The sequence below is a fragment of the Rhodamnia argentea genome, chromosome 9, assembly GCF_020921035.1.
Source record: "Rhodamnia argentea isolate NSW1041297 chromosome 9, ASM2092103v1, whole genome shotgun sequence".
In the NCBI taxonomy this organism is placed as follows: Eukaryota; Viridiplantae; Streptophyta; class Magnoliopsida; order Myrtales; family Myrtaceae; genus Rhodamnia; species Rhodamnia argentea.
This window is the reverse complement of record NC_063158.1, coordinates 24429532-24498218: the sequence shown is the minus strand read 5'-3', so window position 1 is coordinate 24498218 and position 68687 is coordinate 24429532. Positions and strand designations below refer to the sequence as shown.

The following is a 68687-nucleotide window of genomic DNA, read 5'->3' as shown; positions in this document are numbered from 1 at the left end:
GAGGAAGAGGAGAAGAAAACAATCAACTGATAAGTCAAGTAGCATTTCTAATTTAGAGAGGTCTGATGCTTTTAAAATGGTATGCTCCACTGAAAGACTATTAGATGAACTTGTAAATGCCTAAAAAAGAAAAGAAAAGAAAAAGAGGGTACTGAAAGGGCCAAGTCTCTAGACGGCATGCATGTCTACTTGTGGGGTCACAGGCCACTTCAAATTCTATTCAAGACTATCAGGATGATATTAGTGGAGACTTTTCTGTGCAAGAACCAACCAATGAAAATAAGCATTGGCCACTAAAGCTTGAAAACTTGATTCAGTACTAAAGCAACTAGCGGGACATGCGGACCTACAATCAGGAAGTTTCATACCTGACCAATTTCGCCACAAAAGAAAGAATATGTTCCTAACAAGACAATATGATAAACAATGCTCCAGGAACGTCTTCCTTTTTGGGCTGGTGGTGGGACAGAGCAGACCCGCCTTCACATGATATTTCCACATCAGGAGGACGATGTTAAAACGACTGGAATCTTATATCATTAGCAACTTCATGGAACACCTCTCCTTCAAGACCAACCACGGGAAACAACTTGTCTTCTCCAGATACCTATTGGCACCTGCAAAAACAGCCGATACATCAAATTGAATATTGGTCAGCTGACACCACCACCAAGCTCTTGATCCTGGTAATACTCAGTGCAACATCAGTAAGATGAAAACTCCAAAAGCATTATCAGATGATAGGGTCCTTACAGCCGGGAAGCCGCCATAATCCCCTGGCTCTTTTATGTCCCTGATGACACAGCTGTTTGCAGCTAGACGCACCTGCATTTTCAAATGGTGCTTGCTTGTGGCTAAGACTCTTTACACATGCACAGGCAACTATGTTTTCTTGATTAAGTTGCTACAAGAAACTAGTGCAGTGATTCCAAATGGGATGTTAAAGTTTACTGCAAATCAACCCCAGCAAAAGTTGCATAATAAGCAACTCAATGGCAATAACGTAGAACCTATGAGTGCTTCTACATGTAAATGCATGTCATCCACAATCCAATTTCAACTCCAACTAATCTCTGTCCTTTTAAGTTTTGAACCAATGAGAATGGTAAGGCAATTTGAGGGGGTTAACAGAAGCTAAGCATAGTTCTTGGTCAAACAAGTTTAACCAACCAGTTGCAACCTATTGTTAAACATGGGCCATGACATGACTAATGAAGTTTGCAATGATTGAAATACTAAAGGATATGGTGTTCAATGAACATCATAGGATTGAATCACATTAATGTGATAGCGATTTTTCTGCCATAAGAAAGCTCAAAAGCAAAAGCACCAGCTTAGATCATTACAATGTACAAATTATCATATTGAACTCATTTAGCAACTGTACATCACCAGACAATTCTAACAAGAACAAATGGATACCTTTGATGTAATAGACACATGATCCCGAACAGCTGCCCTTCCACCTAGAGTCACATAATCTCCTAAACTGAAACGAGGAAGAAGTCAAAAATCATAAGTATGGTTGTGCAAATTAACAACTCAGCTTCTCCAAAACAGAAAAACTAATCAAAATATAAACTTAAATGAGTTGTGACTGGAGAAAAATGCAGAAAGGTCATTCACAAGTTCCAAGATTATAAAACTTCTCAGTGAAAACAACATACGTTGCTGAACCGGCAATTCCAACTTGACCACAGAGTATGCAACTTTTCCCAATAACTGCATTGTGGCCAATCTGAAAAGCCACAAAAAGTTCATATCATAAATCAAGCAGTTTTATGGAAAGATTGTAGTCAGCAAAAAACCTACCTGAACTAAATTATCTATCTTTGACCAATCCCCAATGACCGTATCTCTCCAACTGCACATGTATATAGTTCGCACGATCAGTCTTTAATCTTAATCTCACAAAAAGGATTTCCTTGGAATCGTGATATCTCAATAGTTCATTTGGAGTGCAACACACCTGCCTCTATCAATACACGTATTTGCACCAATCTCCACATGATCCCCTATCCTAGCAATCAGCATCTGTCAAAGGGAAAGGAGAAGAAAAACAGATCACATGTTGTGCTCGATGAACCGGCTGGAACAATCCCAAGATTCCAAACAGGAATTGGGCCTTGGTCCTCCAGTTTGCTCACTGAACAGCTATGCGAAAACCTAGATTGGACCAAACAACCATGGCTGGACAAGACTAAAATAGATTGCAGGCAAGAAACAAGAATTAATCAGACTCTTCACAAACTAAAACGCAAGACCAACTTGAGGCTTCTTCAACATGTTTCCAGACTCATCCACAAGAAATCCAAATCCTGTAAACAAAATGACACCAAAATTCAGGGAAGGAAAAAAAAAAATGACAACCAGTAACCCTTATGTCAAGAAGAGCAAGTTTGTGTCTTGGTTAGAAGAAACTTCGGTTGAAATTCTTAGATGCAAGACCTTATTTATGAGAACAAACAAAGGATATCTTAGAAAAATGTTTATAATACCACATAGCAGCTGGCAGCAAGTTTACCAACAGATGTTCGTTTAGCAATAGCAGCATCCATACAAGCCAATGCAAAAGGTACGCTATCATCCCATCACAAAGCAAGCATGTAACAATCACCAACGCAAACACCATCGTGGATTATGTCAAAATAGCACATTCGTTTTATAATACAATAGGCCGAGACACTACCAATGGAAATTTAAGCAAAAATCACACAGCCATTTAAATGAGAATCGAAAGCACTCAAAATACTGATGAGAAAAGCTAATAAATGAGATAAATTGTCCTGCCTTACCATCTTGACCGACACATACTCCATTGTGGATTATGCATGATCCACCAACAGTGCAATTACCCAGTGAAACATTGTACCTGTTGAAGATGTGATTACTAAGTAATGCCAATTGATTCTTCACAGTTTAACTGGGAAGGATACTATTATACATTGTATAAATAGTTCAAACAACATTTCTTCAACATAGTTGACATGTATAATGAATGTTTTGAGCCTATGCATGGATATAGGTCAAGTATGATAGAGCTAGAATTACTTACCTTTGACATTGAGCACATTGTTTTGCTAAAAATTAGGCCATTCCAACCCTATGGAAGGAAAAGGCTGATTCACATTCTAATTTCTCTTGGAAATCAAGAGACAAACAACTTAAAGATATTTTTGTACAAGAACTTAAATGTTACAAATAGAACAGCTAAACAGAATTGGAAATAGAGAAACAAGACTGCAAGTTGTGGTAGTGCGAAATAATATAAGCCCGTTCTTATATGCTTGCTTGCACAATGTGCATGAAATGTACAGGGACAAACACAAGTTAAACAAGTTCAACTACCTAATTGCAAAGAGCCACCTCAAAAAGCACACCTAACCATTATGTAGAGGGAAGCATAGGGATCCATCGCAATACACAGCAGCCAGACAACATACCAACCTCAACCTAAAGGTCCAGCCAAGCCAAGTATGAACAGAAATACATACAGTCGTACGAATGAGAAAGTACTTGAATCCAGACAGATGCAACATACACCCAAGCAGCAATCCAAAATAGAGAAGGAAGTAAACGCTACCCAATATTCGTTGACTGGCCAACTGTAACAGCGGGTCCAATAACTGTTCCTGATCCGACATGTACATGTGCACCCAGCACTGCTTTTGGATGTACAACAGCACCCACTTCAATGAGTGCAGTTGGATCAATGCAAGCAGACTCATGGAAAGTTCCACCTCCGTTTGGCCATCTCTGAAATTCCCGGTAACTTGGTCCATCACCACCTCTAATCTTTCATTTAGGGGATTGCAAAAGTAGGTTCAGTGTCTTATAACACTCGAAAGAGACTGTGCTAGTCCTACATCTGCCAATATACTTCCTATTCCACATCAAATGCTAATGTGCACTTAGTATCAGACACACTACAAGAATGAAAACCACGCTTAAAGAAGTGGCAATATATAAAATACATGCTACAACGTTTTTAGCTGAAACTTGTGAGTAACATAAACAAGAAGATCCTAAGTAGAAAATTTCAATTTTCCCATTCTCCTTTCACATCCTGTTCCTCATTTTTACAATGCCCATTGACACCTATTTCATGCATTGTTGGCGCGCTTCATGCTTTTGCTTAGAATGAACCGCCGGTCGTCAATTGTCCTCAGGTCATTATCTACCAACTAAAACTTCTAAATTTCATAGAATCAATGTCAAACATTAGCTAACATGGCATTAGAGCTTGAAGCGCAACTGCTAGGACTTGATCTTCTTCTCAATTATAACTCTACTCAGAGCCACATTTCGTCGAACAAATGAGCCGCATGACACTTGAATGAGACAAACCTGGAACTTGCATCAACTGAACATGTGGACAAACTCTGAATGTTTCCCATAGCGAACGCAGAAAAAAGATTCAATTTTTCCTCGTGCTTCGTCTTCGAAAGGAGGAGGGGGACCGAACTTGGAGCACCAAAAGGAGCGAGCTTTCTCAGACGAACCGCCATCGACGCCATGAACAGAGCAAGAGGGGTGTAGATGGGTGTCGCCCAAGTAGTCAGCAAGCAAATCTCGTTCTTATGGTGGGATGTGAACAGGCCCGAAGTTGCAGCAGAGGGCGACCCAAATACTAAACTCCAGTACTGTCTTGCATTTCGATATGGAAAGGTCGGAACAAGAAGAAAATTCAAGGAAACTGCGGGTTTGTCCTGCGAGGGGAAAGAACAAAAGCTTTTGGTCAACGGGTGAATGACCTACAGAAATTTGGAGGGACGTTGAAGTAATTGTCCGAAGAATTTGAATAAATCAACTAAAAACTATTCCAATTCCATAAATATGAAGAAAAATGATATAAATGACCCTTATATTTTGATATAATATACAATGTGGTCCCTGAATTTTTAATTGGACCTATATGATCCCTAAATTTTAACCTAATATATAATGTGGTCCTTGAATTAAAAGGTCAAGGGATCACATTGCACATTAATCAAAGTTCAAAGACTATTTGTATCATTATCCCTAAACATGATAATCAACTAGAATTTTTGTACTGGTATTGATTGCACATGTGAGAAAAGTTTATAAAGTTAGGTAGATTTATTTGCTAAATTTGTATTAAAAGTTTAAAATAATGTTCAATAATTTATTTCGAGCTCGAAGACGAGAAAATAGAGAGCTAGGGAGAGGGAGAGGGAGAGGGAGAGGGACGTTTTTAGCTGAACTACTCTCTCTGTACCGCTTGTGTGGTGTATAAAAATTCTTCTCATTTTGTAAACTTTAACAATATTTGTTGAAATGGGAAAATTTGTCCGAAAAGTCTTAAACTTATTGCGGTTTTGTCAATTTAATCACAAACCATCTAATTGTGTCAATTGAGTCATGAATCTTTACACGTTTCGTCAATTGAATTCATCCAACCAATTTTAATTGGAAATCATTGACGTGAAAGTCAACCGTCCTATATGGTACGGTTAGAATTGGCATAAATATTGTATCTAGAAGATTTAGCAACCGTTGAGTGAATAGAGTATGAGCCCGATGATTAGGTCGCCCATACAATCAAATTTTTGGATTTTATAAGTAGAGTTCTTAATTTACGGAAATCGGCTTGTTACTAAAGGTTATTTCCAACTTGAGATGTTTTATGATCCATTATAGAACCATCTTCCAAATCTAAGATCACAACTTCCTTGAAATGGATTTTTGAGCCACATATAGCATATGTCAAACATGGGTCTTCAAACAAGAACACTTTTGGATCTGAATATTTCCCCGTGTCTGAATATTCTTCAAAAACAAAATTAGTCTTTTGAATTTGAACAGATAGAATACTGAGTTTGAAGTTAATAGATTGCTTGTTGATACTCGCATATGAGTCTTTATTCAAAGGTGTGGTTGAAGTTTCATAAGTGTTATTTCACCTAATTTAGATAACATGATTCAATCCCTTCATAAATAGATAGGTGATATTTTTACCTTGAGTTTGAACATTCAACTAAGGTCAATATAAATTTTTTTTTCTCGTATGTCTCACTACAAATAAAGTACAATAATGTATTTACCACATTCAATTTGACTAAGGACAGTTTTGTCAATATAAAAATTTACTGAAGGAGGTTTTCTCAACCGTTTCGTGATTTAAAAAGCCAAACCCTAATGTGTTTTTCCCCTAAAATCTAACTGCAATAGTCGTGATTTAGCAATAGGGCAGCACCCCTTCACTTTTCATCTTAGGGGTTGTTGCTTTTGGCCGATAGCGAATTTTATTATTCATCTTTTACTTTGAATCACATCATTAATACTCATATTATTTTACTGGAAAAAATGAAACTAGAAAGAGAAACAAAGCAAAAATTTGTTCTCCAATAGATCTTGGAATCGAACCATAAAAATAAGGTAGGTTTCAAAACACCGGGGACCGGTTTTAACATGGTATGTTCTAGGTTCTAGGTCTAGAATTGATGCTCCATAATGATGCATGTTCAGGGGCAAATGACTCCCTTAAATGGTTCAGTCTGCCCAAATTCCTGCATTTTCAGTTTCATTTGTTTCGCAAGCTTCGGATGCCGGCATTTTGACCGATCGTTTCGGCGGTCCCGAGGCGCTCTCCATAGGCGGCGATTATGACGTCATCCGGCAGCGGCCAGTACAAGGCCTACTTGCCATCCCTTCCACCGCCCCTCACTCTCCTCACCTCTCTGGCCTCCTCTCCACCTCCTCCGCCCTCGCCAAGCAGGAGAAGTAACACTCCTCTCCCTCTCTCTCTCTCTCTCTCTCTCTCTCTCTCTCTCTCTCTATATATATATATATATATATATATATATATATATATATATTTATTGGTGAATCGGTGTTTGTTTGTCTGCTGCGATTGAGGATCTGGATCGTTTGGTGTGGTCTTGAATAGATGCCGTTTTGAACTGCCTTTGTTGAAGTTAGGATCGGTGTTGACTTTAGGTCTGCTAACTCTTGTTCATCTCTATTGTTGCTTGCATCGGATCAGTGCTCGAGTGCTCGTTTATGTGGCAGAGACTCACTTGGAAGCTACTTTTAAGTTTCTATTATAGCCATGGTAATATTATATCGTCGACTCCGGCCATAATTCTAAGGACAGAAGAAGAACTTCTCATGAAGCATCAGGAACATTAGAATCAATCTCTCGCTTCGTTTTTCAATGGCAAGTCATCTATTTTCGTTACTGTTTGCACAGGATTTTCAGTGATATCTATTTAGAATATCGACTATTTTAATCTTTCAAATGGAGAAATGGACAAGTGGGCTACATCCCACTATATCAGTGTGAGGATGCGCTAATATTAGGCGTATTTAGCACTCTTGCCCGGTCACGGATAAGAATTGGCACTAATCAATAATTTTATTATTATTATTATTTATTTTTCGAAACTATAGATAATAAATTTAACTGCTGCGTCCTAGGCGCTTAAAATTCATTAATCAAAGCAAAATTAAAATCTTAGCTTAAAATTTCTACTACATATAGTATCAAGTTTACACTACCTAAAGCTACTACGATTTGAAACCGACCTATAAGTCCACAATATATCCTTATATCGATGATAAAGGGCAGAAACCGTAATTGATAGGCTTTTTGAAGGAAAATTAGTACCTTTTTTTATTTTTTTCGTTTGTCCTATCTTTAACGGTCCTCTCTCAGACTTTTGCACTATGTTTTTGCAAAGTGCGGGAGTCGAATCCCGTAACTATGATACTAGCATCCCCACCCTTAATCTCTTAAACATTAGAGTCGCATGCCTACAAGCTCAGGCTGAAATTGAGCCCGGTTCTTGAGCTAAAAGAATGGAAATGCTCTTGCTCCGCAGTCAACCTCATGATAGGCACCGGATGACGTACCAAACCCAGGACTCTCTCTTCGAATTTAGGACATCGTATGTTGAACCCCTTTCTTCTTTTGTCTATTAAATCAATATGATGCTATTTCTAAGCTCTTATGCGATGAACGTTGAATTGCGCCAGATCAAAGAATGAAGGCAAGGGTGGTAGCCATCTTGGTATGTCCACATTGTCATCGAGCGCGACAGGATCAAAGCCATCGGGCATTCGCCTGACCTTCTTTGCCAGTTCAGCGACGTCCCCGGCAAAGTCATCGACCTCCGCGGCCAGATTCTACTCCCAGGTCCCCCTTCCGTCTCTCCCCATACTTCAATGGGTACTTGCAAGCATGTTCTCTTGCTTTGCTGAGGCAGGAGGGCAGCATGCTCCTGGAATGGTTAGAGTGGCAGAATCACTGGGCTTACGTGCGTGCTTGGCTCAGTCTGTCATGGACTCTGGTGAGGGTTTGCCGGCATCTTGGACTGTTCGAACTGCAGAGGACTGTGTGCAGGTTGCTGGGCTGAACCTAGTGCTAATAATTATTAATGCATTAAGGGACTCTATGTCTAAGACAAAGTCGGTTTTTTCGAGCGAAATCAGACTTCTCTGTAGTTGTTTGGCTTTAACCACGGGGAATTTTCAGCTTCTTTGACATAGTAGAGAACATGCACGGACTATGTTCCTAGCAGCTGAAGATATATTGGAGGTTTGAATTAACAGTGAACTCCATGAAGAATGTGACCGGTGGGACTGATATCAAGCTTGGGTAGAGAGGCCAAAAGGACATGCCTGGAGTCCCAGAGATGGATCTAAACAAACATGGACACGGGCATAGTTGCTGTTCAGTTTTGTTTTGTCTTTCAGATGATAATCAGCAAGTGGGAAAAAATGTTCAGCAGTGATGAAATAAACCAAGTTTTTCTTGTAAAATATTGATTCTGTTGAACAAGCCTTAAAAAGATGATAGGTGGTAGTACCCAAGTTCTTTTTTTAGTTCTCTTGCTGCATAAATGCCTGCTTTTTAGTTGTCAGAAACGGATTCCAAAACAATACACGAGAAAACACGGAAAACATGCCTAGAATCTCTTGAATCACTTATTGAAAAGAATACATCTCGCAACGGAATGTACCTTGGCTTCCATAGATTAAATGCTTTCAATGCAGTCTTGAGAGGGTTCTTCTTCCGTTCTCACGTTTGGGAGAGAAGCCAAAATAATGTCTGTTTTCCTATGTTCTTTCTTCTCAGTCCATTCAGAATGTCGTAGGAAGAGCCGATTTAAAAAAAAAATGTGAGAAAGAGCAAGTAACTGCCTTCACTTGTGCAGCATATGGGCTTGGGCTGGGTTAGCCCAACATGGGCGGCCCATCCATAATCCATACAACCCATAAAACCCATCACCAGTAATCTGATTATATCACAGTATAGAGGACGTGATTTCTTTTCTATACCCTTCTGCCATTTTATTTTCTGCAAGGTTGTTTCCAGATGCCCCTCAATGTCTCCCTGGACCCTAGTACTGGACCCTAGTATCTACAGATCTCATGAATCTCATTATGTGTCCGGACAGGTATCTCCATTGAGTTGAGTTTAGTTCATGTAGAAATTTTTCCTGACATGGCTCTGTCTAGTTTCAACTGCATTCAAAATTGAGTCATGGCTATCAACTGCATTACAGCTTCTTTTCTTCCTTCTTCTAGCTCTAAGCTCGTACCAACCTGGATTTTGCGTCCTCTTTTTCTTTTTGTTGTTATCGTCTTTTTTTTTTCCAACTTTTTAATCTCTTCCCAGGCATGAAAAAAAAAAAAAAACCGGAAATTGTCGCCATGCTAAAGAATTACATAAATTCATCCTACCCTAACAACATGAGGAGTAAATGTAATCACGTAGAAGGTATACAGATGTCTATGAACATTGGACCCTCGTATGCTCTAGGCTTTTCTTGAAAATTTATTCAGTCTTAGTGAGGAGTGGCGAATATATTTCATATCTAATGCAGCTGAACCCAAAAGTGATGTCGAAGAACTGATTGGATCTACCATGTTAAGCTCTGGAAAAGGAATAGTTAAAAAGAAAATCTAGTCATTAAGTTCTATGAACATTAAGCTCTGGAAACTGTAAGGATGTGAAAGTATATTGATCGGGGTGAGATTATCTATTACCTTCATTTGGTTAGCATAATAGTGTGAACCATTATCTTCGACTTTTAAATAATTACTTGAGGTACATTTGTTTGAAGGGAAACTATCTTCGAAAAAATATTTTTTGACTTTCCGATGCTTTGATGATAAAAATTAATATTGATTTACTGAACACAAGGTTATATTGGGTGAAAACGACTTCCCATTTTGGTAAAAAAGGAAATCACTTTCCTTAAACCACAAAACAAATGAAAACTTCCCGTATCCGTGGAAAAAGATTTTTATTGAAAATATTTTCCTTTGACATGAAATTTTCTAAGTTGGATTTGTTACTTCTTTAGACTCCATTTTTTTCGCAAAAAAAAAAAAAACATAGAAAATTATTTTCCTCACATTTCTGTGTTTGGATCATTAAATCCGTGCTGACGTGCAAGGTCTATGCAGGCTTGGCTCTTAGAAAGCCTAACGAAAAGAGCTAAATTTGTAGATCTCAATTCGACAAACATTTCTATAATGCAAAGTAACATTAGAAATATCTTTTCGATGAACGCAATATGCAAATGAAGTAACTTCTTCAGTGCAAAAACGGTCTATAGTCAGTAATGTAAGCAACATAGTTCACCCATTTTTAAGACCACTGTGGCACATAATCATCCCAAATTATCCAAACTGCGCGTTGGATCGACCCAATCAACAAATGAAAACATGCAGTAGCAAATGATGTAGTTATATAACACATTGCCTTGGCGCTCCATCCAGTCTCCTTCCAGGTTCAGACAGTGTAAAGGTAAGAGCATAACTTGAGATAGATGATATCACCATGTAGTTGACTCGTGGGAAGTTTCGTATGCATCTCATCTCCTAGCACAAGGTGAAAAAAGAAAACACACATGAATTTAACACAATCGAACACAAGATTCACACAAATTTGGACTCCAATCTGTGATCATCGAGGATATAACTCGGTGATGGAAGCCTCGTTCGCCGATTCTTGATTTTCTCTGTTTTTGGATCGCGAAGCTGTGTCAGACTCAGGGATACTGTGCAAAATGAACGCGGGTCGTGATGGTAGGGGCAAGGTGGTGGAGAAACTATTGAGCATCAAGACCACCGCACCCATGGTTGGTCTGTCAGCCTCAATTTCTTGAACACACAGCAATCCAACATGAATGCACCTCAACATTTCGGTCCTCGAACCACTGGTCAAATTAGGATCTATGAGATTTGAGGCTGTCCCTTCCCTCCAACTCCTCCATGCCTGCAATGAATCACAAAGGCAAACTCAGTATGGTAAGGACGGCTGCTCGACTCGTTCAAGTTCGGGTCCATTGCACTCTTTTGCAGCGATTCTCTAGAGGAAGGAGAGCGTATTGGGGATATTTACTTACATAGCTAAGAAGGTCCTCCACCGTATCCCCAATGCAGAAGCGGCTACATTTTTGACCACTAATAATCTCTAGTAGCATCACCCCAAAACTAAACACATCTGACTTGACTGAGAACAAACCATGCATTGCATACTCTGGAGCCATGTAGCCACTGCATCACAGGAATAATGAGCACTTTAAACACAATTCCATTTAATATGCTGTGCCTTTACATCTGCTAGCTATTCAGATTATATGGAGAAGAGCGCAGGAAACATGACAATTTTTTTTTTATACTCTGCTATCTATTACTTACTAAGTGCCAACAACCCTGCTTGTGGCGTCTTGAGTTTGATCCACCATGAATAGCCTTGCTGTGCCAAAATCTGAAATTTTAGGGGTCATCTCTGTGTCAAGCAAAATATTGCTCGCTTTAAGATCCCGATGAATGATTCGAAGTTGAGAATCCTCATGAAGATAAAGAAGCCCACGAGCAATGCCTCCTATTATCTTTTGACGCCTTTCCCAATCCAGCTGACTACGCTTAACAGGATCTGCATAGCATATTGACGAAAGGTTATAGAGGATGTGACCAAAGCAAGGTGACTTTCTAAATGCAGAGTGGCAAGAACATGCACTTCAATTACTCTTAAATCGGATGATGCTGGAAGAAAAATGGCATGACCATACCATATATAAAGTTATCCAGGCTTGAGTTTGGTACGAACTCATACATAAGAAGCCTTTCTGTCCCCTCCAGGCAAAAGCCTAAGAGCCTAACCAAATTCCGGTGTTGAAGCCGTGCAACCAAGAGGACCTCGTTCTTAAATTGTTGATCACCTTGTCCCAAATCTACAGACAGCCTTTTTACAGCTATAACTTGTCCATTGGCCAATGTTCCCTGAAAAAGAACGTGAAAGCATCCATACACATGTGAATGTTTCAAATTCTCTCGTTATTTATGAATGAACAATTTGCAATGATTACCTTGTAAACTGTGCCAAATCCACCTTGTCCCAACTTATTTGCATCAGAGAAGTCATTTGTTGCCGCTCTGATGGTATTCAAGTCGTACTGCAGGGATTCTGCAGTTCTGATTTCATCTTCAGGTACAGCTACAAAGTGGAAAATCAGAAGTTGCTTATTGTCTAATTCCACATTATCGGTAAGCCTGTCTGCTGATTTAACAGTTAATAGTATTTCATTCTTATTTAACAGTTAATTCATTCGAAGAAAAAGTTTGTCCTCTGGGTGATGGTAGAAAATAAAAGGTTTCCAGAGCAACAGGGAACCTTGATGTCTCTAGCCCACACTTAATCTGTCCTTGTTTAGTCAGAAATCACCGACCTCTGAATTTCTGAAAAGTTACTAGCTTTTGCACATCAAGGCTGAATAATTGGCTGCTAATATGTTTCACATAGGTTGTATTCACCCAGTACTTAACGAAAATCAGTCACGCAAAAGTAATCAGAACTTACTTTCGAAGTTTTTCTTCAATCTTCTCGACCTCAAACAGATGCATAATATTCCAGCAATTAAAAGAGATAATCCAACAGCTGGGATTGTGATAATGAGGGCAATACGACCGGACTTGGTGCCCTTTCCTGAAAAAGGAAGAGCTCTGATGTTAGACAAGAAACTCCAGGAGGAGTGTACTTGGACCCAATTACCAAAAATAATTTTTAGGAGGGTTTGTACATTTAAAGCAGTCCTTCGTGTTATTCTATCAGTTTCCTGATGAAACTACGTCAGACTTTGATATTTAGATCCAAAGAAAGAAAGACTCATGATGCCATCAAAAATATCATCAATTTCTCATCTGCTAGTTATTTCATGCTTACGCCTTGTTCGAGAGGATATATAAGTGTCTCAGGAACTTATGACACTCTGAATCAAAAGTTGAATCGCGTCATGCTTTAAAATCCGCTTTATTTAACCACACTCAAAGGAGGAGGGGCAGAGGAATGAGGGGGAGGAGAATCACAACCCCTAGTCTCTTGTTTGTAGGAGATCATTGGAGTTAAAAGCATGCTCGCTCACATCCATTATGATGTTTGTCCAACAGACAATTGAAAACACAAATTGAATGCTCTGGCACAGGTAAACTGTACATTAAAAGGAAGTACCTTTAGTGGATGGGTTATTCATTGGAGGCGGCGGAGGAGAGACTGGCGATTGTGGTGCCAGTGGTGGTGACGGTGGCGACTCATAAGCCGAAGAATAAAAAAAGGGGTACACTTCAAACCTGATATTGCAACTGGGAGTAACAACCCTCCCTCCTTCTTTCTGATTACAACACCGAGGAATTTGTCCAATAGCTTGCACCAAACAACTGACGCATTGTAGTTGCGACAAGTCTGGAGTGCACTGCACAAGTCCAAACAGAGTTTTGAAGTTTGGAGCCGTCGCGTTACCAACAGCAAATTTCCTCGTCGAATTGCCATTTGCAGCCCGGTCTCGCAAACCGTCCGTTAGAGTTCTCAAAACCTAGAAAATAGAACCAAAACCATAAGCTACTGTCAGGAGAAGAAAACAAGAATTAGCACTTTGTCACGGCCCAAACCATAAAATCCTACTCAATTTTTAATGCAATAAAGAATGTTAGCTGCTATCCAAGAATGATTGCCGAAATCAAATGCTCCTGTGAGCTCATACTACCCGGAAAAGCTATGTGCCAATCCTAATGGCTTACAGGAAACATAAAGTTCAAGAATTCAAGCAGAAAGGAGTAAGAAAGCACTTCCTTGAGAACAAGTCGCAGAGGCCATAAAAAATGGAACAAGAAAACAAAAACATAATTAGCAGCATGATATGAACATGTGCAATATTTTAATCAGGAACAACAACTGATTCATGTAAGTATTTAAATGAAAGATGTCGCTCATAAGCATGTTAGAGAAAAAAAAAAAACAGTAACTTTCCGTCTTCGAACCTGATTGAACTGATCGACATTGCTGGTGACATTGTTGGCGTTCCGCATGTAGAAGGCAGGCAAGCCCTCCATGGTCCCGAAAATGGATCGATTCGAGTACCGAAGCATGCAGTAGTCGTACCAGATGATCGCCTGCTTCTGCACCGGGCACCGGCGGGCGATCTCGGCGGCGGAGTCGTTCAGGCAGCTCCGGCAATCGGCGTCCCCGACGTCGCCTCGGCAGAGGGCGATGGCGTTGACGGCGTCGGGGCTTTGGCCGGCGGAGAGGTTGTAGAAGCCTTGACCAGCGGCGCCGCTTGAGGCGGAGGCGACGGAGGCGAGGACGTCGCTGAGGTTGGCGTCGTAGGTGCTGTTGGCGGTGAAGTTGCCGGTGGTCCCGCAGAAGTCGTACAGAGGGTCGGCGCCATGGACGGAGGTGGCGAGAGCGAGGAGCGGGACGAGAAGGAAGACGGAATGCCGGGGAGAGATCATCGGAAGCTTCCCCGAGTTACAGTTCCGTCAGCGAGAGAGAGGGAGAAAGAGAGGGGATTCCGTGCGGGGAGGCACATGGCTTTGAACCAATTACCGTCGACTTTGACTTCCATCCAATGGACATGACCGTTGACCTGACTGGCAGAAAAAACCCAAAACAACAAGGGAAATTACAATCGTGACACCATAGAGATTGTGACGGGACTCGATGATACATTCTAGGCGTCCAGGATTAGTCTTTTCTTTCTTTTCTTTTTTTCTTGGTCAAACAAGATTAGTCTTTTCAAAAAAGGGAAAAAGTCACAAAAATTCTAAACTATTTTCCTTCGTCGAGGTTCCGTTAATGAATACAGATGAAAAAGCTGCATCCATAGACGACGAAAGGCAAATGGTATTGACAAGACCCCCACATGATCTAAATAAAATGAAAAAAGGACATTGTCGTGACTGAAAAGTCATTGATGAAACTTGACGGAAGGTAATGGGTCACATGAGTACAAGTTAGGAGTTTTTGACATCATAAAAAAATATTTAAGATAAATGTATCACGGTGAGCATAATTTGAGATTTTTTTATCACAGAAAAAAGCTCATGGTAAATGCGTTATCGTTGATAAAATTCAAGATTTTTTTTATTGCATTTTCCCTTTTCAAAATTTCAAAACCCGACAAAATCAGGGTAACTTTTCTTTCGCGAGAAAACTCCTCGACGAAGGAAATTTAATCATCAGAAAATGTCCGGCTTTTTAATTTATTTTTTTTTGTCAAATCCCTTTTTTTTAATTGAATTTAGAATTTTCTTTAAAAAATCGTTCTCTCGATTATGATAATATTGAATTCCTAATACAAGATGCGCAGGGAAAGTAGATGAGAACAAAGGCATGTGAAGGGGGCTCGTCAACCTTCCTTGTCCTCCCGGATTTTAGGCTTGCTACACTCGATGTTCGAGAAAAATAATATTACTACACATAAAAAAAAAAAAGAGTAATATTATTTTTCTCAAATCAAATCTGGCAGCCGGGGCTCGAGCTCCCCGTCGGACATCAAACCGGATTCGGCCTCGCCCAAACCATCGACAACCAACCGAAAGCCGTCTGCCGCCAATGCTAGCCCTAAATCGATGATCGTCTATGCCTCCTTCTATTCCTTGAAGCCCACCAAAAATCGTTTCTGCCATATAGTCGCTTGCTCCCTCTCCTACGACGGCGAGGTCGAGGCCTCCATGAGAAAGATGGGGAACGGAGGCGGAGGAGGAGTAGCTGCTCTGGGGGATGAGGGCTGAGATGGAGAAGGTAGGTTGCGGGAGAAAGATGGGGGGAAAGAGGGGGCTCTAAGGGGACGAGGACGAAAGAAGAAAGTTTTGAAAATGATGTTCGTTTTTCAGAAATAGAAATCATTTTCTCTAGTTTTAGAAGAAAATTTTCCATTGATCGAAAAACATTTTCTTTGACCACATATTTTCCGCCCCCAAATTGTAGAAATTATGGAAAATGTTTCCTAGAAAAATCTTTTCCGTGAAACAAACGGAGCTTAAATATATGCTTCTTTGATTTTTTTTTTTTTGCAGGCAAAGAATGTTAACTTTATCCTTAAAATAGAAGGACATCAGTTATCTTGTATACTGTCTAAAAACTATTTTTTTTTCCTTGTATCGTACTTCATCATAGGCACGTTGGCTAATTGGTCCCCTAGCCCACAAAGTATTGGATTGTGGTTTATACTCTTCATTGACATGAAAGCACGGGATTTAGGGAAGCCGCCTCGACAGGGGTCGTGGGGGAGTGTCCCCAACCATCAAAAGGCTTTTATAGTTTGAGTTCATATTTTATGAGTAGTTTGGACTCTGGCCCATAAATAGCTACTTTTAAATATATTTTTTTATGTAATTAAGTAACGTAATAGAGAAGTACAAAATACTAATTATAATTAAATCATATGCTAGATGTAGCCCTAATTTAAAGGTAAATCAAAATAAATGTTATGTCTCAATTTTTTTTTCTCCTTTTTACGCTTTACTTTATTGTGTTTGTGCGTCGAACCTTAATTCAAAGGTCCTTAGCACAAATTTGGCAAACCAAAGCAAAGAATTTTCTTTTTAGGTTTTTGGTCTGTCTGCTTGGGTCGGGTTACCTCGCTTAGACTCGGTCACTTATAAGTAAAATTTAATATTTGTCAAATAACATGTGAGCTCAGGCAAAGACTTCTAGAAATTGGAGCAATATTTAAGTGATTAAACTATCTTTAAGTCGTTGTTTGTTTTATTTTCAAGCGATTAGAATTTGGGGCAATATTTTTATAGATGAATGAGGAATGAACTTTTATCATTTGCATTTTGTGTTACGCGTTTTGAACATTTTAATCGTTTACAAGTATGAACTTTTATCATTTGCATTTTGTGTTACGCGTTTTGAACATTTTAATCGTTTACAAGTATACGTGACTAAAGTCTTATGGATTGTTGCTTTTGCCGGATAACGGATTCTTGTTGTTTATCTTTTACTGTGAACCGTTTTGTTGCTCATGTTATTTTGCTGAAAAAAAAAACAAAGAGAGCAAAAAAATGAACAAAAGAAAAACAAATTCTCGAGTAAAAGCTGGAAACAGATCGGAAAAACATTGTAGATTTCGAGATCAGTTCCAACTTCCAAGGCAAATAGGGTAGGTTTTAAGTTCCAAAAATCGAGAACCGGTTATAAGAGGTTAGGTTTTAAGTTCCAAAAACTGAGAACTGATTATAAAAATTCAGGTTCCAAGTTTCAAGCTCAAAACTTACCAATCCTAAAACCGATCACCTCCCTATAATTTCTATATATAGGTCATTTAAATTGTGATGACTTCTGTCATCAACAGGATATTTCGAGCTTAGAAATGGAGATGATGAGATAAAGGCCATAAGCCTAATCAATTTACATAATTTGGATGTTTGTTTATGGTGGGCTGTTGTTGTCCAACCTCTTATTTCAGCTTAAATATTTGTAGTAGTTATTCGGACACCTCTAATTTTCGAGGGCATACTAATGTCAAACCTTCATAAATTGAAAATTGTTTCACAATTAACAACAAAAATTAAATTGACTTTGAGGTAGCCGAGAAAGCAGAAGAATACTTTAGATTATCATCTCCTTATTTAAACTCAAAAGTTAGGTATATATTCTGACTTACCAAACTTATCTATGTATTCCAACTCAAATCTCCTTCTTCCTTGGTCTGAACACCACGATGAAAGTGGCATCGCAACATTTGATAATCACACAAAAAAAAAATGAGTGGATCGTCGAAGTTTCATGAGCAAAGACCTTGACTTTTACTTTAATTAAGCGCAAATTTGACTGAACCACTTGTTTGTAAAACAGGACCCCTTTCAAGCTCCTCAGAGACATTCAGGAACCAAGGAAAATGGCAAGGACTGCTTCTGTTTCCTCGTCTTCTTCCTTATCTGTGAAGATTTTGTGTCTTCTCTTGGTTGTGATCCTTCACGTCTTACGCTCGCCATGCTTAAACAGACCCGGAGGTAATCCTGCTCTCTATACGCCGGATTTGGTTCTCGTATTAATTATATTCTAATTATGAACCTTTGCCACATGAGAATTTGATCTAGTTGTATTCATTGAAAATGGGGATGTTGTCCAAAAGTTCTAAACCTATTGCACCTTTATCAATTCAGTCTTAAATTTTTTTAAAAATTTTACTAATTGAGTTTGAAACATTTTCACATTTTGCCAACTGAGTCCCTAAGGGTAATTTTGGGTGGAAACCGCTACTTTAGGCGTTGACCGTCTTACGTGGCATGATCGGTACTAACTTGAATAATTGTTTTATTTCTTTTTTGTGTTTTGCTTCTTTACCTTCTTTTTTTTTACCTTTTACCCTCGATCGGCCACCACCAGGCATCGTCGATGGCTAGTGGAGGTCAGCGGCCTTAGGCAAGGGCTACCTCGTTGGCCTCTGTGTGGGCGAGGGTTACCCTTGCCAATCTAGCGAAGGGCAGCCATCGACAAGGCCCGGCGATTGCCGACAAAGGGAAAAAGGGACCAAAAAAAAAAAGACAAAAAGTAAAGAAGGAAAATAGAAAAAATAAATAAATTTATTATTAAATTTATTAAAAATTATCCACATCAACATTACTCGTACTACATTAGACGGCGGCATCCACTTCAACGATTTCCGGCCAAAATTAGTCAAATAGACTTAATTGCTAAAACATGAAAATGCTTAGGTCTCAATTAGTAAAATTAGATAATTTTCCCCGTTGAAAAAGAGAAAAGACAATTTCATATAGTAGGATTATTAATTTCTTCGGTGTTTCATTGTAGGTGGAGCGGATCCAAGCAAGCCGGGGCCGAGCCCCGGATGTCGTTGATGCAAGTTTATTACCGAAGTATGAACGTGTCTCAAATGATTGTGCACCTGTTCTATTTTAGTTTTCCTCTAAGTTACGGAAGGGCAGGGAAGTACCTTAGACAATGTGCCATCTGATATTTGTGTTCCAGCTCGCAAAATGTGTAGTAATGTTCCGAAAATCATTTTTTTTCGTAAAAGTTGGAGCTTAATTAATTTTGTGTGTGTCGGTTTCGTCAAGATCCCTTCATTAGTTAGAGGTAGCATCTACTGGGGTGATTGTTTAAGATATGTGTGCCCCTTGTCGATTATACTAAACATAATGTTCACGGTTTATTATCGATAAATCTTATAGTGAACAAAATAGATAGAATACTCTTTTAACTAGTTATGGTTAAACGGGTCATGCAGATGTCGTATTAATACTCTTCATTAATTAAACGAGTTATACGGGTCAATTTCGTGTTTGGTAAATATACGACATGATTACTAATCATGTCGTGGGTTGACTTGGAATTGATCCGAACACGATAAAACTCAACAAAATTTGCCAACGTTTGTCGTGTTTGAGTCATGTTATCATGTTATATCAGAAATTGTCACTCGTAATGTTATCTGCTTTGATGGATCCTCAATAGAGCTAGGATATTAGCAAAAGGGTGGTTGCGAAATTTAGGAAGAATTTCAAAAAAGGGCCCCGAGTGTCTTCATTTTCTCAAAAAAGGGTCAAGAATAGACCTTGTTTCAAATAAGAGCACCAAGTGTCCAATCGTATTTCAATTAAAGGCCTGAGCTCGCCGGCCGGTCAAATGCTCGCCGGCCGCTGAGCATATGACTTTTTCGACGGCTGAAATAAGGGGATTTTTGTCTCATATAATTTTGAATAAAAAGAAAATTCATAAAATTATAAATCTCAATGGTTCTTTCTCTTCCTCACTTCGTGAACAAATGAACCCGAATGCAGTGAGGATTAGTGGGCACCGGCAGCGTGTGACTAGGCGGTGGGGTGCGACCGGCGGCGGCGGTATGCGACCGAGCGGCATCGGCGTGCAAAGGATGAGGGATTTTGAACAAAAAACTTCCTCTCACGATCCTCACAAAGCTTGCGAAGGGTGAGGGATTATGCAAGTGTTACCCGAGCAAGGCCCGGTTGGCGCTAGCGGTGTGCAATCGGAGACTTGTGACCCGCAGGGGTGTGTGATCGGGCCGGCGGTGCCGTACGATCCGGTGGCGGCGACGTGCGAAGGGTGAGGGATTTTGAACGAAACCCCAATTTAGGAAAATTAGGAACTTCCGAAGAAGTCCATATCCGGGCCGGCTTCCTTTGCAATGTCTGCTCTCTAACTTTTTCGTCTTTGTGTTTTTGAAATTTTCCCTTTGCTTCCTCATAGCAGAGCTTACGGGACTCAACATACCCTTCACAGATTCAAATAGAGCTCTATAGCTCCATCCGAGCTTTAGCTTTCGGAAGCTGCTAATTCTGGCATTAGATATTGATCAAGTGGATTGATGTTACCATTCCAACTCATGACTCCCATTGAATTTTCATACTCCTTCAATTAAGTGATTAATAAATTGATGGCGATGAACCAGGTAATGGCAAAGCCCCCCCGAAGAACAACCGTAGCCTAGATAAAACTAAGGGCTCTCGGGCCGGTGGTGGCTTTTTCAAACAAATATTTGTGTATGTTAACAACGGAACATACGCAAAACACATGTTAGAAAATATTAAATAATTGATAAACATGGACCACGAACGACATGTATGGACCACAACTACAACAAATACAGTTAAAAAATGCACAAGAAATACAGCTTGTCATTAGAAAATGAAACTCACTGCCATCGCTATTGCTATCGTTGTCGTATTCCACCACATAGCCACTTCTTATCAATATGTTACTCAAGAGGTGTAATGGCCTTGTCTTGGACGAACGAAGTACTGGTTGAATCACATTAAGAAACTAACCTTCATAAAAATGAAAGAAATTAGAGGATTCGGGAAAATTAGTGTTACGACTAAGAGTTTCACTTCTGAAAAATTGACCTCGGCTGAATTACGAAAGCAAAACAAAGAGATACAAGCAAAATGATCTTCAAATTGAGAGGGCGAAGACTGTGTGAATCCTAGGAGCAGAGTTTTTTCATTTATGTTTCTTTCGAAATCCTTATGTCGAACCGGTGAAGAGATGAGGGAATGCAATTACTGTGTCTCTCACTTTCTCGTGACTCTCTCTCTCTCTCTCTCATCTTTCCATCCATGGTAGTGTGGTGCAGTAAACTCACGGATCTTTGCTTGTTCTAGAGGGAGGGGGCGGCCTTCGTTTGGAAGAGTGGGTTGTATCGTTATCACTACCGGCAGAGGCCGATTCACGCCGCCTCCCGGTCGCACACCGCTAACACTCGCCGGTGCTTGCTATGGCGTTACTTTCTCGTTCAGGCAACAATTTCTTTCGATGAAGAATGTGGGTTGGAGAAGAACATGGGTTGAAGGAAAAAGGAAAAGAACGAGGGTTTTGACATTTTAATTTAAAGTTTTGGCTTTTTCTTACTTATTTTTTTGGACAAATTTGCCCTTGTTCTAGCCGTCAGAAATATCACATGCTCATCGGCCAACAAACATTTGACTGGCCGGAGAGCTCAGGTCCTAATTTGGAATATGGTTAGACACTTTAGATCCTTAATTGAAATAAAGTTGAGCACTTCATGCCCTTATTTGAAACAATGTCCACCTTGGCTCTTTTTTGACAAAATAAAGGCACTTGGGGCCCCTTTTTGAAATTGTCCTCGGGATTTATATCCACCCGCCTAAAACATTTAGTCAAATATTTATTTTTATTACATGTGGGAATTACATATTAGATGAATGGAAAACCCAATGAAAAATATGCATTTATGTTTTATTGAGAGGAAATAATAAAGAGCTGGACTAATGACACAAATTTTTGTTTGAACTTTAGCCCAATGTACAATGTCGTTCCTGAACTTTTAATTTGTTTAATATATTCCCTGAACTTTCGGTAAATGTTCAATTTAGTCCCCGGATTATATAAAAATGTTCAATATTATCCCTAAAATTAAATTAATGGAATGATAACATTGAATCTTTTTGTAATTTAACAAGATTAAACTTACCAAAAGTTTAGGGACATTATGTAACAAATTAAAAAACATTGGGCTAAAGTTCAAGAACCACATTTAACAAAAGTTTAGGGACAATATTTTACATTAGACCAAATTTATGTATTATTTTTTTCATTATCCCTAAAGAGTATTATTGTAATAACTCCTATAAGTAGAGTTTCTAATTCTTATTATACGGTGTTCACTTGAGTGCCATAACTTTCAAAACATTTACTTAAGTGCCATAATTTTCAAAAATCGTTCACTTGAGTGCCATATTGACGTGGACGCCGGAAAAGCTGACGTGGCAGCCGGAAAGCCGACGTGGCATTCCAGAAAGTTACTGTAGCACGTTGAAAAGCTGACGTGGCATGCTAGAAAAGTTACTGTAGCACTCAAGTAAACGATTTTGCTTCGACGTAATACTCAAGTGAATGATTTTTGAAAGTTATAGCACTTAAGTGAACATTTTGAATTCGACCAAAAAAAAAAAAAGTGAACATTTTGAAAATTATGGCACTCAAGTGAATGCCATACACAAGTTATGTCACTTCTAGTATACTTTTCCTGATTTGTTTTGTGAACTTTCATCTATTTTAGCGACATAAAAAATTCATAGTAATATCGCTCTTTCCTAAAGTTTTAAATCTTAATTTAACGAGAGGTCGTGGGTTTTTACCTGTATAAATTAAGACATTCATGTTAAGACATAGATATTTCCTAATGGTTAGCAATCACGAAAAGACGGAATGAATGAAATTTCGAGCTATATGTATATTAAAAGAAAGGAGTAAATAGTAAACAGTTCATACCAAAAAATAAAATAAAAATAAAACAGTCAAAAAAGTGAAAACGTAAAAAGATTGGCAGCACGTTAATATGAAATTTGAGGAATTGCCTGAAAGTTTCGGGGACTAGGCCATATTATAGTAAGTTGTACCGTCCAAGAACGTGTCTGCTACCGCATTCCCGTCCGGCATTTTCTCAAATACCTTACGAGCTGAAACCGAAGCTGTACTACCCTTTGTCAACATGTGAACGAAGCTTTTGATAATAAACCCGAAAACTGTATCAACAGTTGATGCATTCTCTGGAGCCGAACGAGCTCGGATTACCGCTTCGAAACAATAATTACCAGGGAGAAAAAAATAATCATCTTCAAGCATATGAACGAAAGTATCAACCGCTTCAAATTCCACTAATTGTGAGGAGGATAGAGAAGGGGAGGACATCGGAATGGGACACATCATGGGGACATGAGGTCGAGGTGGGAGATTGCTCTGTGGAGGTGGCTGCCGTCGGGGTGGGTGATCGGGTAGGTGGCGGCCCGAGGGCCGAGGGTGAGAGGTTTTGGCGGGAAGGAGAGAGCTTCATATCCAGAGCACTCACGAAATAAGAAGTGTAAATAGATAGCCATGAGGCAATTGTTCTACAAAACAGAGGAATTAACAAACGCTGAAATCATCTAGGTTCACCAATTACATGTCAATTATGCTTCTGATGCAACTATGTCCATTTTGCGTTTCATTCACACATGAAGAAAATAAAATTAAACGCTGCATAATTCCGTAATTTCATTGTTATTTCGAAATTTGTACTCTTCAAAAGTTATTGGAGCACTTGACGAGATTGAGAATGATTCAATTCTTATTCCAATGTCAACATCGTCAACCGGCTTTTCGGACGGATACAAAAGCGGTTTCGGAGGCCTTCGCAATTTATCAATATCTCCTTCAAGCATGTCTAGGACTCAGCTCATTAATCGCCGATCATCGGGCATTGACTGTATGCACCAAAAAGCAACTATTACGATTTTTCTAGTTATCACTTTTTCCTCTTCTACTTCTCCATTTCAACTTCATTTGCTTTGCTGAGTTGATCATAAACCCATAGAGGGAAATAAGTTTGGCCTGAATGCTCCATATTTGCATTTACATTCCTCCGCCTACCGGCCATTTCCATAAGCAACATCCTAAAACTATAAACATCAGCTTTGTGAGAGACGCCACCAATGTCCCCGTAGAATAGCTCAGGAGCCATATATCTCAAGGTTCCTCTTGCAGTTGTCAATGATAGTATGTTGTGGTTTGCGGGATAAAGTCTTGCAAGCCCGAAGTCAGAAACTTTTACATGTCACATCCCCGATATAAATATTCTATTTCCTTAGGCACACCAAAAGAAATCTCGTATATTTTCTTCTGATCAAGAAATCTACCATCATCTCTATAGAAAATGTGCTTATACAAATATCCATTTGGCATGAAATCATAGACAAGACCTTGTTTTGGAATCATCAAAACAATGGCCAACAAGTTGCACGACATTGACATGGTGGATTCTTCCGATGGTAGGCACTTCGCTTATAAAGTCTTGGCCATTTGATTTAGGTTTGTTCAAAATCTTAGCCGCAATTTCATTGCCACTTCTAAGTGTTCCTCTGTACACAAAACCATATCCCCCTTTCCTTAATTTGTGTTTGAATTTTTTTGTGATTCTCTTGATGTTTGAGTAAGAGTACTTTATAGGCAGAAAATTGTTATGAGCTTGAAGAAATTCTTCAACGCTTGCATCCATTGCTCGGTGCCTTCTCGTCCACTTATAGATTAGAAACATCAACAAATGGAGCTCCAAGTATGAATTTTACGGCGATGAAGTGAGCTGCGGAGAAAATTGTCCAAAGATTAGCATAATCGTTTCTTAGGTCTTTCTATTGATGTGAAAACTGCAAGCAGAAAAGAATTATCCATACCAAAAATAAAGAGGATATTTGCAATTGTTTTTAATGCGACATATGTAGTGATACCCAATACAAGTTTGTCTGCAGAAAAACAAGAAAATTCATTAAAAATTTCCGAATAATGAGCGACAAATCAATGAATAATAATTGAAATTAACAAAGGAAGGAATACAAATCGGATTAAATACGAAAATTGGTACCAATAAACAAGGCAAAGCAATAAAATAAGAAAAAGGAAATGAACAAATAATGAATTCATATGCATATGGATCTAATCGGTTGTTTGGGGACATCTGTTCTCAATATACCACTTTTGATAGAAAAACACTTAAATGTTAACAAATCATTATGTTATTGAAAGTATGAAAAAAATCCACATTATGTTTGAGACCAAAAGAGAAAGGGCAAAACAATTGCGAGATAACCACTTAAAAGATGAAATGCACGAAATTGCATTTCGTCTTTTAAAAGTTGGCCTAATTGTCAAATTTGAACTTTATATAGAAGATCATCACAATTTTTAATTTTAAACAAAAGCTGTGCCAATGAATTAGGATTTATTTTTTTAACTGAAAAATAGATTGTAAAATGAAATTCCTAATTTATTTATTTTTTCACAGTAACCAAGTATGATAAATAGTTATAACTCACTATTCACAAATATATGTTTTTTTGTGATATTATTCCTTGATGGGCCTTCTTGGCCTTGAACTACACTGGGGCGTTACATCAAGACCTACTCTGGCTCCACGAGGCTGGAAGTGACCGCTTCCTCCTCAGCCCGACGCACACACTTTGAAGCCCGAGCCATTTGCCTTCTTGGTCAGGGACAAAAGTGGGCCAAAACATTGGCCTCTTCGGAAATTCATTAAGACCCAATCTGATTAAACTTCAAACTTTTAACACATGTTCACATGACCCATTAATGTTTAAATAATCCACTGGCATAGGTGCTTTTCTTCTAGTATTAAAGGCTCTTTATTTTGGATGCATGTATGATAACTGGGCTCCGAGAGAGTGGGGCCTCTGATCATCAAATAAAATGTGAATAACCCGTCCTCATCTCTTTGAAACGACGGGTCTTCCGGTTCCTAAAAGCACAAGTCAAACAATAGGTCGATGACCTATTTTCACACATCTATCTACGAATTCTGACTTGAGTGTATCGTCCATGAGTTATATGTGAATAAATATCATCCGAACTAATAATATAATACGAGTTTCATTATAGAAATATGATCAATAATTCACATGAACATGATCTATATTTTAATATTCGCAATATCTTTAAGAAGAGCTTTTGCGATAGTTACCGTGACGTATAAGAAAGAAAAGTTCATGGAAAGATACTCACAGCCGTTGTAGTAGTCGCACCCCTTCCCCCCATATCTGAAACCCAAGAAGCAAAACGAAAAGTATGCCGAGAATGGAAACGTTTCTTCCCCATAGGAGAGATTGAATCCCTCGGCCATCATATTGTGGAGGCCCTTGTATGGTGTACTCACATTATTTTGATTCCCTTCCCACCTCTGGAAGTCCGATGCCCATACCGTCATGGTTATAGTGCAAGAATCCTTGATATCCCCTACCGTTAGACCGGACCCATGTTGTACAGCATACGAGTACTCCTTCGTTTGGGAAAAATTAGGTGGCGGGTCGGCAAAGTATGCTCCATCGATACATGGTTTTGTATCGATATATGAAGCTAAAGTAACGGGTTGTGAGCACTTCACGACGACCGCCGAGGATTCATAAGGAGGATACTATGGAGGGGAGGAGCCTCTTAAGTTGGAGCGTGCTGATGGGTAACGAGGGAGGAAAGAGCAATTACCCTTTTGCAGTCCATCGTCAACCACCTTGATGTTACCGTAAAGGCCCACTGCGGAATCGAAATTGTAATTGATCAACTTCACATAATATCGGCCGGGATACAAATACAAAACGGTGCGATTATCTTTGCAAGCTAGCTCATACTTAGAGCAGCCACAACCTTTCGAATCGTCTTTCAATCGAAAAGGATAGCTTATGTTATGGATGTCACCGCAAGATAAAGCAGTATACACAAGGGATTCTTCTTCGCATTGCAACTCGTCCCTAACAGTCGAATACACGATGTGAGCAAAAATACTCGGTACAAAACCATGGATCTGAGAGAATCAATTATCTCTCCACAGTTTCATGAAATAATGGAAGTTCTAGCTTGGTTGTTATGGTGGAGACCCAACACAGGGATTGGATTATATGATAAAAAAAAATATCAGTTGGGTTTGCACCTGTCATTGAAATGTCTAAGTCAATCAGTAAGACAAAGTCAAGATAAGAAAAGTATTTTGTGTTGACCAAGCGAAGGTTCGTTCAATGGAAATTCTCCGGAGATTGTCATAGACGCAGTCAAACTACCATAAAACGTGTGAATATGAACTCTTGCCCTAAATTGAATCAAAATCCTTTTAAGTCAGGCATCTGTGATGTAATTTATGTCAAGGCCAATATATTTTCAGTGCTATATTATGAAGATAAAAAATGAGAACATGTAATGACATTAATGATAATTAAATTTGTTCACCTAGGTTTCAAGTAACGATTTTATTTGAGTCGTAACTTCTTTGCATTAAGTAAACCGGCAAAGTGATATGGAGGTCAAACCTAATATTTTCATGCGAACAAGTCTCCATACTAAGCATTTCTATTTGTTCTCGGTACTATACCTCCCACATATTACGGAGTTTAAAGGCTATTTATCTCTGTATCAACTATTCAATATTAATCTTGTTTAACCTATCTGTTATTCATCATTTTTCTCTATCAATAAGCATCTTAATAACTTAATACACTGACATTCTAAATTAGTTCTAACATGACTATATTAGTAATAGTAACTCATATTCCCCACTCAGATCCACCATCATGATATGTACTTTCGGGTCAATTCCAACTTGCCCTCAACATTATGGTTGTCTCAGTAAATGCCTTGTTATTTCTTTGCTCAGTCAGCGCCGTGCACTTTGATTTTTTTGACTCAGTCCGACCCAAAATTCTTCGCGTGCTCAATTTCCGTTCGTTGGGCAAAATTGTCGGCTTACATTGTGTTTTCTCTTGGGAAAGTTGTCTAAAGTGTTATAAATTTATCTTACGATGACCAATTCAATCCTAAAATTTTCAATTTGGCCAATTTATATCTTGCGGCCAATTTTGATCGAAAATCAATCATGTAGGCGCCGACTATTCTGCATGACACAACCGGTGCTGACATGGAAGATATACACTTTTTGCCACGTAATAGAGAGAAATGTGCCACGTCAACGTTTTCCGTTAAAAAAATTGACGGTGTTAACGAAAAGACTTGATTTTATCAATTTGTCAAGTTTTAGGACTTGATTGTACTTTTTACAAGTTTCAGGACTCAATTGCATTTTTGTGATAGGTTTTAGGACAGATCTCTTTTAAGAAGGATCAAATTGTGAATCTACTTGCTTTTCTAAAACACGCACTTCACAAATTTCCCTTCACTTTTAAGTATCATTGCTATTCATCTTTTTATTTTTACATTAGCTGTTAGTATTTGAAATCAGATTGTGGCTATAAAAAAGTAACGCTCTCAAGTCCAATTTGCAAAAGGCTATAAAGTCTAACATTTGAACTTCATCACAGAATTTCTACGACACTTGTTAAACAACTAATAATTAGAAAAAAAAAATTGCAATTTCGAAATGCATTACGGTGTTATGTAAAAGTCTTCTAAATAGAAGTTATTCCATATAAAATATGCTTAATCCAATATTTCGAATGCACTCGTTAACAAGACTCTTCGTATAAAAAAAAAAAAAAAAAGCTTGATTCCTGAATTGGCGCACGAAATTCTGGACATTATCAATTTCCTAAACGGAAGATATTATGGTAAATGAACCTAAATTATCATGAACCCCAACTTGCCTCTTCCACTCAGCCGACGACGATTTCCATCGTATCTTGTTGTCCTCTCTCTTTTCAACTGATATGACAGGAAATTAGAGCAAAGAAAGCAACAGCACTGGGAAAATTTCACGACCGAAGACTTTGACTGAACAAAACCTCTGCAAAAGCAAAAGGACGGAAGCGAATGAGAGGACGAGAGATGTTCAACTGTCATGACTGGAAAATAGAGAGGGAAGAAAGCAAGAGCGCCATGGAATTTAGCGAGCAAAGACTTTGACTGGACAGAAATCTCTATAAAAGCAAAGCAGACAAGGGAGTGAAAAGACGACAGCAAAGATGGCACGGACGGCTTCTTCTTCTTCTTCCTCTCCCTCTTCTCCTTCGTTGATCCGTTCATGTTATTCGGTCGCAAGATTTTGTAGCATTCTCTTGCTTGCGATAATCCTGCAAGTCACATCGTGCAAAATGGGCGCCGGTCAAGGTGCGTGCTCTTTGCATCTTAATCCGCTCCGAAAATTAGTTGATCTCGAAGATTTAACTAAGCACCTTAGATTGGGCATCTCTCTCACTTTTGTCAATTCAGTCCTAAACTTTTTTTAATTTTACCAATTGAGTCTGAAATATTTTCACATTTTGCCAATTGAGTTCTTACGATTTATTTTGGATGGAAACCGCTAATTTAGGCGTCGCTCGTCCTATGTGGCATAGTCAGCACTAACTTGGATAATTATTTTTATGTGTTTTTTGTGTTTTACTTCTTTACCTTTTTCTTTACCATTTTCCCTCCGTCGGCCACCACCCCGATTGTTGCCGACAAAGGGAAAAAGGGACAAAGGAAAAAAAAAGGGACAAAAAATAAAGAATGAATATAGAAAAAATTAAAAATATTATTAAATTTATTAAAAATTATCCACATAGCATTACTTGTACTACATTAGACGGCGGCATCCACGTCAGCGATTTCTGGCCAAAATTAGTCAAATAGACTTAATTGCTAAAATGTGAAATGGCTGAGGACTCAATTAGCAAAATTAGATAATTTTTCCCGTTGAAAAAGAGAAAAGGCAATTTCTTATAGTAGGATTTTTAATTTCTTCGGTGTTTCATTGTAGGTGGAGCATCTCCAAGCAAGCCGGGGCCGAGCCCCGGATGTCGTTGATGCAAGATTATTACCGAAGTATGAACGTGTCTCAAATGATTTTGCATTATTCGAAGGGTGTTGATCCAAGTGTTCTCTTTTAGTTTTCCTCTAAGTTGGAATGGCAGGGCAGTACCTTAGACAATGTGCCATCTGATATTTGTGATCCAGCTTGCAAAATGTGTAGTAATGTACCGAAAGTCTTTTTCTTTATGTAAAAGTTGGAGCTTAATTAATTTTGTGTGTGTCAGTTTCGTCAAGATCTCTTCATTAGTTAGAGGAAGCATCTACCGGGGTTATTGTTTAAGATATATGTGCCCCTTGTCAATTATACTAAACATAATGTTCACGGTTTATTATCGATAAATCTTTTAGCGAACAACACGGATAGAATACTCTTTTAACTAGTTATGGTTAAACAGGTCATGCACATGTCGTATTAATACTCTTCATTAATTAAACGAGTTATACAGGTCAATTTCATGTCTGGTAGATATATGACACGGTTACTAATCATGTCATGGCTTGACTCGGAATTGATCCGAACACGATAAAACTCAACAAAATTTGCCAACGTTTGTCGTGTTTGAGTCATATTATCATGTTATATCAGAAATTGTCACATGTAATGTTATCTGCTTTGATGGATCGTCGATAGAGCTCGGATACTAGCGAAGGGGTGGTTGCTGAATTTATATCCACTCGCCTAAAAGGTTTAGTCAAATATTTATTTTTATTACATGCGGGAATTGCATATTAGATGAAAGCAAAATCCAATTAAAAATATGCATTTATGTTTTACTGAGAGGAAATAATAAAGAGATGGACTAATAACACAAATTTTTTTTTAACTTTAACCCAATATACAATGTCGTTTCTGAACTTTTAATTTGTTCAATGTATTTCTTGAACTTTCGATAAACGTTCAATTTAGCCCTTGACTATATAAAAATGTTTAATGTTGTCCCTAAAATTAAATTAATGGAAGGATAATATTGAATATTTTTATAATTTAACAAGATTAAACTTACCAAAAGTTTAGGGACAATATGGAACAAATTAAAAAACATTGGGCTAAAGTTTAAGAACTACATTGAACAAAAGTTTAGGGACAATATTTTACATTAGACCAAAGTTTATGTATTATTTTTTTCAATTATCCCTAAAGAGTATTATTGTAATAATTCCTATAAGTAGAGTTTCTTAGATTTGTTTTGTGAACTTTCATCTATTTTAGCGACATAAAAAATTCACGTTAATATCATTCTTTCCCGATATGAGGTCGTGGGAGTTTACTTGTATAAATTATGACATCTATGTTAAGACATAGATATTTCCTAATGGTTAGTAATCACGAAAAGACGGAATAAATGAAATTTTGAGCTATATGTATATTAAAAGAAAGGAGTAAATAGTAAACAGTTCATACCAAAAAATGAAATAAAAATAAAACAGTCAAAAAAGTGAAAACGTAAAAAGATTGGCCGCACGTTAAAATGAAATTTGAGGAATTGCCTGAAAGTTTCGGGGACTAGGCCATATTATAGTAAGTTGTACCGTCCAAGAACGTGTCTGCTACCGCATTCCCGTCCGGCATTTTCTCAAATACCTTACGAGCTGAAACGGAACCCGTACTACCCTTTGTCAACATGTGAACGAAGCTTTTGATAATAAACCCGAAAACCGTATCAACAATCGATGCATTCTCTGGAGCCGAACGAGCTCGGATTACTGCTTCGAAACAATAATTACCAGGGAGAAGAAAATAATCATCTTCAAGCATATGAACGAAAGTATCAACCGCTTCAAATTCCACTAATTGTGAGGAGGATAGAGAAGGGGAGGACATCGGAATGGGACACACCATGGGGACATGAGGTCGAGGTGGGAGATTGCTCTGCGGAGGTGGCTGCCGTCGGGGTGGGTGATCGGGTAGGTGGCGGCTTGAGGGCTGAGGGTGAGAGGTTATGGCGGGAAGGAGAGAGCTTCATATCCAGAGCACTCACGAAATAAGAAGTGTAAATAGATAGCCATGAGGCAATTGTTCTACAAAACAGAGGAATTAACAAACGCTGAAATCATCTAGGTTCACCAGTTACATGTCAATTATGCTTCTGATGCAACTATGTCCATTTTGCGTTTCATTCACACATGAAGAAAATAAAATTAAACGCTGCATAATTCCGTAATTTCATTGTTATTTCGAAATTGGTACTCTTCAAAAGTTGTTGGAGCACTTGACGAGATTGAGAATGATTCAAGTCTTATTCCAAAGTCAACATCGTCAACCGGCTTCTCGGACGGATACAAAAGCGGTTTCGGAGGCCGTCGCAATTTATCAAAATCTCCTTCAAGCATGTCTAGGACTCAGCTCATTAATCGCCGATCATCGGGCATTGACTGTATGCACCAAAAAGCAACTATTACGATTTTTCTAGTTATCTCTTTTTCCTCTTCTACTTCTCCATTTCAACCTCATTTGCTTTGCTGAGTTGATCATAAACCCATAGAGGGAAATAAGTTTGGCCTGAATGCTCCATATTTGCATTTACATTCCTCCGCCTACCGGCCATTTCCATAAGCAACATCCTAAAACTATAAACATCAGCTTTATGAGAGACGCCACCAATGTCCCCGTAGAATAGCTCAGGAGCCATATATCCCAAGGTTCCTCTTGCAGTTTGTCAATGATACTATGTTGGGGTTTGCGGGATAAAGTCTTGCAAGCCCGAAGTCAAAAACTTTCGGAGTGAAATTTTGATCCAAAAGAATATTGTGAGGCTTGATGTCAAAATGTAGAATTTACATCTCACATCCCCGATATAAATATTCTATTCCCTCGGCCACACCAAGAGAGATCTCGTATATTTTCTTATGATCAAGAAATCTACCATCATCTCTAGAGAAAATGTGCTTATACAAATATCCATTTGGCATGAAATCATGGACAAGACCTTGTTTGGAATCATCAAAACAATTGCCAACAAGTTGCACGACATTGACGTGGTGGATGCTTCCAATGGTGGGCACTTCACTTATAAAGTCTTAGCCATTTGATTTTGGTTTGTTCAAAATCTTAGCCGCAATTTCGTTGACACTTCTAAGTGTTCCTCTGTACACAGAACCATATCCCCCTTTCTCTAATTTGTGTTTGATTTTTTTTGTGATTATCCTGATGTCTGAGTAGGAGTACCTTATAGATAGAAAGTTGTTATGAGCTTGAAGAAATTCTTCGACGCTGGCATCCATTGCTCGGTGCCTTCTCCTCCACTTACAGATTAGAAACATCAACAAATGGAGCTCCAACTATGAATTTTGCGGCGATGAGGTGAGCTGCGGAGAAAATTTTCCAAAGATTAGCATAATCTTTTCTTAGGTCTTTCTATTGATGTGAAAACTTCAAGTGGAAAAGAATTATCCATACCAAAAATAAAGAGGATATTTGCAATTGTTTTTAATGCGACATATGTAGTGATACCCACTACAAGTCTATCTGCAGAAAAACAGGAAAATTCATTAAAAATTTTCGAATAATGAACGACAAATCAATGAATAATAATTGAAACCAACAAAGGAAGGAATATAAATCGAATTAACTATGAAAATTGGTACCAATAAACAAGGCGAAGCAATAATATAAGAAAAAGGAAATGAACAAATAATGAATTCATATGCACATAGATCTAATAGGTTGTTTGGGGACATCTGTTCTCAATATACCACTTTTGATAGAAAAGCATTTAAATGTTAACAAATCATTATGTTATTGAAAGTATGAAAAAATCCACATTTGTTTGAGGCCAAAAGAGAAATGGAAAAACAATTGCGAGATAACCAATTAAAAGACGAAATGCACGAAATTGCATTTCGTCTTTTAAAAGTTGGCCTAATTGCCAAATTTGAACTTTATATAGAAGATCATCAAAATTTTTACTTTTAAACAAAATCTGTGCCAATGAATTAGGATTTATTTTTTAATTGAAAAGTAGATTGTAAAATGAAACTCCTAATTTTTTTTTTCGCAGTGACCAAGTATGATAAATAGTTATAACTCACTATTCACAAATATATGTTTTTTTGTGATATTATTCCTTGATGGGCCTTCTTAGTCTTGAACTACACTGGGACGTTACATCAAGACCTACTCTGGCTCCACGAGGCGTGAAGTGACTGCTTCCTCCTCAGCCAGACTCACACACTTTGAAGCCCGAGCCATTTGCCTTCTTGGTCAGGGACAAAAGTGGGCCAAAACATTGGCTTCTTCGGAAATTCATTAAGACCGAATCTGATTAAACTTCAAACTTTTAACACATGTTCACATGACCCATTAATGTTTAAATAATCCATAGGTATAGGTGCTTTTCTTCTAATATTAAAGGCTCTTTATTTTGGAGGCATATATGATACATGGGCTTCGAGAGAGGGGAGCCTCTGGCCATCAAATGAAACGTGAATAACCTGTCTTCCTCTCTTTGAAACAACATGTCTTCTGATTCCTAAAAGCACAAGTCAAACAATAGGTTGATGAACTATTTTTACACATCTATTGAAGAATTCTGACTTGAGTGTATCGCCCATGAGTTATATGTGAATAAACATCATTCGAACTAATAATATAATACGAGTTTCATTATAGAAATATGATCAATAATTCACGTGAACATGGTCTATATTTTAATATTCGCAATATCTTTTAAGAAGAGCTTTTGCGATAGTTGCCGAGACGTATAATAAAGAAAAGTTTCATGGAAAGATACTCACAACCGTTGTAGTAGTGGCACCCCTTCCCCCCATATCTGAAACCCAAGAAGCAAAACGAAAAGTATGCCGAGAATGGAAACGTATCTTCCCCGTAGGAGAGATTGAATCCCTCGGCCCTCATATTGTGGAGACCCTTGTATGGTGTGCTCACATTATTTTGATTCCCTTCCCACCTCTGGAAGTCCGATGCCCACACCATCATGGTTATGGTGCAAGTATCCTTGATATCCCCTACCGTTAGACCGGACCCATGTTGTACAGTATACGAGTACTCCTTCATTTGGGAAAAATTAGGTGGCGGGTCGGCAGAGTATGCTCCATCGATACATGGTTTTGTATCGATATATGAAGCTGAAGTAACGGGTTGTGAGCACTTCACAACGACTGCCGAGGGTTCATAAGGAGGATACTATGGAGGGGAGGAGCCTCTTAAGTTGGAGCGTGCTGATGGGTAACGAGGGAGGAACGAGCAATTACCCTTTTGCAGTCCATCGCTAACCACCTTGATGCTACCGTAAAGGCCCATTGCGGAATCGAAATTGTAATTGATCAACTTTACATAATATCGGCCGGATACAAATACAGAACGGTGCGATTATCTTCGCAAGCTAGCTCATACTTAGAGCGGCCGCCGCCTTTCGGGTTGCCTTTCAATCGAAAAGGATAGCTTATGTTATAGATGTCACCGCAAGATAAAGCAATATACACAAGGGATTCTTCTTCGCATTACAACTCGTCCCTAACTGTCGAATACACGATGTGAGCAAAAACACTCGGTACAAAACCATGGATCCGAGAGAATCAATTATCTCTCCACAGTTTCATGAAATAATGGAAGTTCTAGCTTGGTTGTTGTCGTGGAGACCCAACACGGATTGGATTATATGATGAAAAATTATCAGTTGGGTTTGCATCTGTCATTGAAATGTCTAAGTCAATCAGCAAAATAAAGTCAAGATAAGAAAAGTATTTTGGGTTGACCAACAGAAGGTTCCATCAGCGGAAATTATCGAGAGATTGTCATAGACGCAGTCAAGCTAACATAAAACGTGTGAATATGAACTCTCTTGCCCTAAATTGAATCATAATCCTTTTAAGCGAGGCATCTGTGATGTAATTTATGGCAAGGCCAATATATTTTCAGTGCTATATTATGAAGATCGAAAATGAGAACATATAATGACATCGATGATAATTAAATTTGTTCACCTAGGTTTCAAGTAGCGATTTTGTTTGAGTCGTAACTTCTTTGCATTAAGTAAACCGGCAAAATGATATGGAGGTCAAACCGAATATTTTCATGCGAACAAGTCTCCATACTAAGCATTTCTATTTGTTCTCGGTACTATACCTCCCACATATTACGGAGTTTAAAGGCTATTTATCTCTGTATCAACTATTCAATATTAATCTTGTTTAACCTATCTGTTATTCATCATTTTTCTCTATCAATAAGCATCTTAATAACTTAATACACTAACATTGTAAATTAGTTCGAATATGACTATATTAGTAACAGTAACTCGTATTCCCCACTCAGATCCACCATCATGATATCTACTTTCGGGTCAATTCCAACTTGCCCTCAACATTATGGTTGTCTCGGTAAATGCCTTGTTATTTCTTTCCTCAGTCAGCGCTGCTGAATCCACCCTCACCATGAGCAAACATCACTGCTCAAACTCAACCACCTTCTCTTCCCATAGCACCTACCACACCAACCTCGATCGTGTTCTCGATGATCTCGTTAGAGAAGCGGGTGCCGACGATGTTGACGGGTTCAACTTCACTTCGAGGGAAGCCAGCTCGAGCGAGGCCGTCTACGGCAGCTTTATGTGCAAAGGCGATGTCTCAAAGAAAGAGTGCGCAGAATGCGTCAAGAACGCGAGACTTGCGATAACCCGGATATGCCGGATGACGAAAGTCTCCTTCTTGTGGTACGATCAGTGCATGTTGCGCTTCTCCGACACCAATTTCACCAGGAAGATGGAGCTGGCACCTCTGTTGGATGGATACAATGAAGAGAATATAGAACAGCCAGATGAATTCATGAAGCTTCTGAACAAGACGATGGATCACATGGCTAGAGAGGCTGCTCGGCATCCTCCTAGGATGTATGGCCATTGCGACGCCAAGTTAAGCCGGGAGAAAACGTTGTACACATTCGCACAATGTGTGCCTTATATTTCCAAAAACAATTGTTCAGAGTGCCTTCGCAACGCCTCATCGAGCCTCTTAACCCTCCAAAAGGGGAAAATCGGGGGCCGAGTGTTGCTTCCAAGTTGCTTTGTCAGGTTCGAGATTTACCCGTTTTACGGGAGCAGCTCAAAAGGTACGGTAGACCTTCATATTTGATTTTTCAAAAGTTCATCATCATACTTGTTACTACATCTAAGATTAGAACTGAGTTTATGTTGTCCGCTTAAGCTGTGTCATTGCTCTTCGAGGAGTTATTAAGAGATTTTCAGCCAGCAAAAGAGTTCTTTTCTTCTCAATTCTACCACTGTTAAAATCTTTGCAGTTAGATTGCTCAATTGCTACAGCATTTGAATGGAGTTGGGGAATCTCTTGTCTCGTCTATGTGCTGGAACATGAAGCTTCCATCACTAGAAGGAGCCATACTTTCATGTATGTAAATGAAACTATTAACTCCGCCAACAAATGCAGGGAAAGTACACTTCCTGTTGAAAATATCGGCTGCAATCCTCGCTGGAGCCGTAGGATCGACGCTACTTTTTTGCATGATAGTCTGGCATTTACTACGAGGAAGAAGAGCTTTAAGAAGGGAGAGCGGAAGTCGCATAGAAGAAGATCCGATTGGTAACTTGAGCGAATAATGCTATGGCATGCATACAAGTTTATTGATTCTGTTTCACTAGATTCTAAAGATATCTGAACTATTTTACTGCCAGTTAGGAGGCAAATTTCTGAACTCCATTCCCTGCAATTTGATCTGCGAACGATAGAAGCCGCCACAAACAAGTTCTCGAATGACAACAAGTTAGGGGAAGGCGGATTTGGTCTGGTTTACAAGGTAATTAAGATGTTCAATCAGATCATTCAGCTTTTGACTTATCAAGAAGCCGATGCCTAATTCTTATACAATGAAGAAGCAATAGGATGCGTCCGTTACGAGCAACTTTCGAGTTTTTATGTCTTATGTTTTCAGGGTACACTACCCGGTGGTCAAGAAATTGCAGCAAAGAGGCTATCTAGGAGCTCCGGACAGGGAGTCGAAGAATTCAAGACCGAGGTCGAATTAGTAGCCAAGCTTCAACACAGAAACCTAGTGAGGCTACTGGGATTCTCCATGGAAGGAGATGAAACAATACTAGTCTATGAATACGTGCCCAACGGGAGCCTCGATTGCTTGTTATTTGGTTTGCCACTCTTTATCTCCTTTTCACCAAGTTAACACACCATCATATTAGTGGTAGCAGGACGACGAAATGCAAACAAACATCCTGTTCTTGTTCTGCTTAGGAGTTCTCCATCGTTTCTTTTATACATTGACGAATGCAACTTTAAAGATCAAACACTAGTTAAGAAATAGATATGGAAGGCAATGAATTACGTCATAATGAGAACATCTGATCAAAATTTGATGAAAGCAACTACATGTGATGATCTGGGCATGAGCATTATGCAAATACGAGTTGATGCAACTTACAGATTATTTCGACTGATGTACAGATCCCATGCTCAGTGGACAACTGGATTGGTCAACACGTTACAAGGTCATGGTAGGGGTGGCACGCGGACTACTATATCTTCATGAAGATTCTCGGCTTCGAATTATCCATCGTGATCTCAAAGCCAGCAACATCCTGCTAGATGCTGACATGAACCCAAAAATCTCAGATTTTGGTTTGGCCCGAATTTTCGGTACTGATCAGACTCAAGCAAGCACAAATAGAATCGTGGGAACATAGTAAGCTCAACACCTGCTAATCCGACTTGCTGTTGAAAAGAGAAGAGTGCGCCATTAGCATTGAACTTGGGGCATTTGTCCTCATTTTGTTCAAGCATTTTATATCCATAGTGAAAATTTCTAGGTTATCCTCTGCGTTAACGTATTGTGCTCAATGCAGTGGCTACATGTCTCCTGAGTATCTGATGTTTGGACACTTCTCGGTAAAATCCGATGTCTTCAGCTACGGCGTGTTAATGCTAGAGATTATAACCGGCAAAAAGAACAGCCAATTCTTCGCATTGGACTGCGATGACGGCCTGCTAGGCTATGTGAGTATCTTAATACAGCACTTCTTGTTTTGGCTAACATCACTGTTGATAGTAGCACAACAGCAATCTGAATAAAAATTACTAATACTAACTAATCTTTTAGGTTTGGAAGCACTGGAGCAACCGAACTCCGTCAGAAGCAGTGGACCCAGCTTTAAGTAAAGCTTACTCCGTGAACGAAGTGATCAGATGCATGCACATTGGCTTGCTCTGTGTGCAAGACGACACAGAAGACCGACCTACCATGGATTTGGTTATTCTCATGTTAAACAGTGAGTCTATTAGCATCCCAGTGCCTCAAAAACCTTCATTCTTCTTTCCTGTTAAGAAGTACATACAGCCACCTTGTGTGCTGAAGTCAGATCAATCTACCAACAAAGTGGACCAATCTAATAGCAAGATAATGTCACCGTGGTCTGCGACTGATAGTGGTTGCGTTGATTCAGATCCACGGTAGCCGAGATTTTGTGGCTACCATTTAGATTAACTCATTGTTTAGATTTTACCAGACAAATCCAGTAGGTACACTTTACTGTTGTAAGAGAATTGATATATCTTCTTGCCAGGACTCTGGCTTGTTATTTCTAGTATAAGAATAACGGAAGGGCACACAGGTAAGAGCAATACCATTTGCTTGGAAGAGCTTGGCAATTAGAATGTGATTAACATTTAGGCTTTATGATATGGCACATTGTGACGAGACTCGTGTTTTTACAGAAACTTCAGTTTTTCATGCTTCAAATGTTGTATATAATTAGAAAAAATTTTCAAGTCGTTCACTCAAAATGGTACAGCCTATCATGGCATCTGATTCATTTCTTCTTTGTTGCACATTAGCATAGTCGATACTCTGGAAATAGATTTTAGTTCATGATTTCGAAATTCGCTGACTAGAAACAGAGATAGTACGGCAAGAGTCCATGTGTTCAAGATTAAGGCGTTCCTACACCCATGTCCACATACTTGATAGCCTCTAGAAGCCAGACATGTTCTTGGTTGGACGATTAGTCGATCAGGATAAAGGGTCTGGACAAAAGTATAAAGAGCATAGCAAAAATTAAAGCTTTCACTATCCTCAGATGAAAGAAGGAAAAAGGAACGGCTCCTCTTTGCCAGGTCCAGGGAAAAAAAAAAGCCACTTGAACAGCGTCTATACAAGAAGACAGAAAAGGGTCCCCTCCCCAGCACAAAGGAATCGACTTTTGTGGCATATTGCAGGAATAGTATAGCATTATTGTGCAATAAAGTCAATAAAGCTGATACATCACTCAATCACAACCTCTCAGAGCATCCTAATCAGGGTCACACACGAGCTCAAAGTCTCACTTTTTGGGATTCCTTTGGACCATGCCTTCAAGGAGACGCACCACAATTAAGAGCTCAAAGGCTCACTTGTCTTCGGTACTCGAGAATCGTTAAATGTCTACGCTTCACATCAGTTTCCCAACAAAAATAGCAATTTAAAAGGCTCCAAACCTTTACTTTCACCATTCTTTTGAACCAGTTTTCTCTACTCCTCTTCCTTTATGGAGGAAGAGGAGAAGAAAACAATCAACTGATAAGTCAAGTAGCATTTCTAATTTAGAGAGGTCTGATGCTTTTAAAATGGTATGCTCCACTGAAAGACTATTAGATGAACTTGTAAATGCCAAAAAAAGAAAAGAAAAGAAAAAGAGGGTACTGAAAGGGCCAAGTCTCTAGACGGCATGCATGTCTACTTGTGGGGTCACAGGCCACTTCAAATTCTATTCAAGACTATCAGGATGATATTAGTGGAGACTTTCCTGTGCAAGAACCAACCAATGAAAATAAGCATTGGCCGGCCACTAAAGCTTGAAAACTTGATTCAGCACTAAAGCAACTACCGGGACATGCGGACCTACAATCAGGAAGTTTCATACCTGACCAATTTCGCCACAAAATAAAGAATATGTTCCTAACAAATATGATAAACAATGCTCCAGGAACTTCTTCCTTTTTGGGCTGGTGGTGGGACAGAGCAGACCCGCCTTCACATGATCTTTTCCACATCAAGACGACGATGTTAAAATGACTGGAATCTTATATCATTAGTAACTCCATGGAACACCTCTCCTTCAAGACCAACCACGGGAAACAACTTGTCTTCTCCAGATACCTATTGGCACCTGCAAAAACAGCCGATACAACAAATTGAATATTGGTCAGCTGACACCACCACCAAGCTCTTGATCCTGGTAATACTCAGTGCAACATCAGTAAAATGAAAACTGCAAAAGCATTATCAGGTGATAGGGTCCTTACAGCTGGGAAGCCGCCATAATCCCCTGGCTCTTTTATGTCCTTGATGACGCAGCTGTTTGCAGCTAGACGCACCTGCATTTTCAAATGGTATTTGCTAGTGGCTAAGACTCTTTACACATGCACAGGCAACTTTGTTTTCTTGATTAAGTTGCTACAAGAAACTAGTGCAGTGATTCCAAATGGGATGTTAAAGTTTACTGCAAATCAACCCCAGCAAAAGTTGCATAATAAGCAACTCAATGACAATAACTTAGAACCTATGAGTGCTTCTACATGTAAATGCATATCATACACTCAACTCCAACTAATCTCTGTCCTTTTAAGTTTTGAACCAATGGGAATGGTAAGGTAATTCGAGGGGGTCAACAGGAGCTGAGCACAGTTCTTGGTCAAACAAGTTTAACCAACCAGTTGCAACCGATTGTTAAACATGGGCCATGACATGACAAATTGAAGTTTGCAATGATTGAAATACTAAAGGATATGGTGTTCAACGAACATCATAGGATTCAATCACATTAATGTGATAGCAATTTTTCTGCCATAAGAAAGCTCAAAAGCAAAAGCACCAGCTTAGATCATTGCAATGTACAAATTATCACATTGAACTCATTTAGCAACTTTACATCACCAGACAATTCTAACAAGTGGATACCTTTGATGTAATAGACACATGATCCCGAACAGCTGCCCGTCCACCTAGAGTCACATAATCTCCTAAACTGAATCGAGGAAGAAGTCAAAAATCATAAGTATGGCCGTGCAACTTAACAACTCAGCTTCTCCAAAACAGAAAAACTAATCAAAATATAAACTTAAATGAGTTGTGACAGGAGAAAAATGCAGAAAGGTCATTCACAAGTTCCAAGATTATAAAACTTCTCAGTGAAAACAACATACGTTGCTGAACCTGCAATTCCAACTTGGCCACAGAGTATGCAACTTTTCCCAATAACTGCATTGTGGCCAATCTGAAAAGCCACAAAAAGTTCATATCATAAATCAAGCAGTTTTATGGAAACATTATAGTCAGCAAAAAACCTACCTGAACTAAATTATCTATCTTTGACCAATCCCCAATGACCGTATCTCTCCAACTGCACATGTATATAGTTCGCACGATCAGTCTTTAATCTTAATCAGGCAAAAAGGATTTTCTTGGAATCGTGATATCTCAATAGTTCATTTGGAGTGCAACACACCTGCCTCTATCAATACATGTATTTGCACCAATCTCCACATTATCCCCTATCCTAGCAAGCAGCATCTGTCAAAGGGAAAGGAGAAGAAAAACAGATCACATGTTGTTGTGCTTGATGAACCGGCTGGAACAATCCCAAGATTCCAAACAGGAATTGGGCCTTGGTCCTCCAGTTTGCTCACTGAACAGCTATGTGAAAACCTAGATTGGACCAAACAACCATGGCTGGACAACACTAAAATATATTGCAGGCAAGAAACAAGAATTAATCAGACTCTTCACAAACTAAAACGCAAGACCAACTTGAGGCTTCTTCAACATGTTTCCAGACTTATCCACAAGAAATCCAAATCCTGTAAACAAAATGACACCAAAATTCAGGGACGCCAAAAAAAAAAATGACAACCAGTAACCCTTATGTCAAGAAGAGCAAGTTTGTGTCCAGGTTAGAAGAAACTTAGGTTGAAATTCTTAGATGCAAGACCTTATTTATGAGAACAAACAAAGGATAGCTTAGAACAATGTTTATAATACCACATAGCAGCTGGCAGCAAGTTTACAAACAGATGTTCGTTTAGCAATAGCAGCATCCACACAAGCCAATGCAAAAGGTATGCTATCATCCCATCACAAAACAAGCATGTAACGATCACCAACACAAACTCCATTGTGGATTATGTCAAAATAGCACATTCGTTTTTGTCGCGACCTAAAAAATAAACGGGTTTATTTTCGGGCTAATGGATTATCAGGTTAATTAATTAACTAACCTAACTCGGACTCTCCCAAGTCCATACCAAATCGCAACTTAAGATTCAAATAATTAACATGCAACGTGTTTTGAATTGGAGTCGCCACTAATCATTTTCGGTAGGTTGATTAGAAACCTAAATAAAATAGCGGGAGAAAACTATCTTATTTCCGCGAACCAGAGATTTTGAATTCGGGGATTTGGTTACGTCAGATTTCTCTAACGCCCTTTCGGTACCATTTTCATGAAAAATATTTGATTTGGCAATTTTGATGGATTTTACTTGAAATTCAAAGATGCAATTTTTTTGGTTTTTTCTTCTTTTTTATGGGGATGTAAAACATTGAACTTTGTACGATATACACCATTGGTGATTTAGAAAGAAAGAAAACGCAGCCAATCACGAGTATTTACAGAAATAAATTAACATGTAATAATGCTAAAATTTGGAACACGTGGCATGTCTAAAATAAACAAACGAATGTTCACACCAAACGATTACATTTTTGTAGATCGAGATGGAAAGGATTACCTTCTATTACACAAAATCTTACTCACATACACGTTATAGTTCCCTTCAAGATCTCGGAGCTGGAAGAACGCGGCTGTCGTCGAAAATGGCAAGCAATGGCGTTGTTGGGTTGCGAGGGGCGAAATATGTGTCGGGACTCGTCGAAGATGATGCTCGACTAAAACTCTTTTCTTCACTCTCGAATTTTCTCTTCTGATTTTTCTCAAGAACTCTCTTTTTCCTCTCTAAAAATTCCTCTCAAAAACTCTCTCAAAACTCTCTCAATTCTCTTCCACTCTTCCTAAAAAACTCTCTCAATTCTCTTCTACTCTCTCTCTCAATTCTCTTCCACTTCCCCCTTCTTCATCTTCTTTTGGTATTTGCAATACGGTCCACGAAGTTCCAAGTATTTGCAATACGAGTCCACTGAAATTTTAAGTATTTGCAATACAGTCCTTGAAGTTTCAAATCTTCTCGGTGTATTTTTCCATCCCGTGCCTAGTCTAGACGCATGCTAAATTAAGTGTTCCGCTTGCCCGATTATATGCCAATGCAATGTACGCTAAAAATAAATATGTGAGATGATTTTTATAATTTTTATGCAAAAAATAGATTAATCAAAATTTAGGCGTCAACAGCTGCCCCTCTTTGAGTGGAGGCTCGTAGAGGTTCCGCTCAAAGACAAAATTGAATCCTAAATTTTGACAGTGCAAATTATGGATGAACTTTTTGGCGGGAGTTTTAATCCCATTTTTTATGTAATGAAGTGATGCATGATATGCAAGACTGTAAATAACACGTGTCATAATTTCCCTTTTTCATGTTAGAGAAACCTGCACATGGATCGCATACAAGAATACCTGTTTTACCAAATTTCTCGTAAGCTAATGGTTCTCTTAATTTCCAAGCTTCTTTTTGCGGATGCAAGGATTTTAAGGTATTTGGCCTATCTGTTATCGGAGACTTCTCCCTAATGCAAGACAGCGCAAGATATGTGTGTCGTTTGAGATCACAAGAGCTACGTCGTTGTGAGTCGAAAGAAGTGAGATCAAGTTCACAAGAGCTACGTCGTTGTGAGTTGATTAAATGTCGAAATCGCCAGTGCATATGTCTTCACGATTCGATAAAGGGGAACCAAAATCATAAGAGCTACGTCGTTATGATTTGGTTTGGATAAAAAATATGGGTGCTTATGTCTTCATGATTTGATAAAGGAGCCGGAAATCATAAGAGCTATGTCATTATGAGCCGACTAAAGGTCAAGATCACCAGTGCATACGTCTTCGTGATTCGATCTTGAAATCATAAGAGCTACGTCGTTATGATTTGAAGAGATGTCAAGATCGCCGAGTGCATATGTCTTCACGTCCCGATATTGAAACCATAAGAGCTACGTCGTTATGATTTGATAAGATGTCAAGATCGCCAGTGCATATGTCTTCACGTCCCGAGAGGAGAGGCATATTGCCCGATTTGAACAATATTTGATAGGAGCACCATCGAATGGAATCGATAAGTACAAAAGGGGCATATTGCCTGAATTGAATCATAACAACTATCATGAGAAGAGTTGTTAATTTGAAAAGGGGTTCAGAAAACTTACCCGGGTTCTCCAAACGATTAATCAAGGAACGAAGCGATTGTTTGTATCGTACACTGGTAGGCATTTGCCAACAAAACTTGCTCATTCAATAATCCTTGGAAGAATTTCGAGACCTTGGGAGGGAACTCGAACATCGGGAATGTATTACCTATCATAGAATGTCGGAGGTAACACACACAAACATATTCAACAATGAGTATAATGCAATCACTCATACTATGGTTCATGCATAACCATTCCGTCAAGTTTGCATTACCAATTTTGTCTAGGGAGGTTCTCACATTACGAATACCTCGAATGTGAGCTGAATGGGGGGACTTCGGTTCGAAAGGGCTTTCTCTCACTCTCGAGAAAAGCTATTTATCCTGTCTGCAGGATTCAAGAGAAATCACTCAATCTTTCCATCATCGCATTCGATAAGGATCCAAGTAATCTCGCAATTGATACGACCGAGCCGATCTGGAGGTCTTGATTAGGACCGTAATGAGGGCTAGGTCAAAGGTTTACAAAGGGGACTCTAGTTGAGTCAAGGCTGCTGAAATGAATTTCTTCATCATCTGCTCCAGATTTACAAGTCAAGAGCCCCGCAAAAATGAGAGAGAAATAATATTGCTCGAATTTCTTCGAGTGATGCTTAAAATCATTTAACTCTACGTTAACTCAAGTGCCCTAATCAGAAGAGACTTTGGAGGGTTATAACGTAGGCTAGGATTGGGGACCGAGGAACGAAAAGGCTCGTTTTGGCTCAGAAATTAAATGAGAAGGGGCTTGACGTTGGTGATCATCGTCGACTAGTCACCGATCTTGGTCTTCTGGAAATGTCTTGAGATAGAATACCATCATTGAATGAGGGATGGTAGATTTCTACTGAAAATTGCACTTTGCAAACTGATTTCTTGGGGAGTCTTCTTCACAACAAGTGTCTGTCAAGGATTTGCAAGAGACACAATGCAAACATGTACGTGGAATTTACAACTTAACATGCAAAAATGTACATTCAAAATTCAGAAGTACTTTACAAATGAATGTGCTTTGGCCTTACTTTTGGTAGGCACTTTGCTTTTCCTATGCTCGAAATTTTCATATGAGATCGCTCTTTGCTTTTCTTACTCCCGACTCTCATTTTTCTTTTTTTTTTTTTTTTTCTTTTTTTTTTTTCGAGAGCGGGCCTTTCTCCTTTAAGCTGAGTTTGCCTCTCCCTCTTTTTTTTACAATCCCATGATTTTGAACCAGGAATTACAACAAACATAAACATTTACAAAGAAAAATTATGTAAACATAAAAAATCTAGCATACAAGAAATGAGTCCATTCGGGAATTCTCTGTTGACCCGACCATCTCCAATTCTAATCCTTGGGAAAATGCTATCTTCGTCTTTGGAATGAGCAAATGATCACCAACAGGGGTTTAAGAAATGAATTTGCAGGCTCAAGTGGGCTATGCAAAGAATGAAGTGTATAGGATAGAGAAGTGAATGCTCTTCATCATCCTAAGGCACTTGAATTAAAATTCGAGTATAAATGCAAAGAAACACCCGAAGATTAATGTTAGTCCGAGCAAGAAAATTTCTAACCATTTACCTCGTGTTGCTGCTGGAATTAACTCGTCTGGACCCCGATGTGGGGTGATTCTTGACAGGGGTAAAGAAATGAAACCACCACTCAAAAGGGGTAATCAATGGATCACCTGTAGTGTTTGGGATAGAGAACTGAATGCCTCTGTCATTTCGGCTATCGTACCTTTTGCGAGAAAACCTTTTACCTTGTGAAATGCGGAACTTAGCCACCGTTCAACTCTCCCGAAAAAAATGGGACGTGTTTGGAAAAAGATTGCCTTTCATCATCCTGTCTTGCCCCATTCCATACATTTGGTGTATCTTATGTAGTTCATGTTCCTTATTCGGAGTTGATAAATTAAACATGAGGAACAATCATGCACAAACTATGCAATGTATGAGTGTTTTCGAGCATATAAAATGCAGCAACTTTTTATCTTGGTGGATAGAATTTGCAAGCACATAAGAAACTTCTTAGGGGCGTGGATCGTGAGTTGCCCCTGCTCATGCAAATGAGTTGCAAAACTTCATTATTTGGTTCGAGACATGAGATTGTCAAAGGCTCCGGGAATTTCTCATTTCATTAATTTCTCGGGGAGAAGGGATACTTCCGTATCTGGAAAGGCAAGTGACCCACAGTAAAAATCAAAAGGGAAAGCATCAATGTACGTTCTCATGTTCTAAACGAGTTGAAACGATACCGCTTTACCCTTGTACGAATTTCTTGTGAACTTTGAATTGAAAGGATCAACTCATCCGGATTGGATTGTATGTCCGGGATGTTATCTCTCCGGTCTTGTAACCATCCGGGCTGAGTTTCAATCGGCATTGAACTGCGAAGCAAAAAGGTTTTTATTAATCTTTGTACATTGATGCCAAATCCCGGGATCGAACCCGAGACGCTTCGGACCACTGTCATTCCCCCAACCACCAGGCTGTGGTGATGTTGGCGTCCACGGTTGGTTCGCTTTTTGCTATATTGTTCTCAAAACAGTTGGCAATCCCCAGTCGAGAATAAAATAAGCATAATTTAGAGTTTGAAATGACCGAGAGCCAATTGGGACGATACGGAGTTACCCATCTTTGAGCTCGCTTGGCCTTTTACTCGTATTTTCCCAAGTAAGGCTATTCGGAATCTCTCTTTACGGGCGTTCAGAGGCGTCGTCCACAAATTGATTTGCTACGGGCCTAGCTTAACAAGGAACTCACGCATTTGATAAGGGAGGAGAAAATTCGCCCTTTAACTCTAGGCAAATTCTAGACAACTAGAAAGTAAAAAATATCCCACGCAGGGGGACTATACATGGAATTAAAGAAGTATTCATGCGAGATTGGTTCCACCTCTCTTGCTGGCCATTCCAATGATCGATCGATTTTGTCTTGGATCATACACCAACGATCGTTGTTCAAGGATCCATAATCACTTGCTTCGGATCACAACTCGGGAGGTCCTTGACTCTCGAACCGGGCGATCAAGGTGGTGAGCTCATCATCAAAGTAATCTTCTGATTTTTCGAGCAATTGATACTCGAATTGGGCAGTGTTACTTGCTAACATTGGCGACAGATTTCCCACTTTGTTTTCGCCGTGAGCAGATCGACTCCTTGAGCTTGAGCTTCCGCCATTGCTCGGGAACTTGTAGGGATGATCAACTAGTCTGCTGCTAGAACCACCAGCGGAAGGTTGGTATGGCCTGTATTCTTGATTGGGAAGTGGCCGGGTACCTTTTGCTCAATAGGTTTTCCCGGTATTGATCTTCCAATCAACTCTGGTCCGGTCGCCTTGGTCCCAAGCTGCATCGTGCTTCCTCGCCTTATCTCTAACCCTTTGAAGGTGATTTGTGACACTTTGCATGGTGAGTCCGTCTATATTCATCATTTTGTGTGTACAGCCGAGTGGTCGTCTTTGAATTGATTCCTAGTCAGTCGAACCGCCTCAATGAATATAGAATGAAGCTTGGCGGACCAAAGGGGCCTTTTCTTTTGGACAAAATCGTCGTCGTCGCCTTGGTCGTGGTTTTTTTGTACGAGTAATTGCTTCCTTGACAGCATGCTGCCAAATGTTTTGGAGCACTCGAACGCAGCGGGCGGCTTCGTAGGACGTCTCGAGCACCATGCGATATGGCCCTCGTTACGAACTGGCGATCATTACTTGCCGATACTACGATGACCCGTATGTCCAACTCGGAATCAATGATCTTTAAGAGATCTGAAACCGTCCATGTCGATCCCTACCACGGCTGTGACGACGATGTCAAAATCATATTTGTACTTGCCTCGCATTTGTAAGGCATCCGTTGCTTTCGCATAAGCAAAAACCCCGTACATGCAACTTTTCAAGCATAGCAACGAGGATTGAGAGGGAAACGGGGTTGCCATCAATGACCATGACTCGCAGATCTTCGGGATAGGAAGGTTCCCATACTTCCGCTTGGAAAGAACGTGTTTTTCTTTTAAAACCTTCCATATGTAGATCGAAAATGGCTGTTTCGACCAGAGACCGAGCTTTAGATGTTCTCGGACTTGCAAAACAATCTGCCCGAAAATCACAAAAGTGATGGTGGTCTTTCGTGACGAGTTCGGGTGGTCATTTATAAACTTTTTCTGATCCGTTAGTCTCGCATATAGGTTTTCGCTTTTTCTACGAAAGAGGACAACTTTTCCTCTCCTTTCCGGTCTTAGTGCCTTGGATCCATTTCGTAATAACTCTTGCATCTCACTCAATCTGTCATCTTTTTCCTTTTGTGATATGTAGGAGCCCTCAAATCTTTTCGCTTTCTCTATGAACGAGGCAGTTATTTCCCTCCTCAGATCTTTTCGGTTCCCCCTACGAACGAGGCAGTTATTTCTCTCCTCAAATCTTTTCACTTCCTCCCGAGGCGCTTATTTCCTCGAATCTTTTTGCTTTCTCTAATAACGAGGCAGCTATTTTTTTCTCAAATCTTTTTGCATCTACCTATGTGAAGGCTTTTAATGCTTTTCCTTTCGGCGTTCAATCAAATCTGACAAAGAATTCACGCATTTAAGCATGACGATATTTGCGGATAGTACTGTTCTTTGCCCCTTGATTAACTCTAGGCGTAAAAGGAAGAATGTCTCACATGGGGACTTTGTAACAAACAGTACATTCTTTCACGCATGTCTCTACTTCTCTTGAGAATTCATAAGGGCTAGCTAGTAATGCTCAAAAGAGTGATATTTTGAAAGCCCATAATAAAAACTCAAGCTTCATGTAGGCTACGGACTCGGAGTTTCATCGGTGTTGAATTGGCCGATCGTGACATCGTGGAAACTCCAATTGTAGTGATGCATGTCACTTCCCTCGAAGGGCATCGGTTACGCCTCCGCAAGGCCGACTTTCCGGGATGTATCCCCAACGAAATCCGATTGTGCGAGAACTTGCTCGGGAGGATGAATCGATAAATGAGCATTTTCAATGCTCGGATGTGGCTCATCAAGGAACATGCCACCAAAGGTGATGGGGTTGCTGCAGACATGGCAAATAGCGATGTTAAGAGCATCCCTATACCTCTTGATCTCTGCTCGAAGCTCTTCATTTTCTTCCTTTAGAGACGCAAGTTCATGACTTTCACTTTGAACTTTCACTCGGGCCCGCTTGTTTTGAAACCAAAACCCGACCTTCAAGGGCTCCATTCCTAGCTTCCGGCTCAACTCATTTTTTCGTTTCCCGTTCACGTAAGGGCACTCCTTGAAGGCAGCTTCGAGCTCTTTGATTTGATGTTTTCTTTTCCGGGGTTGACTACGGTTGCTGCTGCTGCTATTGTTGTTGCTGTTATCGAGATCTTGAACTTCACCGCCAAGGGAGTTGGGTTTTACGGCTTCGCGGCTGGATCCGGCCTCGAAATTCAGCAGTTCATTCTCGGGGATGTCTAGGTTGGTTGCCTCCGAGAAGTGCTTTGGTAGCCTCCAAACATGTTGGATTGAAATACTTCTTACTGCCTTTTGTTCACTCTACTCTCCGCTGTATGCTTACTCTCTCCAAATTCTTTTGAGTAAACATGTATGTTCCAGAGCCTCCCTTTTAACGTGGATGAAAACCACCAAGCCAGTGCTTCTCCCAAGATTTCGTGTTTCCCGCTCTGTCTTCTTCATTTCCTTCTGACATGGTGGGACCCTCAAATCTTTTCTCGAGTATGCTTGTCCCTCTTTTAATATGGCGGAGCCTTTAAGTCATTTCGCAACTTTTTCGAATTCGTGAGCCTCGAGATGGTAGATCCGTGATTCACGGACGAAACGTCTGTAGTTTTGCCCGGATAATTAACTCGGCCCCCACAATAATTATTGCTATAACTTTTTCTGCCCTTTAAATTAGGGCTTAACGCCGAGACGATTATCGCTTTCATATCTTCATCTCCAACCTTCTAAGCACTCTTTCGCATCCACTCTTTTTTAGCAACTTCAAGAACAATGGCCTCCCTCCCCGCACACGTCTCCTCGGGGCGAGGTTTTAGCCAAATGGGAGAAACTTTATAATCTCTTAGGCCGGGGCTATTCTTATATAGCCAACCATCCGGAGGTCGAAACCGAAATCCGTCTCATGTTTACGGATATGGACACCGTTTCTATTCAAGGTACCAAGTTAGAAAAGGAATATAGGATCTTCCCTACCCTCTTCACTAACTTCCTGGAGGCTTACCATCTTGCTCATCAAGATGTTACTTTGGCCCATCTTGTGAGGGCACGATATCGGGATCGGTCGGACAACTTGATGTTGGCCGATCTTGTAGCCGACAATTATAAAAAGGCCCTTGACTACGGTAATGATCAAGTCTCACTGCTGATTCGTGAGAGGGGGAACTTGGTGGAACGTTTGGCCATGTCCCGGACCATCTTTGAGCGTGATCCGCTCGATATTGTTTTGAAATTCCAATGCACATGGCTGGAAGAAAGGCTGGACGATCCGACCCTGGATATAGCCCGCGGGAGAATGCTGATCCATGACTTGGAATTTGCTGTCGAGTATCACGAGGACAAGGTAGCCAAGCTTAAAGAGAAATGTGAGCTCCTCCTCTTTAAGGCGGCGGATCTCGATTCTCGGAGCGATCGGTGTAGGCGGAGCATCAACCGTATGGAGAGTCGGTTGAACTCCTTTGTGATGCTCATTAGGGCTCGGTTTGGTTTTACGTTCCCACCCCGATGATCTGTTTGTAAGGTTTTCTGCTGAATGAAATGGATGCAAGTTTTTGCTCATTCGCGTTTTGCTTTCGCATTATTCCATCTTCCATATGCTGACAGATTTTATCTTGGTCGTCATATTTTTTGCAAGATAACCCCTTTACTTTGTGGATATGTAAATCTCACGCTCCCGATGGTCAATTCAATTGGGCCGGAGAAACCCCCATTTGAAACAATCTCTCAGCAAACGAATGCCCGAATGTGAACAACTCGTGAATCTGTCTTAATATTATAACTCGATTATGAAAACATGAGAGTAAATCAAGTATAATATTTTTTTACAGCATCAGAACCGACCGGGTTGGTAAGGACACGACCATCCATCTCGGCCATAATCAAAGCACCACCAGGGATCACCTTCTTTACTATATATGGACCACCATAGTTTGGAGCGAACTTCCCTTCCGGGAGTGGGACTATTGGCAACAATTTTCGCAAGACCAGGTCATTGATCTGAAAATATCGAGGCCGAACTTTTTTGTTGAATGATTTAGCAACCCTCTGCTGATAACACCGGCCATGACATATAACCTTAAGTCTCTTTTCATCGATCAGATTCAATTAGCTCGCCCTCTGCTGGATCCATTCAGCTTCCGTCAGCATAGCTTGAGACAGTATACGTAAGGAAGGAATTTCCACTTCAACCGGTAGAACAGCCTCCATTCCATATACAAGAGAATACGGGGTTGCCCCCGTAGATGTCCGGATCGAGGTCCGATACGCCATAAGTGCAAATGGCAACCTCTCATACCAATCGCGATAATTTTCAGCCGTCTTCGCTAAGATTTTCTTAATGTTCTTATTGGCGGCTTCTCTTGCTCCATTCATCCGAGGACGATATGGGGAAGAGTTTAGATGCTTGATCTTGAATTCCTTAAACAATTCGTCCATTAGCTTGTTGTTCAAGTTTGAGCCATTGTCGGTGATTATGGCTTCAGGTGAACCGTATCGAGAAATGATATCCCGGCGGATAAAATTCACGATATTTCGTGCTGTGACCGCTAAATAAGATGCGGCTTCGATCCATTTAGAGAAATAGTCAATTGCTACCAAGATGAATCGATGCCCATTGGATGCTTTAGGATTGATAGGGCCGATAACATCAATGCCCCACATAGAAAACGGCCATGGTTCGGATAACCGATGCAACTCGTTCGGAGGGACATTAATCTTGTCACCATGAATCTGACATTTGTGACAACTCCGGACATGCTGAACAGGGTTGAAAGTCCCATCATACTTCTCGAAGCCGGGCATCTTGAACTTCTCCGGCACCGTGACCTTGGAAAAGATAGATAGGTCAATCTGGGGTATGTTGTGAGTCCCCTCAACCTCTCGGATCCTCTGTTCCATTTGGGCCAACAGCTTGGCCGCATCACCATTCAATCCGGAGGTCATAGGGCTGACTTGAGGGATTGGGACTACGGGTGGCGTGCTCGAGTTCATGCCTGTGATGATCACATCTTCCAGCGGCATTATCCGATAGGGAGCAGCTTCCAAGGCTTTACCGGAGTTATCCGCGGGAGGAATTCGAGCAGGAATAATTAGCGGCGGACTGGAGGTGGATGATTGCAGTTTGGTGGTGAAGGCAGCCATCATTTCTTCCATCTTTCGGGACATCATCCCTTCAAAGCGCTCAGTCAAGGAGCCAAGTTTCTCGTCTAGGGCAGCACCGACGGTAGCGTTGATGTCGGCCATCCTCTTTGCGATCGATCGAGTAATATGTGGAGGATCCGTGACAAATTACACATACGCAGTAACAAACCCAAAATGAGTACAGGGAGCAAGAATAGCGAGCCGGCCCATGACATCCCTCTAGACTCAAACGAACAAAGTGATTATGACCAAAGGATTGAAACATGTAATTTTCAGTTTGTCCGCTTTTACGAAAAAATTCGTATTAATTCGCACGTTGATCAAAACATGTCCAAATTTTACGAGCTTGTAGTTGAGAAGGTGATGAACAACTTTTATGTTGGCCAATCGAACTAGAAATGCGCGGATCAAATCAGTTTAATGTGTCTTTCCAAAAAAATCATGTTCAGAAAACTGTTATAACCGCATGTTGTTGAAAAAACGAAGGGCCATCTTAAATTATGAATTTAATTATGAAATTTTGCAAGATATTAGTTGAAACATAGGTCTACAACTTTCGTGTTTGGCACTTACTCAAAGCTCGATCGTAGATTTTAGTAAAAATCGCACAACAGGAATAAGCTAAATCAGAATTGAGGACAGCTGATGAAATTGTAAAAGCTATGGAAGCAAAGTGCGAAATTGGAAATAAAACAATCAACCTAAACCATGGACCGACCCAAAATAAAAATGAGATAACAGGGTACAAGAGACAAGAAATTACCTCTCATACGAAGAAAATGTCAATCACAAAGACATGCGCATGAATCGTGAGTTTAAATCTTATTTTATCTATCCAAAAGGCTTTTGCAAAGTGAAATGATGAACGAAACGACATGTCGCAGCCTCGCGCACAGTCATCATGACTAGTCGCAACCTCGCGTACAATAGTCATGACTAGTCGGGTCCAATCACTTCGGCTTGGTTCGGTCGACAAGGGCAATTCTCATACATCGTAGCCTCACGTGTATGAGAACGATCCTTGAGCCATTTTTTTGGAAAAATTTTCGGGATCCGGATGGGATAACCTTTAGCGAAACCTTACAGCCAAGGTTAAAGAACCATCTAAATACCATCTTAAAACTATTAGTGTGACCTAGGTCCGGTCACGGGTTGTGTGCAATGTAGTGCAAATACGATAAATCATGTACAACAATTAAAGGCAAACACCGCTTCAATGATTCAAAAGTTAAATCACAATTCCAATTCACCAAGCTCGCAAAACAAAGGGTTAGCCGATCACTCCTCCCCTTATAACTCCCAATCTGCAAAAACATTTAACACCTAAGAATGAGAATTCAACCAAAGTTTACCAAATCAAGTGATTTCTTTTTCATGAAATTATCCGGCCTAAGTCCTCTTTGAGTCCCCAGTGAGTCGCTAAGTCTGTCGCGACCTAAAAAATAAACGGGTTTATTTTCGGGCTAATGGATTATCGGGTTAATTAATTAACTAACCTAACTCGGACTCTCCCAAGTCCATACCAAATCGCAACTTAAGATTCAAATAATTAACATGCAACGTGTTTTGAATTGGAGTCGCCACTAATCATTTTCGGTAGGTTGATTAGAAACCTAAATAAAATAGCGGGAGAAAACTATCTTATTTCCGCGAACCGGAGATTTTGAATTCGGGGATTTGGTTACGTCAGATTTCTCTAACGCCCTTTCGGTACCATTTTCATGAAAAATATTTGATTTGGCAATTTTGATGGATTTTACTTGAAATTCAAAGATGCAATTTTTTTGGTTTTTTCTTCTTTTTTATGGGGATGTAAAACATTGAACTTTGTACGATATACACCATTGGTGATTTAGAAAGAAAGAAAACGCAGCCAATCACGAGTATTTACAGAAATAAATTAACATGTAATAATGCTAAAATTTGGAACACGTGGCATGTCTAAAATAAACAAACGAATGTTCACACCAAACGATTACATTTTTGTAGATCGAGATGGAAAGGATTACCTTCTATTACACAAAATCTTACTCACATACACGTTATAGTTCCCTTCAAGATCTCGGAGTGGAAGAACGCGGCTGTCGTCGAAAATGGCAAGCAATGGCGTTGTTGGGTTGCGAGGGGCGAAATATGTGTCGGGACTCGTCGAAGATGATGCTCGACTAAAACTCTTTTCTTCACTCTCGAATTTTCTCTTCTGATTTTTCTCAAGAACTCTCTTTTCCTCTCTAAAAATTCCTCTCAAAAACTCTCTCAAAACTCTCTCAATTCTCTTCCACTCTTCCTAAAAAACTCTCTCAATTCTCTTCTACTCTCTCTCTCAATTCTCTTCCACTTCCCCCTTCTTCATCTTCTTTTGGTATTTGCAATACGATCCCCCGAAGTTCCAAGTATTTGCAATACGAGTCCCCGAAATTTTAAGTATTTGCAATACAGTCCTTGAAGTTTCAAATCTTCTCGGTGTATTTTTCCATCCCGTGCCTAGTCTAGACGCATGCTAAATTAAGTGTTCCGCTTGCCCGATTATATGCCAATGCAATGTACGCTAAAAATAAATATGTGAGATGATTTTTTATAATTTTTATGCAAAAAATAGATTAATCAAAATTTAGGCGTCAACAGTTTTATAATACAATAGGCCGAGACACTACCAACGGAAATTTAAGCAAAACCGACACAGCCATTTAAATGAGAATCAAAAGCACTCAAAATACTGATGAGAAAAGCTAATAAATGAGACAAATTGTCCTGCCTTACCATCTTGACCGACACATACTCCATTGTGGATTATGCATGATCCACCAACAGTGCAATTACCCAGTGAAACATTGTACCTGTTGAAGATGTGATTACTATGTAACGCCAATTGATTCTTCACAGTTTAACCAGGAAGGATACTATTATACATTATATAATTAGTTCAAACAACATTTCTTCAACATAGTTGACATGTATAATGAATGTTCTGAGCCTATGCATGGATATAGGTCAAGCATGATAGAGCTAGAATTACTAACCTTTGACATTGAGCACATTTTTTGGCTAAAAATTAGGCCATTCCAGCCCTATGGAAGGAAAAGGCTGATTCGCATTCTAATTTCTCTTGAAAATCAAGAGACAAACAACTTAATGATCTTTTTGTACAAGAACTTAAATGTTACAAATAGAACAGATAAACAGAATTGGACATAGAGAAACAAGACTGCAAGTTGTGGTAGTGCGAAATAATATATGCCCGTTCTTATATGCTTGCTTGCACAATGTGCATGAAATTTACAGGGACAAACACAAGTTATACAAGTTCAACGACCTAATTGCAAAGAGTCACCTCAAAAAGCACTCCTAACCATTATGTAGAGGGAAGCATAGGGGTCCATCGCAATACACAGCAGCCAGACAACATACCAACCTCAACCTAAAGGTCCAGCCAAGCCAATTATAAACAGAAATACATACGGTCGTACGAATGGAAAAGTACTGGAATCCAGACAGATGCAACATACACCCAAGCAGCAATCCAATATAGAGAAGGAAGTAAATGCTACCCAATCTTCGTTGACTGGCCAACTGTAACAGCGGGTCCAATAACTGTTCCTGATCCGACATGTACATGTGCACCCAGCACTGCTTTTGGATGTACAACAGCACCGACTTCAATGAGTGCAGTTGGATCAATGCAAGCAGACTCATGGAAAGTTCCACCTCCGTTTGGCCATCTCTGAAATTCCCGGTAACTTGTTCCATCACCACCTCTAATCTTTCATTTAGGGGATTGCAAAAGTAGGTTCAGTGTCTTATAACACTAGAAAGAGACTGTGCTAGTCCTACATCTGCCAATATACTTCCTATTCCACATCAAATGCTAATGTGCACTTAGTATCAGACACACTACAAGAATGAAAACCATGCTTAAAGAAGTGGCAATATATAAAATACATGCTACAACGTTTTTAGCTGAAACTTGTGAGTAACATAAACAAGAAGATCCTAAGTAGAAAATTTCAATTTTCCCATTCTCCTTTCACATCCTGTTCCTCATTTTCACAATGCCCATTGACACCTATTTCATGCATTGTTGGCGCGCTTCATGCTTTTGCTTAGAATGAACCGCCGGTCGTCAATTGTCCTCAGCTCATTATCTACCAACTAAGACTTCTAAATTTCTTAGAATCAATGTCAAAAATTAGCTAACATGGCATTAGAGCTTGAAGCGCAATTGCTAGGACTTGATCTTCTTCTCAATTATAACTCTACTCAGAGCCACATTTCGTCGAACAAATGAGCCGCATGACACTTGAATGAGACAAACCTGGAACTTGCATCAACTGAACATGTGGACAAACTCTGAATGTTTCCCATAGCGAACGCAGAAAAAAGATTCAATTTTTCCGCGTGCTTCGTCTTCGAAAGGAGGAGGGGGACCGAACTTGGAGCACCAAAAGGAGAGAGCTTTCTCAGACGAACCGCCATCGACGCCATGAACAGAGCAAGAGGGGTGTAGATGGGTGTCGCCCAAGTAGTCAGCAAGCAAATCTCGTTCGTATGGTGGGATGTGAACAGGCCCGAAGTTGCAGCAGAAGGGCTACCCAAATACTAAACTCCAGTACTGTCTTGCATTTCGATATGGAAAGGTCGGAACAAGAAGAAAATTCAAGGAAACTGCGGGCTTGTCCTGCGAGGGGAAAGAACAAAAGCTTTTGGTCAACGGGTGAATGACCTATAGAAATTTGGAGGGACGTTGAATTAATTGTCCGAAGAATTTGAATAAATCAACTAAAAACTATTCCAATTCCGTAAATATGAAGAAAAATGATATAAATGACCCTTATATTTTGATATAATATACAATGTGGTCCCTGAACTTTTAATTAGACCTATATGATCCCTAAATTTTAATCTAATATATAATGTGGTCCTTGAATTAAAAGTTCAAGGGATCACATTGCACATTAATCAAAGTTCAAAGACTATTTGTATCATTATCCCTAAACATGATAATCAACTAGAATTTTTGTACTGGTATTGATTGCACATGTGAGAAAAGTTTATAAAGTTAGGTAGATTTATTTGCTAAATTTGTATTAAAAGTTTAAAATAATGTTCAATAATTTATTTCGAGCTTGAAGACGAGAAAATAGAGAGCTAGGGAGAGGGAGAGGGAGAGGGAGAGGGACGTTTTTAGCTGAACTACTCTCTCTGTACCGCTTGTGTGGTGTATAAAAATTCTTCTCATTTTGTAAGCTTTAACGATATTTGTTGAAATGGGAAAATTTGTCTGAAAAGTCTTAAACTTATTGCGGTTTTGTCAATTTAATCACAAACCATCTAATCGTGTCAATTGAGTCATGAATCTTTACATGTTTCGTCAATTGAATTCATCCAACCAATTTTAGCTGGAAATCGTTTAGGTGAAAGTCAACTGTCCTATGTGGTATGGTCAAGACTGGCATAAATATTGTATCTAGAAGATTTAGCAGCCGTTGAGTGAATAGAGTATGAACCCGATGATTAGGTCGCCCATACAATCAAATTTTTGGTTTCTATAAATAGAGTTCTTAATTTACGGAAATCAGCTTGTTACTAAAGGTTATTTCCAACTTGAGATGTTTTATGATCCGTTATAGAACCATCTTCCAAATCTAAGATCACAGCTTCCTTAAAATGGATTTTTGAGCCACATATAGCATATGTCAAACATGGGTCTTCAAATAAGAACACTTTTGGATCTGAATATTTCCCCGTATTTGAATATTCTTCAGAAACAAAATCAGTCTTTTGAATCCGAACAGATAGAATATTGAGTTTGAAGTTAATAGATTGCTTGTTGATACTCGCATACGAGTCTTTATTCAAAGGTGTGGTTGAAGTTTCATAAGTGTTATTTCACCTAATTTAGATAACATGATTCAATATCTTGAGAAATAGATAGGCGATATTTTTACCTTGAGTTTGAACATTCAACCAAGGTCAATATAAACTTTTTTTTCTCTTGTGTCTCACTACAAATAAAGTACAATAATGTATTTACCACGTTCAATTTGACTAAGGACAGTTTTGTCAATATAAAAATTTATTAAAGGAGGTTTTCTCAACCGTTTCATGGTTTAAAAAGCCAAACCCTAATGTATTTTTCCCCTAAAATCTAACTGCAATAGTCGCGACTTAGCAATAGGGCAGCACTCCTTCACTTTTCATCTTAGGGATTGTTGCTTTTGGCTGATAGCGAATTTTATTATTCATCTTTTACTTTAAATCACTTCATTAATACTTATATTATTTTACTGGAAAAAATGAAACCAGAAAGAGAAACAAAGAAAAAATTTGTTCTCCAGTAGATCTTGGAATCGAACCATAAAAATAAGGTAGATTTCAAAACACTAGGGACGGTTTTAACATGGTATGTTCTAAGTTCTAGGTCTAGAATTGATGCTCCATAATGATGCATGTTCAGGGGCAAATGACTCCCTTAAATGGTTCAGTCTGCCCAAATTCCTGCATTTTCAGTTTCATTTGTTTCGCGAGCTTCGGATGCCGGCATTTTGACCGATCGTTTCGGCGGTCCTGAGGCGCTCTCCATAGGCGGCGATTATGACATCATCCGGCAGCGGCCAGTACAAGGCCTACTTGCCATCCCTTCCACCGCCCCTCACTCTCCTCACCTCTCTGGCCTCCTCTCCACCTCCTCCGCCCTCGCCAAGGAGGAGAAGTAACACTCCTCTCTCTCTCTCTCTCTCTCTCTCTCTCTCTCTCTCTCTCTCTCTCTCTCTCTCTCTCTCTTTTTGATTGGTGAATCGGTGTTTGTTTGTCTGCTGCGATTGAGGATCTGGATCTTTTGGTGTGGTCTTGAATAGACGCCGTTTTGAACTGCCTTTGTTGATGTTAGGATCGGTGTTGACTTTAGATCTTTAACTCTTGTTCATCTCTATTGTTGCTTGCATCGGATCAGTGCTTGAGTGCTCGTTTATGTGGCAGAGACTCACTTGGAAGCTTCTTTTAAGTTCCTATTATAGCCATGGTAATATTATACGGATGCTATTCCGGATCTGTTCACTAATCGTCGACTCCGGCCATAATTCTAAGGACAGAAGAAGAACTTCTCATGAAGCATCAGGAACATTAGAATCAATCTCTCGCTTCGTTTTTCAATGGCAAGTCATCTTTTTTCGTTAGTGTTTGCGCAAGGTTTTCAGTGATATCTCTTTAGGATATGGACTATTTTAGTCCTTCAAATGGAGAAATGGACAAGTGAGCTACATCCCACTATATCAGCGTGAGGATGCGCTAATATTAGGCATATTTAGCACGCTTGCCCGGTCACGGATAAGAATTGGCACTAATCAATAATTTTATTATTATTATTTATTTTTCGAAACTATAGATAATAAATTTAACTGCTGCGTCCTAGCTGCTTAAATTTCATTAATCAAAGCAAAATTAAAATCTTAGCTTAAAATTTCTACTACATATAGTATCAAGTTTACACTACCTAAAGCTACTACGATTTGAAACCGACCTATAAGTCCACAATCTATCCTTATATCGATGATAAAGGGCAGAAACCGTAATTGATAGGCTTTTTGAAGGAAAATTAGTACCTTTTTTTATTTTTTTGTTTGTCCTATCTTTAACAGTCCTCTCTCAGACTTTTGCACTATGTTTTTGCAAAGTGCGGGAGTCGAATCCCGTAACTATGATACTAGCATTCCCACCCTTAATCTCTTAAACATTAGAGTCGCATGCCTCCTAGCTCAGGCTGAAATTGAGCCCGGTTCTTGAGCTAAAAGCAAGGAAATGCTCTTGCTACGCAGTCAACCTCATGATAGGCACCGGATGACGTTCCAAACCCAGGATTCTCTCTTCGAATTTAGGATATCATACGTTGAGCCCCTTTCTTCTTTTGTAAATTAAATCAATATGATGCTATTTCTAAGCTCTTATGCGATGAACGTTGAATTGCGCTAGATCAAAGAATTAAGGCAAGTGTGGCAGCCATCTTGGTATGTCCACATTGTCATTGAGCGCGACAGGATCAAAGCCATCGGGCATTCGCCTGACCTTCTTCGCCAGTTCGGCAACGTCCCCGGCAAAGTCATCGACCTCCACGGCCTGATTCTACTCCCAGGTCCCCCTTCCGTCTCTCTCCATACTTCAATGGGTACTTGCAAGCATGTTCACTTGCTTTGCTGAGGCAGGAGGGCAGCATGTTCCTGGAATGGCTAGAGCGGTGGAACCACTGGGCTTACGTGCGTGCTTGGCTCAATCTGTCATGGACTCCGGTGAGGGTTTGCCGGCATCTTGGGCTGTTCGAACTGCAGAGGACTGTGTGCAGGTTGCTGAGCTGAACCTAGTGCTAATAATCATTAATGCATTAAGGGAATCTATGTCTAAGACAAAGCCAGCTTTTTCGGGCGAAATCAGACTTCTCTGTAGTTGTTTGGCTTTAACCATGGGGAATTTTCAGCTTCTTTGACATGATAGAGAGCATGCACGGACAATGTTCCTAGTAGCTGAAGATATATTGGAGGTTTGAATTAACAGTGAACTCCATGAAGAATTTGACTAGTGGGACTGATATCCAGCTTGTGTAGAGAGACCAAAAGGACATGGCCTGGAGTCCCTGAGATGGATCTAAACTGACATGGACAGAGGCATAGTCGCTGTTCAGTATTGTTGTCTTTCAGATGACAACCAGCATGTGGGAAAATATGCTCAGCAGTGATGAAATAAACCAAGTTTTACTTGTAAAATATTGATTCTGTTGAACAAGCCTTAAAAAGATAATAGGTGGTAGTACCCAAGTTCTTTTTTTAGTTCTCCTGCTGCATAAATGCCTGCTTTTTAGTTGTAAGAAACGGATTCCAAAACAAACACGAGACAACACGGAAAACATGTCAAGAATTTCTTGAATCACTTATTGAAAGGAATACATCTCGCAACAGAATGTACCTTGGCTTCCATAGATTAAATGCTTTCAATGCAGCCTTGAGAGGGTTCTTCTTCCCTTCTCACGTTTGGGAGATAAGCCAAAATAATGTCCGTTTTCCTATGTTCTTTCTTCTCAATTCATTTAAAATGTTGTAGGAAGAGCCGATTTAAAAAAATGTGAGAAAGAGCAAGTAACTGCCTTCACTTGTGCAGCATATGGGCTTGGGCTGGGTTAGCCCAACATGGGCGGCCCATCCATAATCCATACAACCCATAAAACCCATCACCGGTAATCTGATTATATCATATTACAGAGGACATGATTTCTTTTCTATTCCCTTCTGCCATTTTATTTTCTGCAGGGTTGTTTCCAGATGCCCCTCAATGTCTCCCTGGACCCTAGTACTGGACCCTAGTATCTACAGATCTCATGAATCTCATTATGTGTCCGGACAGGTATCTCCATTGAGTTGAGTTTAGTTCATGTAGAAATTTTTCCTGACATGGCTCTGTCTAGTTTCAACTGCATTCAAAATTGAGTCATGGCTATCAACTGCATTACAGCTTCTTTTCTTCCTTCTTCTAGCTCTAAGCTCGTACCAACCTGGATTTTGCGTCCTCTTTTTCTTTTTGTTGTTATCGTCTTTTTTTTTTCCAACTTTTTAATCTCTTCCCAGGCATGAAAAAAAAAAAAAAAAACCGGAAATTGTCGCCATGCTAAAGAATTACATAAATTCATCCTACCCTAACAACATGAGGAGTAAATGTAATCACGTAGAAGGTATACAGATGTCTATGAACATTGGACCCTCGTATGCTCTAGGCTTTTCTTGAAAATTTATTCAGTCTTAGTGAGGAGTGGCGAATATATTTCATATCTAATGCAGCTGAACCCAAAAGTGATGTGGAAGAACTGATTGGATCTACCATGTTAAGCTCCGGAAAAGGAATAGTTAAAAAGAAAATCTAGTCATTAAGTTCTATGAACATTAAGCTCTGGAAACTGTGAGGATGTGAAAGTATATTGATCGGGGTGAGATTATGTATTACCTTCATTTGGTTAGCATAATAGTGTGAACCATTATCTTTGACTTTTAAATAATTACTTGAGGTACATTTGTTTGAAGGGAAACTATCTTCGAAAAAATATTTTTTGACTTTCCGATGCTTTGATGATAAAAATTAATATTGATTTACTGAACACAAGGTTATATTGGGTGAAAACGACTTCCCATTTTGGTAAAAAGGAAATCATTTTCCTTAAACCACAAAACAAATGAAAACTTCCCGTATCCGTGGAAAAAGATTTTTATTGAAAATATTTTCCTTTGACATGAAATTTTCTAAGTTGGATTTGCTACTTCTTTAGACTCCATTTTTTTGCAAAAAAAAAAAAACATAGAAAATTATTTTCCCCACTTTTCGGTGTTTGAATCATTAAATCCGTGCTGGCGTGCAAGGTCTATGCAGGCTTGGCTCTTAGAAAGCCTAACGAAAAGAGCTAAATTTGTAGATCTCAATTCGACAAACATTTCTATAATGCAAAGTAACATTAGAAATATCTTTACGATGAACGCAATATGCAAATGAAGTAACTTCTTCAGTGTAAAAACGGTCTATAGTCAGTAATATAAGCAACATGGTTCACCCATTTTTAAGACCACTGTGGCCCATAATCATGCATCCCAAATTATCCAAACTGCGCGTTGGATCGACCCAATCAACAAATGAAAACATGCAGTAGCAAATGATGTAGTTATATAACACATTGCCTTGGCGCTCCATCCAGTCTCCTTCCAGGTTCAGACAGTGTAAAGGTAAGAGCATAACTTGAGATAGATGATATCACCATGTAGTTGACTCGTGGGAAGTTTCACATGCATCTCATCTCCTAGCACAAGGTGAAAAAAGAAAACACACATGAATTTAACACAATCGAACACAAGATTCACACAAATTTGGACTCCAATCTGTGATCATCGAGGATATAACTCGGTGATGGAAGCCTCGTTCACTGATTCTTTGTTTTGTCTGTTTCCAGATCGCGAAGCTGTGTCAGATTCAGGGATACTGTGCAAAATGAACACAGGTCGTGATGGTAGGGGCAAGGTGGTGGAGTAACTATTGAGCATCAAGATCACCGCACCCATGGTTGGTCTGTCAGCCTTAATTTCTTGAACACACAGCAATCCAACATGAATGCACCTCAACATTTTGGTCCTCGAACCACTGGTCAAATTAGGATCTATGAGATTTGAGGCTGTCCCTTCCCTCCAACTCCTCCATGCCTGCAATGAATCACAAAGGCAAACTCAGTATGGTAAGGACGGCTGCTCGACTCGTTCAAGTTCGGGTCCACTGCACTCTTTTGCAGCGATTCTCTAGAGGAAGGAGAGTGTATTGGGGATATTTACTTACATAGCTAAGAAGGTCCTCCACCGTATCCCCAATGCAGAAGCGGCTACGTTTTTGACCACTAATAATCTCTAGTAGCATCACCCCAAAACTAAACACATCTGACTTGACTGAGAACAAACCATGCATTGCATACTCTGGAGCCATGTAGCCACTGCATCACAGGAATAATGAGCACTTTAAACACAATTCCATTTAATATGCTGTGCCCTTACATCTGCTAGCTATTCAGATTATATGGAGAAGAGCGCAGGAAACATGACCATTTTTTTTTATATACTCTGCTATCTATTACTTACTAAGTGCCGACAACCCTGCTTGTGGCGTCTTGAGTTTGATCCACCATGAATAGCCTTGCTGTGCCAAAATCTGAAATTTTAGGGGTCATCTCTGCGTCAAGCAAAACATTGCTCGCTTTAAGATCCCGATGAATGATTCGAAGTTGAGAATCCTCATGAAGGTAAAGAAGCCCACGAGCAATGCCTCCTATTATCTTTTGACGCCTTTCCCAATCCAGCTGACTACGCCTAACAGGATCTGCATAGCATATTGGTGAAAGGTTATAGAGGATGTGACCCAAGCAAGGTGACTTTCTAAATGCAGATTGGCAAGAACATGCACTTCAATTACTCTTAAATCGGATGATGCTGGAAGAAAAATGGCATGACCATACCATATATAAAGTTATCCAGGCTTGAGTTTGGTACGAACTCATATATAAGAAGCCTTTCTGTCCCCTCCAGGCAAAAGCCTAAGAGCCTAACCAAATTCCGGTGTTGAAGCCGTGCAACCAAGAGGACCTCGTTCTTAAATTGTCGATCACCTTGTCCCAAATCTACAGACAGCCTTTTTACAGCTATAACTTGTCCATTGGCCAATGTTCCCTGAAAAAGAACATGAAACCATCCATATCCATGTGAATGTTTCAAATTCTCTCGTTATTTATGAATGAACAATCTGCAATGATTACCTTGTAAACTGTGCCAAATCCACCTTGTCCCAACTTATTTGCATCAGAGAAGTCATTTGTTGCCGCTCTGATGGTATTCAAGTCGTACTGCAGGGATTCTGCAGTTCTGATTTCATCTTCAGGTACAGCTACAAAGTGGAAAATCAGAAGTTGCTTATTGTCTAATTCCACATTATCGGTAAGCCTGTCTGCTGATTTAACAGTTAATAGTATTTCATTCTTATTTAACAGTTAATTCATTCGAAGAAAAAGTTTGTACTCTGGGTGATGGTAGAGAATAAAAGGTTTCCAGAGCAACAGGGAACCTTGATGTCTCTAGCCCACGCTTAATCTGTCCTTGTTTAGTCAGAAATCACCAACCTCTGAATTTCTGAAAAGTTACTAGCTTTTGCACATCAAGGCTGAATAATTGACTGCTAATATGCTTCACATAGGTTGTATTCACCCAGTACTTAACGAAAATCAGTCACGCAAAAGTAATCAGAACTTACTTTTGAAGTTTTTCTTCAATCTTCTCGACCTCAAACAGATGCATAATATTCCAGCAATTAAAAGAGATAATCCAACAGCTGGGATTGTGATAATGAGGGCAATACGACCGGACTTGGTGCCCTTTCCTGAAAAAGGAAGAGCTCTGATGTTAGACAAGAAACTCCCGGAGAAGTGTACTTAGACCCTATCAGTTTCCTGATGAAACTACTTCAGACTTTGATATTTAGATCCAAAGAAAGAAAGACTCATGATGCCATCAGAAATACCATCAATTTCTCATCTGCTAGTTATTTCATGCGTATGCCTTTTTCGAGAGGATACATAAGTGTCTCAGGAACTTATTACACTCTGAATAAAAAGTTGAATCGCATCATGCTTTAAAATCCGCTTTATTTAACCACACTCAAAGGAGGAGGGGCAGAGGAATGAGGGGGAGCAGAATCACAACCCCTAGTCTCTTGTTTGTAGGAGATCATTGGAGTTAAAAGCATGCTCGCTCACATCCATTATGATGTTTGTCCAACAGACAATTGAAAACACAAATTGAATGCTCTGGCACAGGTAAACTGTACATTAAAAGGAAGTACCTTTAGTGGATGGGTTATTCGTTGGAGGCGGCGGAGGAGAGACTGGCGATTGTGGTGCCAGTGGTGGTGACGGTGGCGACTCATAACCCGAAGGATTAATAAAGGGGTACTCTTCAAACCCGATTTTGCAACTGGGAGTAATAACCCTCCCCCCTTCTTTCTGATTACAACACTGAGGAATTTGTCCAATAGCTTGCACCAAACAACTGTCGCATTGTAGTTGCGACAAGTCTGGAGTGCACTGCGCAAGTCCAAACAGAGTTTTGAAGTTTGGAGCCATCGCGCTACCGACAGCAAATTTCCTCGTCGAATTGCCATTTGCAGCCCGGTCTCGCAAACCGTCTGTTAGATTTCTCAAAACCTAGAAAATAGAACCAAAACCATAAGCTACTGTCAGGAGAAGAAAACAAGAATTAGCATTTTGTCACGACCCAAACCATAAAATCCTACTCAATTTTTAATGCAATAAAGAATGTTAGCTGCTATCCAAGAATGATTGCCGAAATCAAATGCTCCTGTGAGCTCATACTACCCGGAAAAGCTATGTGCCAATCCTAATGGCTTACAGGAAACATAAAGTTCAAGAATTCAAGCAGAAAGGGGTAAGAAAGCACTTCCTTGAGAACAAGTCGCAGAGACCATAAAAAATGGAACAAGAAAACAAAAACATAATTAGCAGCATGATATGAACACGTGCAATATTTTAATCAGGAACAACAACTGATTCATGTAAGTATTTAAATGAAAGATGTCGCTCATAAGCATGCTAGAGAAAAAAAAAAACAGTAACTTTCCATCTTCGAACCTGATTGAACTGATCGACATTGCCGGTGACATCGTTGGTGTTCGACATGTAGAAGGCAGGCAAGGCCTCCATGGTCCCGAAAATGGATCGATTCGAGTACCGAAGCATGCAGTAGTCGTACTCGATGATCGCCTCCTTCTGCACCGGGCACCGGCGAGCGATCTCGGCGGCGGAGTCGTTCAGGCAGCTCCGGCAATCGGCGTCCCCGACGTCGCCTCGGCAGAGGGCGATGGCGTTGACGGCGTCGGGGCTCTGGCCGGCGGAGAGGTTGTAGAAGCCTTGACCAGCGGTGGCGCTTGAGGAGGAGGCGACGGAGGCGAGGACGTCGCTGAGGTTGGCGTCGTAGGTGCTGTTGCCGGTGAAGTTGCCGGTGGTCCCGCAGAAGTCGTACAGAGGGTCGGCGCCATGGACGGAGGTGGCGAGAGCGAGGAGCGGAACGAGAAGGAAGACGGAATGCCGGGGAGAGATCATCGGAAGCTCCCTGAGTTACAGTTCCGTCAGCGAGAGAGAGAGGGAGAAAGGGAGGGGATTCCGTGCGGGAAGGCAAATGGCTTTGAACCAATTAGCGTCGACTTTGACTTCCGTCCGATGGACTTGACCGTTGACTTGATTGGCAGAAAAAACCCAAAACAACCGGGGAGATTACAACCGTGACACCATGAGATTGTGACGGGACTCGATGATACATTCTAGGCCTCCAGGATTAGTCTTTTCTTCTTCTTTTTTCCTTTTTTTTTTTTGTCAAACAAGATTAGTCACAAAATTTCTAAATTATTTTC

General features: G+C 39.8%; 7 protein-coding genes across 12 annotated transcripts; 1 reads left to right on the top strand and 6 right to left on the bottom strand.

Moving 5' to 3' along the window:
- Nucleotides 1-272: 272 nt before the first annotated feature.
- On the bottom strand, nt 273-4757 carry LOC115730944 (probable UDP-3-O-acylglucosamine N-acyltransferase 2, mitochondrial). Of its 3 annotated transcripts, XM_030661560.2 has the most exons (10): nt 4348-4757; nt 3584-3790; nt 2796-2872; nt 2269-2318; nt 1970-2034; nt 1813-1864; nt 1668-1738; nt 1423-1489; nt 754-825; nt 273-617 (listed from the first exon to the last, which is right to left on the bottom strand). In XM_030661560.2, exons 1-10 carry the CDS (start codon nt 4515-4517, stop codon nt 567-569), a joined length of 882 nt encoding a protein of 293 aa, XP_030517420.1. In that variant the 5' UTR covers nt 4518-4757; the 3' UTR covers nt 273-566. The 3 variants fall into 3 exon arrangements, with proteins under 3 accessions (XP_030517420.1, XP_030517421.1, XP_030517422.1); XM_030661561.2 differs by lacking the exon at nt 2796-2872 and having other exon boundaries at nt 3584-3795; XM_030661562.2 differs by lacking the exon at nt 2796-2872 and having other exon boundaries at nt 3584-3756.
- A 5942-nt stretch (nt 4758-10699) lies between these two features.
- On the bottom strand, nt 10700-14835 carry LOC115731910 (cysteine-rich receptor-like protein kinase 44). 2 transcript variants are annotated; one of them, XM_048285738.1, is made up of 8 exons: nt 14293-14834; nt 13487-13847; nt 12839-12964; nt 12348-12475; nt 12051-12261; nt 11677-11914; nt 11382-11532; nt 10700-11251 (listed from the first exon to the last, which is right to left on the bottom strand). In XM_048285738.1, the coding sequence occupies exons 1-8, from the start codon at nt 14761-14763 to the stop codon at nt 10940-10942; spliced, it is 1998 nt and encodes a 665-aa protein (XP_048141695.1). In that variant the 5' UTR covers nt 14764-14834; the 3' UTR covers nt 10700-10939. The 2 variants fall into 2 exon arrangements, with proteins under 2 accessions (XP_048141695.1, XP_048141696.1); XM_048285739.1 differs by lacking the exon at nt 12839-12964 and having other exon boundaries at nt 14293-14835.
- A 9652-nt stretch (nt 14836-24487) lies between these two features.
- Nucleotides 24488-27157, bottom strand: LOC125316703. Its single transcript, XM_048285746.1, has 3 exons — nt 26315-27157; nt 24973-25041; nt 24488-24881 (listed from the first exon to the last, which is right to left on the bottom strand). Exons 1-3 carry the CDS (start codon nt 26514-26516, stop codon nt 24820-24822), a joined length of 333 nt encoding a protein of 110 aa, XP_048141703.1. The 5' UTR covers nt 26517-27157; the 3' UTR covers nt 24488-24819.
- A 5603-nt stretch (nt 27158-32760) lies between these two features.
- On the bottom strand, nt 32761-35608 carry LOC125316702. Its single transcript, XM_048285745.1, has 3 exons — nt 34775-35608; nt 33438-33506; nt 32761-33346 (listed from the first exon to the last, which is right to left on the bottom strand). Exons 1-3 carry the CDS (start codon nt 35052-35054, stop codon nt 33285-33287), a joined length of 411 nt encoding a protein of 136 aa, XP_048141702.1. The 5' UTR covers nt 35055-35608; the 3' UTR covers nt 32761-33284.
- Nucleotides 35609-36420: 812 nt separating this feature from the next.
- LOC115733792 (cysteine-rich receptor-like protein kinase 25) lies at nt 36421-39795 on the top strand. 2 transcript variants are annotated; one of them, XM_048285742.1, is made up of 7 exons: nt 36421-37106; nt 37442-37594; nt 37687-37808; nt 37944-38154; nt 38468-38705; nt 38866-39016; nt 39120-39795. In XM_048285742.1, exons 1-7 carry the CDS (start codon nt 36434-36436, stop codon nt 39471-39473), a joined length of 1902 nt encoding a protein of 633 aa, XP_048141699.1. In that variant the 5' UTR covers nt 36421-36433; the 3' UTR covers nt 39474-39795. The 2 variants fall into 2 exon arrangements, with proteins under 2 accessions (XP_048141699.1, XP_048141700.1); XM_048285743.1 differs by lacking the exon at nt 37442-37594.
- Nucleotides 39796-40852: 1057 nt separating this feature from the next.
- Nucleotides 40853-58286, bottom strand: LOC115732377 (probable UDP-3-O-acylglucosamine N-acyltransferase 2, mitochondrial). The gene is made up of 10 exons (XM_048285744.1): nt 58024-58286; nt 57260-57466; nt 56472-56548; nt 42804-42853; nt 42502-42566; nt 42345-42396; nt 42200-42270; nt 41955-42021; nt 41300-41371; nt 40853-41163 (listed from the first exon to the last, which is right to left on the bottom strand). The coding sequence occupies exons 1-10, from the start codon at nt 58191-58193 to the stop codon at nt 41113-41115; spliced, it is 882 nt and encodes a 293-aa protein (XP_048141701.1). The 5' UTR covers nt 58194-58286; the 3' UTR covers nt 40853-41112.
- A 6097-nt stretch (nt 58287-64383) lies between these two features.
- On the bottom strand, nt 64384-68462 carry LOC115733622 (cysteine-rich receptor-like protein kinase 44). 2 transcript variants are annotated; one of them, XM_048285740.1, is made up of 8 exons: nt 67909-68461; nt 67104-67464; nt 66516-66641; nt 66025-66152; nt 65728-65938; nt 65354-65591; nt 65058-65208; nt 64384-64927 (listed from the first exon to the last, which is right to left on the bottom strand). In XM_048285740.1, the coding sequence occupies exons 1-8, from the start codon at nt 68377-68379 to the stop codon at nt 64616-64618; spliced, it is 1998 nt and encodes a 665-aa protein (XP_048141697.1). In that variant the 5' UTR covers nt 68380-68461; the 3' UTR covers nt 64384-64615. The 2 variants fall into 2 exon arrangements, with proteins under 2 accessions (XP_048141697.1, XP_048141698.1); XM_048285741.1 differs by lacking the exon at nt 66516-66641 and having other exon boundaries at nt 67909-68462.
- Between the last annotated feature and the right edge of the window lie 225 nt (nt 68463-68687).

What these genes read in the sequence shown, in the direction of transcription:
- LOC115731910 (XM_048285738.1), bottom strand. Translation starts at nt 14,763, where the DNA reads ATGATCTCTCCCCGGCATTCCGTCTTCCTTCTCGTCCCGCTCCTCGCT. An exon ending in CCTGGATAACTTTATATATG is followed by an intron (nt 11,915 to 12,050) that starts GTATGGTCATGC and finishes TATGCTATGCAG; the next exon opens with ATCCTGTTAAGCGTAGTCAG. An exon ending in TGGAGGACCTTCTTAGCTAT is followed by an intron (nt 11,252 to 11,381) that starts GTAAGTAAATAT and finishes GATTCATTGCAG; the next exon opens with GCATGGAGGAGTTGGAGGGA.
- LOC115733792 (XM_048285742.1), top strand. Translation starts at nt 36,434, where the DNA reads ATGAGCAAACATCACTGCTCAAACTCAACCACCTTCTCTTCCCATAGC. An exon ending in AATAGAATCGTGGGAACATA is followed by an intron (nt 38,706 to 38,865) that starts GTAAGCTCAACA and finishes TGCTCAATGCAG; the next exon opens with TGGCTACATGTCTCCTGAGT. An exon ending in ATGACGGCCTGCTAGGCTAT is followed by an intron (nt 39,017 to 39,119) that starts GTGAGTATCTTA and finishes CTAATCTTTTAG; the next exon opens with GTTTGGAAGCACTGGAGCAA.
- LOC115732377 (XM_048285744.1), bottom strand. Translation starts at nt 58,193, where the DNA reads ATGGCGTCGATGGCGGTTCGTCTGAGAAAGCTCTCTCCTTTTGGTGCT. An exon ending in TCAGTTGATGCAAGTTCCAG is followed by an intron (nt 57,467 to 58,023) that starts GTTTGTCTCATT and finishes ATGAAAGATTAG; the next exon opens with AGGTGGTGATGGAACAAGTT. An exon ending in ATTATGGCGGCTTCCCAGCT is followed by an intron (nt 41,164 to 41,299) that starts GTAAGGACCCTA and finishes CTGTTTTTGCAG; the next exon opens with GTGCCAATAGGTATCTGGAG.
- LOC115733622 (XM_048285740.1), bottom strand. Translation starts at nt 68,379, where the DNA reads ATGATCTCTCCCCGGCATTCCGTCTTCCTTCTCGTTCCGCTCCTCGCT. An exon ending in GATTTGGCACAGTTTACAAG is followed by an intron (nt 65,939 to 66,024) that starts GTAATCATTGCA and finishes GTTCTTTTTCAG; the next exon opens with GGAACATTGGCCAATGGACA. An exon ending in AGCAGGGTTGTCGGCACTTA is followed by an intron (nt 65,209 to 65,353) that starts GTAAGTAATAGA and finishes CCTGTGATGCAG; the next exon opens with TGGCTACATGGCTCCAGAGT.
- LOC125316703 (XM_048285746.1), bottom strand. Translation starts at nt 26,516, where the DNA reads ATGACGGTATGGGCATCGGACTTCCAGAGGTGGGAAGGGAATCAAAAT. An exon ending in GTGCGACTACTACAACGGCT is followed by an intron (nt 25,042 to 26,314) that starts GTGAGTATCTTT and finishes GTTTTTCTGCAG; the next exon opens with ACAAACTTGTATTGGGTATC. An exon ending in AAATATCCTCTTTATTTTTG is followed by an intron (nt 24,882 to 24,972) that starts GTATGGATAATT and finishes TTTTCTCCGCAG; the next exon opens with CTCACTTCATCGCCGTAAAA.
- LOC125316702 (XM_048285745.1), bottom strand. Translation starts at nt 35,054, where the DNA reads ATGAAGGAGTACTCGTATACTGTACAACATGGGTCCGGTCTAACGGTA. An exon ending in GTGCCACTACTACAACGGTT is followed by an intron (nt 33,507 to 34,774) that starts GTGAGTATCTTT and finishes GTTTTTCTGCAG; the next exon opens with ATAGACTTGTAGTGGGTATC. An exon ending in AAATATCCTCTTTATTTTTG is followed by an intron (nt 33,347 to 33,437) that starts GTATGGATAATT and finishes TTTTCTCCGCAG; the next exon opens with CTCACCTCATCGCCGCAAAA.
- LOC115730944 (XM_030661560.2), bottom strand. Translation starts at nt 4,517, where the DNA reads ATGGCGTCGATGGCGGTTCGTCTGAGAAAGCTCGCTCCTTTTGGTGCT. An exon ending in TCAGTTGATGCAAGTTCCAG is followed by an intron (nt 3,791 to 4,347) that starts GTTTGTCTCATT and finishes ATGAAAGATTAG; the next exon opens with AGGTGGTGATGGACCAAGTT. An exon ending in ACATGTTGAAGAAGCCTCAA is followed by an intron (nt 2,035 to 2,268) that starts GTTGGTCTTGCG and finishes TCCCTTTGACAG; the next exon opens with ATGCTGATTGCTAGGATAGG.